The sequence below is a fragment of the Candoia aspera genome, chromosome 1 (assembly GCF_035149785.1).
Source record: "Candoia aspera isolate rCanAsp1 chromosome 1, rCanAsp1.hap2, whole genome shotgun sequence".
In the NCBI taxonomy this organism is placed as follows: domain Eukaryota; kingdom Metazoa; phylum Chordata; class Lepidosauria; order Squamata; family Boidae; genus Candoia; species Candoia aspera.
Window position 1 is genome coordinate 129,494,180 of NC_086153.1, and position 53,869 is coordinate 129,548,048.

General features: G+C 40.7%; 1 protein-coding gene across 1 annotated transcript; it reads right to left on the reverse strand.

Annotated features, from left to right (window-relative positions):
- Nucleotides 1-6,461: 6,461 nt before the first annotated feature.
- TINAG (tubulointerstitial nephritis antigen) lies at nucleotides 6,462-36,564 on the reverse strand. Its single transcript, XM_063313547.1, has 11 exons — nucleotides 36,063-36,564; nucleotides 30,937-31,000; nucleotides 30,379-30,468; nucleotides 28,511-28,625; nucleotides 26,788-26,911; nucleotides 25,927-26,077; nucleotides 16,871-17,048; nucleotides 16,474-16,519; nucleotides 13,541-13,655; nucleotides 9,429-9,474; nucleotides 6,462-6,716 (listed from the first exon to the last, which is right to left on the reverse strand). The coding sequence occupies exons 1-11, from the start codon at nucleotides 36,412-36,414 to the stop codon at nucleotides 6,600-6,602; spliced, it is 1,398 nt and encodes a 465-aa protein (XP_063169617.1). The 5' UTR covers nucleotides 36,415-36,564; the 3' UTR covers nucleotides 6,462-6,599.
- Between the last annotated feature and the right edge of the window lie 17,305 nt (nucleotides 36,565-53,869).

Below are 53,869 nucleotides of genomic sequence, written 5' to 3' on the forward strand. Positions count from 1 at the left end.
TGGTTCTCTCTCTGGGAATGCGGTGAATGCGTGAAGCCAGCTAACGTGTGTAGAAACCTCTAATGGCAGGAGAACCAAGAGAAGGGAGCCTGACATCCCAACACCTTTGAGCCTCTTCATGCACATTCTTTTAAGATTTTACTCGAAGGTACGCAAGCCTGCATCTTAGTCCCTTATCATTTTTTCAAAAAAAGAATAATTGAAAAACCACATGCACTTTTGCTCTTTTTTCATCCCTCTCAAAGAACACCCCTTTGAACTCTTTGGACGGCTATTGGAAGAGAGAGTCTGGGTCCATAAATTTGACTGAGGGGCTGCATTCACAAATGACACTTGACCCAGGGCCGCAAATGGGGGGGGGGGCAAGTGGGGCATGCACCCTGGGCGCCGAGCTGGGGAGGCACCAAAATTAACTATGGGGGGACACCAAAATGAGCACTGGGGGTGTGTGTGCCAAAATGGACACAGAATCCATGTTTGCCCCAGGTGACACAGACCCCAGTTGTGGGCCTGACTTGACCAACCTGCTAGGTTTACCTGGTTTTAACCTTAGTTAAATATTTGTGGGCATTTGATTACTTTATTGTGCAAACTCAGAATATGGGTTAATTCATTAACTATGTTCAAGATCCTAATACTCTTGCCTCCTATCAGGCCACTATGGCTTGTTCAAAAAACCACAATATAACAAAGCATAGCTTAGTAACACAATGTGAATCCAACAGCTGTCATCACAGGCAAGACTTTACTGCCACTTGAGAACTGAGAAGGGGAGGACTGCAAAGTGTAATGATATACTAGTAGTTTTTGATACTATGAATATTTCTAGAATAAAACCCTGTTTCCCAAATATATATACATATAGGAAATGAAGGGAACATGTATCCATAAATTATCGGTTCTACATGAATGCATAAAGAATAGATTTAACTGAGAAAACTTTTAAACAATCCCCCAGCCTTGTTCTTGCAGGGTTACCCAGCTTGTTTTCCCCCAGATCTTGGAATTTTAGAGCAGTGTTTCTTAACCTCAGCAATTTTAAGATGTGTGGACTTCAACACCCAGAATTCATCAGCAGGTATGCTGTCTGGGGAATTCTGGGAGTTGAAGTCCACACATCTTAAAGTTGCTGAGGTTGAGAAACACTGGTTTAGGGGACTGACACTTCGGAAACCCTCTAGGTTATGTCTGTTCTGGCATATAAAATGGTCAGTTAGGATATGGGCATACTTTCATTTGGGCTAAGAGAACTTTTTTAATTAATTAGAGAATGTCAGCACATCCATAGATGATAAGGCCTCTTAAAAAAAACACCCTAAGCAGTTCTAGGTAGTTTAGCCGAATTGGAATGCTTCCTTTGAAGTCAGTAAAAGTCTTCACTGATGTCCAAAAACTTTCTAAGCTAATGTTTGTTCGGGTTTTTTTGCTTTCTGCCCACAGTGCAAAGTGACTGTAACAGAAAAATGGCTCATTCCCTTTTCAAATGATAGGGACTGAAAAGTTTCCTGGTTCTTCAGATTAAAGAACAAATGCAGAAGGTAATCAGTACAAAAATAGATAGAAAGGCTGAGCCAAATGTAATCTTGCCAGCTTTTAGTTAGATCTTATACAGTCCTTCTTTTCAATTCATTTTCACTCCATTTGTGTTCAACTTTTTAGGATTCATTTGACAAAATAACTGCTTTTAATACTGAAGATTCACAACTTGTAGATTGTTTGAGATACGGCACTGTATTTGGGAGGGATACAGTGATGCCAGATGTTGTATGCAAATTTCACAGGGCTGCTATTCATTGCATCTCTGTAATTACTCCTTCCAACAGTACCTATCTCCCTGCCACACATCACACACATACGAACACTAATTGCTATGCATATTTTGTATTTCATGTCTAATGACACACACTTCTCTTTGTGCAGCAATCAGAGGCACATCCAAAACTACAGCAGGAGGATATCAGCTTGTCTATTTTTTTTCTTTGGGCAAAGCTTTCCACTATTCAGCATTTGCCTGGGCGGGGGACATGCTTCATTGCCATGACTTGGCAGCCAGATTTTTTTTTTTTTAAAGGCACTTGGTCCATGAAGAAGAGATGTGTGAGTGATCCTTGAATAGTTCCAATCAACTCTGCTTCATAAAATGGTCACAGTTTTCAGCCTTGTTCTTAAGTTATTCTTAATGGAGCAATTGAGACTCAAGGTTCAGCTACTTATGGGAGGGCAGTCTTGTTCTGTTATTCATGAGCCCAGGTTGACAGCAACCAAGAGGAAAGGTAAGAGAAATGCTTCTTTGTCTGAAAGCAGGCTGGAGTATGCTCTGTCTACTGCTTTCCTCTCTCCTTACACCACTATTTTAAGCTGTTTTCTTCCCAGCTCTGTTCATACAATAGAAGCTACCTGGATTGGGAGAAAAACAAAACACGCTAACCCTGAACTGGATGCAGAGAACAATTGCAAGGGAAGGATCAGCTTCTCAAACTCTTGGGAAATTGACCTCCCTCCCTTCCATGTTATCTAGCCAATTCAGTCCAATTCCTGCAACTGGTTATTAATCTTTTTCCAACCAACTTGGTGGCACTAGATCAGAGCCGGCAGCCTGCCAAAGCTGTGTGAGCTACCTATACATTGCTGCATCCCAGGCCCACCTCCCTTGTTTCCTTCTCACCAAGCAGCCATGCAACTGAAACATCACCACTCGGGGTGTTTGGGGCATTCTGTGCTCCTAGCAATAGTGTTTAATTCTGAAACACAAAACAGGCACTCCTTGAGAAAGTCATGAAGCATCTGTCTCCTCCCCGCCCCTTAGTAAAACTACATCATAAAAGAAGCAATGATGTCAATAAACCAACATGTGCTAATAGCTGTTACTTGTAGGACCTAAGTATGAGTAGCACCCTCAAGAGTGTCGAGACTGGTCACTCGAGCTTTCATTCAATCACGACCCAAAAGCAGATGCTTATAAGTCTGTTTAATGGAGCGAAGCATCCAGTACAGAATGAAAGTTGCAAATGGCATTTCCAGCGCGTTCTCCAGTTTAAAATCACAGAAGCCTCTAATTCCCCCCCACTACCCCCATAGGTATGCACCCTTCCTCCTCATGCCAGCAGATGGCTTGAATGGTTTTCTGCCCGTTGACCTTGGGGCAAGGAGCCTCTAGCCCAAACAAAAATGATTCACATTCCAGTCCAACTCCCTCTCCCTGCTGGCAACTCGTAGTCTGACATGGGTTGCTTGAAGATGGATGCGAGTTCAATAAGATGTTCCGACAAACAGCATGCAGTCTGGGGAATTTTGGGACTTGAAGTCCACACATCTCAAAGTTGCCAGGTTTGAAAAACACTGCTTTAAGCAGTTCAAACCTCAGATACTTACCTAAGCATGTGCTCCTTGACCTCAGCTTTCCTTTCCATTATTGTCCTCAGAACAACTTTCTGGAAGTTTTGGGTGAGAGGCAGTGACTGGCCCAAGGTGCAGTCTCTTTGAATAATTATAAATGCTTCTTCTCAAGGTTTCTTGCCACTTGGGCTATATTGCCATTTACAAGCTAAGCTGTCAACTGACTTGCCTTCCATCCCTTGACTGTTTATGTCTCTTCTGCCTTCTATTCCTTCCCTAATCTTTCCACAAGATCCCACATTGGGTGAAGATTAGGAAAGGAATCTTGGGTGAAGGAACTGTAGTCAACAACAGTAAGTATGGGAATTATCTTTTGATCTATTTGTAAAAGTCCATGTTTGAGGCAAGATCACTGCATAACAAAAGCCTATAAAAAGTTAGTTAAAAAGCACATGCCTCCTTTGAAAAGGTAAATGATTGCTTTTTGGTCTTTTGTGACAACCAACCATACTGAGATGTCTTTGTGATTTAGGCATACGGTACTAGCTAGTTATAGCTGTGAGGCTTACTCAGGTAATAGTGATACTGTATAACATCTGAATTGTTTTGAGCATTTAATTGAAGGACTGAATAAAGGTTTACCTATGATTACACTTTTGATACAGCTGAAGTTCTCTTTACATCAATCTTTTTCAACTCCCTCCAGGCCTTTGCAATATATAACAACACTAATTTAGTGAGATTAACTCTCTCTACGCTTACAAATGGCTTTTCTTTATAGCGGTGATGACTGAGGAATTCTTCTATATGCTTTATTATGAGTAGATAAAAGTACAGTAGAATATTATCAGCTATAAGAAAGTCATAACATGAATAGACATGCCTATTAGACATGCACAAGAAAATATGTTTTCTTTCAAACCCAGAACAAGCTATCATATACTGGAAGTTTTGCCACATGGAACTTCCAGAAGACTTCTGCACATGTGTCTGGAAACTGACCAGTGGGGTGGGGTGAGGGATAGGGGAAGGGGGAAGGGAAGATAATACTGTAAAGAGAAAAGGGGAGGGAGGTGGCTCTGTGGGATCAGAGAATGGGCCAATAATTTGCTCCCATAATTCCCTTCCTGCAGCTTCTTGGGTGGCAGCACCTGATCTTGCTTTACTAGGCAAAATACCCCCCCAATCCCACTTCCCACAGGTGTGGGTGGATGGTGTTCATGCTGAAATGCCTGATCCACATGGAAATGGGGTGGGTTCTACCCAGTGAAGCAGGGAAGCATTGCTTGCTTTACCGGGCAATCATACATGCACAAGCCCAGGACCAGGTTTTAACAACTGATGTCTCACTTAAGGAGAACAGTTGGTAATGTTTTTTGCTGCCAGCACATGATGCCCATTGAATCCACCAGCTGCTTTTCTTACATTTTCCTGCAATCAATATGTCAGGATGGAACCAGGTTGCTCACTTCCAGAAAGAGCCCAGCAACATGGTCAGGGTGAAGTATGGCAGGATGAAATATGGACTAAAGAGAAGCACAGTAGTGTAGTCATGAGGAACAGCCCTGTAGCTTTATCTGGAATCAGCAGTGCAACACCGAAGGATGGCAGCATGCATTCAACCTCTCCTGATTTGCTTCAAAAGAAAGTGCTGCCTTTAATCCTCCCATCTCTATGTCACTTGTGGGGAGGTAGGAGGACCTGAGAGGGTCCAATGCCCATTCTTCCTAGCTATAGGACTTCAATGTCTGCCAGATGGAGTAACTTGGCTTACTTTCCCTGGGGACAGAAAAGCTTCACAGTTGCCCTTTAGCTTCTGGCAACAGACTGCTCCCTCCGAATCTTTGTGTTAACCAAAGTGTCCTGAATTAATTTAAGAGAAAAATTATTATATGGGTTGCTTGAAAATCAATTGATTGCAGTTGTTAATATTGTTGTAAAGGGAAATGGTTTTTTAGAGAAAAGGAATGCATGTTACTATTTTAATGGTATATATATTTCATTTTGTTTCTGTATACAATTTAATATTAATACTTCTGTTGTTTCTTTCAATTGAATCTACTTCATTTGTGAATGGACATGCTGACATGCCAGAGTAACTACCATCCTGGGGTGGCCATTTGGAGATGGTGTCCCTGCCACATCATTAGAATAGCAAATGTAGTCCTGAGTTAAAAACATCTTTGTGGACCCCCTCATGGTTGCTGCCGCAAGTAGGACCTGAAGTTATGTTGTTGGAGATACAATGAATTTAATGTTTCATTTAATGAAGTGCCCAACAATTGTTCCATTTGGGAAATAAGGGATAACATGCATTAACTCAATTTTGAGACTCAGTATTTTCAGATGTTCATATTCTTCTGAAGTTTATTCCTACCACATGGAAGTTGACATCTGGACAAAAAAAGTGGATTTTCAATACCCTTCTTACAGCATTGGAAATATAAACATATGGCCCCAACTATCCAATGGACTGCTGAATTGAAGTTATCAGCAATTTATGAACCACTAAGTTATCAACATAGACTAGATGTGGACGATTGTAATGAATTATTGTTTCTTTTTTTTTAGCTTTTTTTCTTTTATAATTTTTTGTATTTCTTTTTCTTTGTTTTTTTTAGTTAGTTAATAAAAAAGATTTATTGGGGGGAAAAAGGAGGAGGACATGAATGTCTTTCTGCGTGGCTATACTCCAGCAACTGGTGTTCAGAGGCAGGAATGATACAGCCAGCCATTGTTACTCAGCCGGTCTTAACTACTTTGAAAGACATAGTCATGCAAATAAATACTTTTAAGCAAAGACAAAGATACAAATACATCTGAATATAAATATAGATTTAAGTAATGATGTTCATCTGGACTTTTTGAAGAAACCATTGATGTTTTTTGATGCATTTCTGTCAGGGTCTCTGGTGGTTAAAAATACACAATCTCACAAGACTGAGGCTGATCACAGTTCAGAAGAAAAGAAAGGACCCTGCCCGATTGTTCTCATTCCATGATCACTGCCTTTGGACTGTTCCAATAATGAATACGACCATCTAAACACCAGTAGAGGTGAAGGAAAAATAGGTAACAGAGTTTTTCATCATGCTGGACTTACATTTAAATGTTCACTGACAGTATTATGACTTACACAGAAATGCAGCATATTTAGTGAAGAGAAAATAACAAATATAAATATGCACATTGATGTTAGAGATTATATATTCCATTTATACAAAAGATATGTAGAACAAAATAATTGTCATAATGAAAATCTCTTAAAGGTGACATTTGGCAGCTATAATAAGCTTTTCAATATTGCATTCATTTTGTCCCCGTAAAATCCTGAAATAACCGTTTTCTCCCCAGGAAATTCCCCAGGAGTTTGCAGCAATCTAAGGTGGAGAAGAAAGAATATTTTATTATGGTGAATGTTCAAATTATGATAAAGGAGAAGAAAGAGAAGAGCAAGAGGGTAGCTGTGGTGTTCACAGTCTTGTCCTCATCCAGTTAGATTGTCATTTCCAAATATTTCTTTTAAAGAGCTTCTAAAGAGCTACTTGAGGCGCTAATATCACTATATGTAATGCTAATAAATAACTAGCAATCAGATGAGTCTTTTTTTAAAATGCCAGGTAGGATGATCTTCATCTGCACTGCAGTGAACAGGGAGGGAAGAGACAGCTTAAACTTTCCCTGCCCAGCTGAGGTCCTAATAAAAATTGATCCCTTCTTGTGACACTCTCCAGACCTTATGAGACTAGACAAGATGTGATTAAAGCTACGCCCTTCTCCTTTTGTACGGTTTCTGTGTGCTGATCTGGGGTGGGCACTATGCATCCCATGTTACCCCATTTCTTTTGCAGCTAAGATGGTGCAAGAGGAAGTGCTGCAAAGATAGCTCCACAGCAGGTTTTTTCAAACTTGGCAACTTCTTGCTGGCTGGGGAATCCTGGGAGTTGAAGTCCAGGTATCTTAAAATTGCTAAGTTTGAAAAACACTGCTCTCTATTAATGTGGAAGTTGCAGCCTGAGTGGTTTCCTCTGACAGGAATGCTCGCTTCATCCCACTAACCAGCTCCTTCCTTTCTCTAGCTAGTCTTTTTAAAGATGGCAAAAGGGCAGCTTAGGAGTCTCCCTTTACGATAGCTGGCTTTAAAAAACTCTATGCAAATAAGTACAGCATAAAGTGTGGATGAGGATGGGGTGCTGACTGATGGCCAACTTTTGGGTGCCACTGTTGCTTGGCTAGAAGAAGCCCTGGTGGACACCTGAGCTTCACATTTTATTTGTGAGGTATAAGATAGTGGCTGTCCAGATATGGCAAGGTGATGGTCTCATGCCACACATTACTTACATTAGAGTGGCAGGAAGGAAAGAATAAAAAGATACAGATCTATGGCTGCTTGAAAACATATCATTTGTCCCATACTGAAGCTGATATATTAGTCATCTGTCCTCTACAGTTTTGATCACACACCACTTCATGAAGAGACATCAAAGTTTCAAGAACCTTGTAATTCTTTAAGTGGCAAAGTCCAATCAGAGACTACTAAAATTATATCCCTGAAGTGAACATGCAGATTAGCTGCTGTTTGACGTAACTGTGAGCAGTTCCTGACATCTTTTTTAAAGCTTAAGAGTCCCCCAGCTTTTGCTTTCGTGCTTCTGTTTTACCCCCACCCCCCGGTGTGTTAAAGCATAAAAATAACAAATTATTTTTAAAAAAATAATGTTTAAAAAGCTTATGAGCAGTCAAGCAAGGCAACAGCAGGAATTAGGGTTGACCCATGTGCTATTTTCAGGATATGTAGTCTGCTTTATGCTCCTTAGATTAAAGAGCTTGAGCAACAACAACAACTTTTGAAAAAGCCCTGTGGTTACTGGCCTTGATACTTATCTTTTCCCCTGGCAGTGCTATTAACAACAGGGGTTCAGTTGGGAAAATCAGTGCAAGGAGACATGCTATTGGGCTAATAAGGATTCCTCCCTTGGTAGTCGAGTTTGGAGCAAATCTTCCATCACAAGTGACTTTAGTTGTGAGGACTAAACTAAAGAGAGATGAACAAGATGATGGGAAGACATGTTGTAAGCATGTCAGTGATGTGCCCTTCTTGGTTGTTTGTTTGAAAGTTAAAATCAGTCAGGAAAGACTGTGAATCAGGGCAGAAAAAACTGAGCAATGAAAATTTACATAACTCTTTTTTCCTTTCAGGTTTTTCGAAAGTTCAAAATCACACTTCTAGCTGCTTTTTTAACAACCTTTCCTGCAGGGGTAAAAAAAAATGTGCAGGGAATATTTTGACTAAGAAAATGACTAGAGGGAAAGCTTAAACAGCTTCTCTCCATCCATCTTCTGTAGCTGAATTAGATGATTAAAAGTTTAGAGCTGTCATGAGTAAGGATGGCGAGCAGGGGGCTCCCATCCAGACTGTCAAGCGCATGCGTAGCACTGATGAATTGTTCAGCCATTCAAAGAGACACAGATCGGGACCGCCTTAACCCTTGGGGGTTATATGTCTGGGTTTTTCCCACGCTTCTTCAGTTTGTTAGGATTCCTGTTAAGTACTAGCAATCAATATTAGAGACCAGTTCATTGTCTCAGTGTGTTTCCTGGTTGTTAGGACAAGAGCTCTATGTGATCGGTACTTTGAATATAGACTAAAATGGATGTAGGATACATTCTGTAGATTTTTCACTTATTTAGATGAACTGCAGTCATTGAACAAGACAATCATGGTTAATCTCTAGTAAGGAAAAAAAACTAACATGGCATTTTGCACACACAAAAAATGGTATGCACTGCAAATTCAACACAATATTTCCTGTTTTGATAGTTATGGGAAATCATGGTAATAAACCTATGGGGCTCAAATTACAAATGTATTGCAAGGAAATACAATATAAACAGTCTATGGGGATGAAATAAAAAGTGGGATTATTTACATGAAAGAAGACTCTGTCCTCACTACAAGATAGCTATGTGCATATATGTTTTGCTGAAAATTGATGGTGTTTGTTAATTACAACTACCTTGTCTATTCATTTCAAAAGGAAACAAGCACAAATAACTTTATCTGGATTACAGCTTTGTTCTTGAGCACTTACCCAATATTTTTGCCATTGTCCTTCTGCATCTTCTAGCATACCCCACCTATTCAAAGAGAAGGTCTTAGTAATCCACATTCCTCCCCCCCGCCCCCGCCCCGGACACCTTGGAGGGATCTTTAAAAAACAAGGGAAGAACTTTTGTCTGTTTTGTTTAGAGAGAACAATGAGTATAAGAATAACAGAATCAGTTTATTATGGTCCCTGACCAGCATTAACAAAACATAGATGTGTATGTCTTTAAAATATTTTAATGCATTCTGTGCTATACCAAGTATAATTTTGCATGTGTCAGGCTAGGATGAAACTTACAGTATTAGAGCATAGCCTTCTTAAAACTTACTAATTTTACTTAATGGGAGTTGTCGGTGGGAGGGGTGGGTGGAAAACAGCAAAGAAGCTGATTCAGACAAAGTAGAGTGAAAATGAACAAATGTGAAGACCTTTCCCCGTTCTATCTGCCTGCTTAGCTTAATGTGCGCCCACCTTTCCATGGCTCTGAATGGGGCTACAGATAATCCCAGGTATAAAGCATCTTATGAGACTAAGATGCAGATGTAATAATCCATTCTACAGCTCTTCTTGTTAAAGGAACTCTTGCTGTGGCATCAGAGGAAAATGTAGTTGCTGTAATGACTTATGTTGTCACCAGTAGGTTATATAAAAGGTCAGTTTAAAAGATGCTGCCTTTTCAACTAAAGAAAAGGCACTTCCACATCAAGTCTTTGACCAGTTCAGAACCAGTTTCAAAGTGGTTTGAGCACACAATGTTGTCTGGGTTGGAAAGCTGAGTGAATTTATTGCTGAATACACACACACACACCCTTTTCACCCCTATGGGTGATATGTGTCTTCCCCAACCTTGGGTCCTCTACCAGAGGCCTGGGAGTTTGAGGGTTCTGCACAGTGTCTTTGCTGTTCCTAGCACTGCACTCTTCTCTGATCAACCGCTCTGATGTTGTTCCTGGGATTTGTTGGAGCCCCTCTCCCAGCTTGGGGGGTCACAGCCCTGAGTGCTCCTACCACCACAGGGACCACTTTGGCCTTCACTCTCCATATCCTCTCCAGTCCCTCCTTCAGGCCCTGGTACTTCTCCAGCTTCTCATACCCCTTATATATACTATATTTGTATAACTAAGATGTATCTGAAATTGCAGGAAAGCTAGTCTTTTTGCTTGAAGTAATGCTGCTCTGCAGAGTTTTGGGTAGATTATTCACCCAAAGGAGGGAATGTTTGCTTCATCTTACTTCCCAGGTCTTTTTGCCTCCTCATCCTACTTCCTAGCTCCCCTCCACAAATCTTTGGTACTGTAGTATTGTTCTTAGTGGGTTAGTGATCAGCAGAAGAGAAGATAAACTCCTATTGAGGATATGGGGAATAGAAATGCGCCAAATTTCTTGACTTGTTTGGAGTGGCTATTACAGCAAGCCTGTGCTAATCCCTTGCAGATGACCTGGTTCCACAAGGTTGTAACTGAGCAGTCACTTCTATGGGAGAGATGGAGTAGAAGAATTCTTATTTATAACAACCTGACTCTGGAATAAACATGAAACAATGAATATTAAATGGTCTGGAAGGTATGCAAGTAAGAAATTTATTAAAACATTATGGACTATTCTTACTTTGTAGTGAACATTATTCTTTCATGAAAACAGTCCGGAAATAATAACCCAAGGACTAACAACACACAAATTAACTATATAGATAATATGTAGCTATTCAGAAGATCTTGTAGACATGGCTGCAGGTTTGGATCAGCAGGTGCTGATTCATACTACTTGCTATTCGAATCTGTTTTTTATCATGTTTTAAAGAGTGAATGTGTTGCCATCATTCTGTGGGCACCCTGACCCCCTTTTCCCCATTACTTGCTTTATATTTTAGAATATAAGCATTACTGAATAGTGACTGCTTTAAAGCATTCATTTCCAAATGTTTGGTTTATGGGCAAATGACACTTTTTGCTGCACTGCTTCAGAAAATAGGTGACCTTGTGCTATAGTCAAGCACTATGCAGGCCGCTCAAGCAATTTCCTTTGAACTATTAGGCTAGAAGGATTTCTGTTCAGTGTGAGTGCAGCTGTGGTTTTCAATGGCTTGTCCCACATTGCTAGGTCTCTATAGGAATCAGATTTTATAATTGTGACCTTATTTGTATTCTCAGTCAACTCAGTACTGCATCTACCCAGCTAGAATTACCAACAATAAAGCACAACCAGAAAATAAATCACAGAGCTTGGTTTGTGCTGATACTAATCCACTAAAAAATCTAATAGCTAATAGTTTATCTTATTATTAAAGCAGAGGTACAGACCAAACTAAGGTCTGTATAACATAAGGATATGCTTCTTAACAGACAATCTTTATACCAAGGACTAGTTCTGGAGGCAGAACACAGCCCATGCAAACAGGAAGTCCTAGCATTTTGAGACAAAATTAGAAATTACCCTTGTCAGTATTGACAGTATTAAACTCAATAAACCAAGAATTTGATTGAATAAAAATATATTTCCATTTCTATAGTCTTGTCTCATGTAGGAAAATGGAAAAAATTAAGTGGAAAATTGAAATGGCAGATAGGAATAGAGAAGTATGATATCCAATAGAAAAAAGAAAACTTGATCCCCCTGTTTTAAGAGTGTCCTTCAAGCCCTGCTTTTGGCAGCTACTCCTTCTGCCTCACCGGGTCCATTCTCAACATCCACCCCTCCCATCTTCAGAAATGGATGGGACAGATGGGAAATCATGGCCTCCAATAGTCTTACTTCGTGGTGCACTAGAATGGCTCCATCTCCAAACTGCTTGAACAATTTTCCATGAGAGGAAAAAAAATTCTATTTCAAAAGAAGTTGTATTGCTGCTCTTGCACAACTAATAACTGCCTAGTTTATAAGGAAGAATGAGGTAATGGCTGTCTTAAGAAGCATCTTACCTCTTCTAGTAATCTATCTATTCTCTGGAACCATCTTCCCCCACCCTGCCCCAGATATATGAAAGGCCCCAACCCTGCTGGCTTTAGGAAAGAGGTTCAGACCTGGTATTTGAGTGGAGATCCCTTTTAGTTGCTTTAGTTGTCTTGTTTGGTTTGCTGTTTTCTATATTAAAAAATATACTGTATTTTTTAATGATGTATGATTTTTATTTTTATTTTTTTGATAATATTTATTTTTGTTGTGCACCACCCAGAGTCACATTGTTTGAGTTGGGTAGCCTTATAAATGCTTGAATTCAATCAATCAATCAATCAATCAATCACCTCTTATCAAAATCAATGTCACAATACTATAAATATTAATCTGAATAAAGATTCAGATTAAGGAATTTAGCTCTGCCTCTTGGGCTATAGGAAACAGTCCAGCATAAATAAAATAATTGCATTTCAAAGTGAAGCAACACTACTGTCCCCGAGAGGCAGAGCTGAATTACTTTTCTTATGCTGGGCTCCAAGAAACAATAGAGCCAGCGTGGTGTAGTAGTTAAGGCACCAGGCCAGAAACTGGGAGGCTAGGCGTTCTAGTCCAAGACCAACTATTACAAATACATATGCTTGTCGTATGGATCGAATAACATCAATGCCCGATTTGGTCCAAGGTTGAAATGGCAGTGGAAGAAGGCATAGAGGGCAGATCATCATCTAACAGTTAACACAGGAAGCACAGTTCTTGATAAAATGTTCCACATCTAAGTCCATATTTAGCTGGTAAAACTTAGCATGCAGAATCTATTTGCTTTGTGCTATGCCTTAATGCATCTCATGAGCTGATTTTCACAATCTGCACACTTTAGCTTCCCATATAAGAATCTATTCACCCTATAATGAAAGGTCATTGTGTAGATAAAGTTTGACAGCTGGGTTACAATGGAAAGGAAAGTGAGGGAAGACATGTTGCATTGTGTTGAAATCCAGTTGTATAGCATGTAGCCTACTATGTCACTGTCCTATACTTGTGGCCTGTTTATTCTGGCCTCTTACAAAAGCTCCTCTCCACTTGACAGAAATTCCTAAGCATCAAGAGAAGGAAATGCTCTATAATGTCTCTGTGCAAAGTCCATTGTCTGCCTGTTATATATTATGGAAAGGACAAGGTGAAGCAACCGTGTATTCACTTACCCAACTAATTTGACAGAATGGAATCTCTCCTGGTGCTCATGCTGTGGTTCTCCACTGGTATGCCTATAAACCCCGCTCTTATAAAGGAAGAAATCATCATATACTTTCATGATCGCTGAAGGGTAGTAGTGAATGAAAAAAAGCAAAAAAACAAACAAACTTATTTTTAATCCTAATTTTAACTAGTGCTCATTGCTGAGACATCATTTTATCATATGGAAAATTATTTAGCAACCCCTCTTAGACTAAAAACTTTAAAGATAAACAAATAATTCAGAGGAGACATTTCTGTTAGTAGAAAATCCACCGCCAAAGTCTCTAGTGTACTCCTGCCTCTTTCTGTTTTTCCCAACCTTAGTATTTTATTCAGGCACATGAATTCCCTTTGTCACTTGATTTCTTCCACATCTTATGTTACCTTGTTCAGAATTTTTTTGGCTTTACTTAAAACACAGAAACCAGTGAGAATTCCCTCCTATTCTGTCATCTACCCAGGAAGAGAAAAAAGTGTGTGTGATGGGCATCTGCAGTGGAAAGAGGGGGGATGATGATATATGCACCTGATGTCATGACACAAATTATGTGGTTTATGGACTTGCATCAGACATCCTGACACAAGGAGGGTAAGTTGCATCCTTTGAATGATAATGCCACAACACAGGTATAATAATCTTGGTTTCACTACAATGCTGCTGACTGGGGATCCTTGTTGTAAGCATCAGCCTGATGCATGGATATAAGGAAGGGAAAACTTGCTTTGCTTTCAGACAGCTAACAAAGCACATTCAACCAATTGTTTTGAGAAAATAGATGTTTCTGTTTTCTTTTTTTATGCCTATCCAGTCAAGATTGAGCGTTCCTCCTTTTACTCCACTTTATCTTTATACCTTGCCTCTTGCTACATCCTTTTCTGGAAACATCTGACCCTCTTTCATCCAATCCCTCTCACACTCACAAACTGTTCTTCCTTACTGTTCCCTCAAGTCTCTCATGCCAGAGTCTCTCTATTTCTTTCATTTTCAGATTCCTACTGAAAATCATTAGAATACAAGAGAAGATCTGCTGAGCAACCAATTGAATGCACTGGAAAAGCTCCATTGCCTGGACTGGATGGTTATTATCCCTGTCCCTTGTCACTTCCCACCAGTCTGTATTTAAGGCATGCTGCCTATCATTCAGGTAAACAATCATCGGTATTAGAAATCATAAATTGCCTTATCTTCTGAGAACTCTTCCAGACCCCTTTTACAATCATCCAACTTGGCTGCCATTGTCTGCATTCATTGATAGTAAAATCCACAGTTTGACAGTGGGCTATCTGAAAAAGCCTTTCTTTTTGTTGGTCCTGAATCTCCCTTCATGTGCACTCAGCTGAAGATCTTATGTGTTAACACTGTGAGAGGGGGAGAAAAATTATTTGCACAGGTCTCTGTGGGAGGATGGGGAGGGGGGAGATGACAACAGCTGCATAAGGATGTCAACAAGCAGATGCTGTATTTAGTAGATTTCTAAGGCTGCCCACTCATTAAGGAATCTGGTCATATAAGTAGGTATGCATCAGACATTGTGACGCAAGTACACACTTGTGGCATTTGCATGCTGGCACATGCACAGATGTCATCATTTTAGCACAATTGAGCTTTGTTATGGATATCCCTGACTATTCTTTCTCCACATTGCCTTTGCCATGAATGATGTTATATGCCTCTATCACATGACCTCTTACCTTCATCCAAGCTAAAGACCCTCAGCTGCTCTCACCTTTCTTGGTAGAGCAGCTGTTCCACCCCCAGTAGTTTTGGATGCTCTTTTTCTCCTTTTTCCAAGTCTATAATATCCACCTAAAGATTCAGCGGTCAGAAGTGTACACAATGCTTCAAATGAAGTCTCCTCATAGATTAGTAAAAAAGTGTTACTGTATTGGCAAGTCTCTTTTCAGCTCCCTTTCCAAGCATGAAATTACTTCCGCAGTTCTAATATTGGTCTCCCTCTCCCTTCAGCTTGTTCACCAAACTAAGGTGGCATCCTTCTCTGACTGTGTCTATCACTCAACTTCAGCATTCAAAATTCCTCTGAGAAAGCAGCAGTATTTTCCTGTGCCTTTGGGGCTGCCAAATTCAAAACCAAACAGGGCTTCTGAGCTGCTACTTGATGCAATAAGGCATCATTTCCATTCCACAATCCCTCCACAGCTATCTGAAGTCAACCTGCCTGGCGTCTTTGTAACTCCTGCTGGCCTTGGAATGCAAAGACAGGCAGAAAACCGCAAGAACTGATTTTTGCTGACCAATAGAAGATGCAAAAAATGACCATTCCCTCAGTGTTCTGGCCATTAAGCTATGATAGTGCATGGGGAACAAAATCCCCTTGTCCTGCTCCAAACCAAAAGGGGAAAAAATATAGCAGTGCTCCTTTGTTTCCAACCCAGATTGAGTTGGGGCTCCTGATTCTTCAGATATTGCCCACTCCTATCCAATATGGTGGTATTTGACTGGATGCCTTTCTTTCACATACAATACCCATAAATATAGACCTAGACATAATTAGCCCATGCTCATTGTTTAGGGGTGATATAGCTGTGAATGGTCAGTCTCACTGAAACTATGGCACTAGCTTCTGAAGGGACATATGGATGAATACATTATAAATCAAGCTTTGCTGTTGTATTGTATGAAATCTTGGTCTAGGACTCTAAATAAATCATCTAAACTACATATCAGGCAAATCAAAACTGAGTCAGTTAGCAGAATATGCTGAATCCTAGGAAGAATGAGTGTTGCCTTTGTTATTCTAAAGAAAACAGAGACAACCAACATTCTCAAGGATTTTCTGTGGTAAGTCATATACAGAGTTTGCTTTTACACATGCCATGCTCAGTATTTTACAATTTATTCATTTTTCATCAAACTCAAAGCCCCACTCCTTTTGTTTACCTTGCACCGGACCGTTTTCTTTTATTTCTCTCATTATATCAGCCTCCTAGTATTGGGGGACAAAAAACATGGTATACTTACTTTTTACATACTTTTTCTCATATTTATGTTTCTGAATGGGACAGATTATTTATAGAGAAAGACAAGGGGGGTTGCATTTATTAATTATAGCAAATGGCCTGATCTGGCTGTATAAGCACCCTGTTTCACTACATTCCCTTTAGAGGAAGAATCCCAATTTGATATCCTCCCCCAGTGATGAATCCATTTTTAGAACAAAACTTCTGCATTGCAAATATATATCAGTGGGTTTTTTGGAAGAACCAAGAAATTGCCAGGGTCTGAAGTAGTAAAGGTCAACTGCAGGAGTTGAAAAGTACTCACACTCAGCACTTACCTTTGAAGAGATTCTGTAGGGAGAGCCACATTGATAAATCTGGTTCGACGTTTCAAACTGATTTGGACATGGCTTTGTGGCTCGCCTTTTCCCCTCAGCATCAAATACACTTGACATGGCACAAGTCACTGGGTGAAGCTGACTCAAGAATAAAGGGTAGCAGGCATGGGATACCAGCCTATTTAGATTAAAACATAAATCAATTATTTTAAAAAACGTATTTCAAATATCCAGGATTCCTGATTTTACCCAAGGAACTGTTTTTAAGGAATGGCCTTTTAGATTGGTGGTAGGCAATATTTTTGTAGGTGGGGACACACATCTATTATTATCATTATCATTACCATAGGGGTGGGGGTGGGGTGGAGAGTGGCTGTAACTCAAAGCCACCTCCAGCAGGTCCAAGGCAGAAATTTTGATTCTTCTTGTTTGTGAATATTTTGAATGGGGATTAGTAAAGTAGATATAATACACTTATTGGATGCTTAACAAACGTATTTTTTAAAAAAGTAAAATATCTTGGGACCTATGTTAAAATTTAACTAGCTTGCCATTGAAGTTTGATGGTGCAATCCTGAGGGGCTCTGGCAACAGTAAGAGAGAGGCTGGAGATTTGCATTCACCCTCCTTGACACTGGTGGCATATATACCTGCATTAGAATATAATTTAGATCCCTGTTTAAGAGAGACATTTCAAATTAATTTATAAGTAACCTGGAGATAGCCTATTCTCTAACTTATTAAATATGAGTCTGTCTTGATCAGCGCTGAGGCAAGGAGAGGAGGTTAAGATCCTTCTTCCTTCCTGCCAGAATCCAAATCCAAATCCTGTTTGAAACCAGCTGCTAGACCAGATTTGCATGTTTGAAAAAGTGTATCCAGGTGATTGATGCCACATTGTGTTTGTCCCAGATTCTGCAGCCACTCTACTGATATCCATATGAAATATTCCATGCTAGGTGAGATATGTCAAAACAAATAATCTGATCTAAGCAACAAGTTAGTAAGAGGATGTGATCAAGACTGAATCTATTAAAAAAAGAAGAAACTCTATACCTTGTTACATTTTCCCCCTACTTTTAACTTGAAAGCATTTACCACAGATTCTCCAATCCAGGTCCTTTGAGATGTTTTGGCCTACAGTTCCCATCACCCCTGACCATTAGTCATGCTGCTTGCAATTGATGGTAGTTGGCTGAAACTCCTAGAAAGTGTTTGCTGGGGAATTCTGGGAGTTGAAGTCCACACATCTTAAAGTCACTGAGGTTGAGAAACACTGATTTAGAGAATTCTTTAAGGGAAATAAGTGTCAGAATTGATTCAAGGCAATGTGCTGCTTGAGACAAACGACAAGATAGTATCCCATACTATTCTACAGCAGAAGCTGGTCTGGACTGACACTTGATTTTTATTTTAGCACTAGTGATGGGGAAGCATCCGGCACCTCACCTTTAGAGCATCTAGTGATTTCAGGGACATGGGTTCAACTATCAGGAACAGAGAGCTTGACCTCCAAATGGAGACTGATGATCATGATGCTGTTGATATTACCCCTTCTATACTACCGCATCTTCAAAGTCACCATCTCACTCTGGCTAATGATAGAACCAGCCCTTTCAAGATTGCAATGACGTGTAGCTCCATGGAGATGCATACATATTTTATGACACTTGCCCTGCACATGGTAAAGCTCCACCATTTGGCCTTACAGTTACCTTGATTTGCAGGCTCAGAATGGCATATTCTGCCATACTGTCAAGTTGCGAGCCAATATATGACAGGGTAGATTCTCTGAAGGAAAAAATAAGTAATTTCCTCCCTCTTCATAAGATTGTCTTCCCTCCACAAACGGATATCAAAAATATTTAGATCTCAAGATACAAAAGGATTGATGCTTCCTATTGTTATGCAGGTATTATTCTGAAAAGATTCTTTCAAAAGACTGACTGAAAACCACAGATGGGAAAGTTCTGATTCATATCTTCTTATTTTCAGAATTAACGATCAGCAATTATCTCTGCACAGTGTTGAGCGGGAAGTTGGGGAAAGAGAAAATCAATCCTTTCAGAAAATCTTTATGAAAATATCTCTGTTCCACTTTAGAAATAATGCAGTGGCTTCTGAAATCTCTAAACTTCAAATACCCTTTCTAGCCAACTAACAATTAAGAAAGGCATTCAGAAGTATCTTCTTTGACATTTATTTATTTTGCTCTGCTTAAAATGGCACAGTGTCATGGAAACACCAATAATTTTTAATAACAGGATGTAGCTGGAAACTGATCATTTTGAATCATGTTAAAGGTCTGTTCCACACATTTATGTTATTTATGTTATTTATTTTCTATCCCGCCTTTATTATTTTATAAATAATATGAATTACAAATCTATAAAGTCTATATTTATAAATATTTGATAAATTATCAAATGTTACGTTATTATAAAACTGTAATTTATAAATTATATAATCATAGCAGTTAAACCTTGTCATAAAACTGAGACAAAAAAATTTCCACAAAAAAAAGCCAGTGACTCAAGAGGTTGAGGTTATGTGTCAAAAAAGTCAAGATGGCAGTCATGATCGAAGCCTCATTCCTTTTGTATGTGTGGTAATCACATGCATGTGTAAAGAGATGGAACTTCTATCATGTGGTCATAACCACCACCTTGACATTTTTGACCTGGTCCTGCAGGCCTTGTCAAACTTTGCATTACTATTGGCCCCTTGAAATGATAAATGAATTTGTGCAAAGCCTTCCCCTCCCCCTCTGAATAAAACTAGTGATTTATTTTGTTGAGGTTAAGATTGGGTTGGAAATAAACATTACTTTCTTTAATAAGTCTATATTTCAGGGGTTCTCAAGCACTGTGGATGGGCTAGTGCAGGGTTAGCAGGGACCAATGCTTAGAGTAAATTTCGACAGTGCTGAACCTTTGTCTGTACAAGCCTAATTAGTTTAAGCTGATCATGAGCCCTGAATTCTCACAACCCACAGTGACTCTGAATGAAGCATGAAAAGGAATGACAGAACATTCAGATAGCTCTGAAATCACTGCAGTACCAGGTTGCCTTTCCTTCTGATCTGTAACAGAACAAAGGAGAAACTAATCTCTTTTCCTTTGGAAGGAAGTTGCAGAAGGGTGCTGCTGCTAGAAAAGTCCTGCTTTGAGTATCCAGCAACTGACCTTCCTAGGCAGTAGAAGAACTAAGGGAATTGATTCCAAGGCTGCCATGATGAGGTGATGAGGTGCCATTTTGAAAAAAATCAAATTGCTCCATTTTGTATAACCTGTGATTCCCAGTTTTCAGGGGTAGTGTTCTTAGGAGCCATATAAAGAAGAAGTGATTAGGGCATGAATCACTGTGGCCAATTCTTACTTCCTCATGAAGGGTGCAGCTGGCACCCCAGACGATACTGAGCTGAGCAGACACTTTCTCAGCTGCTGTCAGCTAGGAACAGCACTGGATCCACAAGCTCCACTTCAGATCCCTCAAAGGGAGTACTATTTTAGAACAGGTTGTACCCCAGTTCAAATTCTGGGAATATATTGATTCAAATGACCTCCATCTTGTCCACTCACTTGCCTGTATATGGGAGCATTAACTGGATCTGGAAGGGCTACTTTCCAGGGCTCCAGTCTTCACAAACCAGCCACCTGCAAAATGTTGATTCTTATAACACACTGGATCAATAGATATGACTAGGAACTGCAGGGGGGCCACACCGAACTCCCTTTGTGGTGGGGAATGGTAGGCGTGCTGCTACACATATACTGAGTGTTAAGCCGGAGGAAGGGTCACTTGGCTCCAGTGGATCTACCCATTTGCTGCTTTGAACACTGTGCATGGAGACAATATTGTCATGCGCTATCCTCGTAGTCCTTTCTATTTTTGTGCTCTGCATAACTCAGCTCAGGGAGGTTTATTTGATAATTACTCTTCTGCATCTCCCCTTTGGGGAAGGAAGCACTTTGGAGCAGATCTGAGCAGTTCATGGGCACCTGCAAGGGAGAGTGAGAAGCTATTCCTGCATCTGCTCTACAGGATATATTAGGATGGAACTCAGTGTTACGCATCTGCATGTGTTAAGACATGTAACATGTACAAAGTTTACATGCCGTTTTACATAAGCTTGATGCCGACCTCATGCAACAGCCAATGGGTGAAAGACCAAAAGGAGGAACAGAAGTTGAAAGTGGAGAGGCAATTCAGAAGCTCCCACTTATGCCCATCTATATTTTACCCGTTCTGAAGAATTCGTACATAATACTTTTTTTCTGATGAAGGAAATATGCTATTTTAGATCATCAGAGGATAGAAGAGTACTGCCAGAAAACACACCAAACCATTTCTGGCATGTCAGCTTCAATCTAAATTTGATTTAGTGAGGGAGAAGAGATCATAAGGCAATGTACAGAAAGAAAAGGCCATCGGGGCTTTTGCTAAGCTGAGCTTTCTTCTTTGCCTAAATACTGACCACAGTGACCAATTAGCAGACAGAGAGCTATAATGAGCTAGCAGCATCTCATGGAACTGTTGGATGTGTTTTCAGCCAAGGCACAGCTTAAATGTGCAAAGCCCTCAGGACTTTCTAATGGACTGCAGTTTGCCCAGCAGTAACTAACATCAAAAGCATGAGAAGTGAAAACAAACTGCTTAGTTCAAAGTTTAATTTCCTTATGTCTCTGGGACAAAAGTACATTTGCCAATTGAACCATATGCCCAGCAGTGGAAAGAGGGAGAGGGAGTGAATAGAGTGATAAAAGAGAGGAAAGGGTGCTACCAGGGACTTTTACCTTGGCACTGCCTGTACCAGCCTGTGGTTTTGGACAAAGGACTCCCAATAGAACATACACCTTAACCCAAAAATGTCTCTGGCCCCTGTTCTGCTGTGCATGTACACTGAATTTTTGTGTTTTCCTAAACAGCACATCAATAGCCAGCTCATGTCTCTGCTCCTGCAACTAGACAGCCATGAGACCCAGCACCTACTTAGACAGCCTGCTGAGAGGTAAGTCCCACTAACTTTGACGCAACTTGTTCTCAGATGAGTGAGTACTGATTTCTGACCTTAGCCATCTAAATATTGATACAGGTGGGGACTTCCAGGGAAGAAATGGCAAACTGAAGATGGCTCCACTAAAAGCAGAGCCGATTCCCATGGTGGAATGAAGAGACAGCAAGTAGACCAGCTCTTTGTAATTCCTCTCCAGACAAGGAAAGGACTTGAGATCACCCACAAGTGCTCCAGACAGTTGCTCCTCATGAGGAGATCGTAAGACAGCAGTCTCTGGTGGGTTTAGAGCACTGGGAGATGAAGGAGAATCATCTTCACTCAAGCCATGGTCAGCGCCTTTATGTACACTGGGTTCACATACTTCCTTTTCTAATCACTTTCAGAAATTGCTTGTTAACTGCTTTTCAGCTATTAGGAACCTTTGGATCAACAAGTTTTATAGCACTGGGTGAGTTTCCTTCAATCCTTAGTGAAAGAAGTTTTAAATACAAGTTTAAGTACTTTTAAAAAATATTTTATTTTGGAATAAACAGGAAAAGGGTGATTAGAATGCTGATTCTGGAAAGTTACAAACAGATTAAGAGTTCAGATGGATTTGAAATAAGATTTTGAAATTAATTATAAGAATCCTTCCCATGGGAAAATACTGTTGTTCTGAATTCTTTAAAAAAGTGCTAGGATGGGACTTGGAGGTTGGACACTAGAGGGAACTAGAAGGAACTAAAGATTACAGTTAAAGGAGAAGAACACTTAAATTTGACCAATATAGAATGGAGCAAAATACTTTAACATTGGACATATTGAAGGATATTTGCGAACAATGGATCCAGAAGTTAATTTTAAGTATGTCTGCCATTATAGATGGACTATGTTTAAAAGATGCTATAGAAGAGGAACACGTTTTACTGGGCAAAACTGAGACCAATTTGAAAGTGGATTTAAAAATGACAGGCTACAAGAATGATATGGAAAAAGATGCTACCTCGGATATACAAATGAAACCAGCTGATGTCTTATTAAAAGGGATATACAAATAACAAAAAGGCAAAACTGAAATACTTTGGCCACATAATGAGAAGACAGGACACCCTGGAGAAGTTGATGATGCTAGGGAAAGTCGAAGGCAAAAGGAAGAGAGGCCGACCAAGGGCAAGATGGATAGATGATATTCTAGAGGTGACAGACTCATCCCTGGGGGAACTGGGGGTGTTGATGACCGACAGGAAGCTCTGGTGTGGGCTGGTCCATGAAGTCATGAAGAGTCAGAAGCGACTGAACAAATAAACAACAAACAAAAACAAATAACAAACCAAAAGAGTGACCTGGATAACTTTCCTATAGTGGATTTACAAGAGACTGGTTAAAGTTTTGAAGGACTTTGTGAGAAGGGACAAAGAAAAAATGAAAAGAAATTAAGTTCAATGACATTATTTGAAGATCAAGATTGTTAAAAGTAAAAGGAGGGAATATAAAGTTGGTTTATTTGATCAAAGTTAAAATAGGTATGTTGTTATCTCTGGTAACCCTTAATGGACTTTTTCTGACCAGGACTGAACTACAAGGCTTTAAGGATTTGTTTATAGGTAAGAGATGAGATATGGGAAGAAGAGCTCATTTGTTGTATTTTAAGAAAAGATGATAAGTTACTAAAATTGTTTAAACTTGTGATGAAGGGGGAAGTCATTTCTTTATATATTTCTTTTCTTTTTCTTTACTATATTCTAGTTTTTTCTTTCTTTTCTATTTTTTTCTAATTTTTCTTCTTTTCTGCACTTCCTACTTTTTCTTTTTATTCTTTTATTTTTTTCAGTTTGTACTAGTTTATATCTTTTTAATTGTAGTATTTAATAAAATTACTATTAAAAATAAATATTGATACAGGTGGTTGCTTTAGCTGTACTTTTTTGTGCCATAGAAAGAAACAGTTATATTTTCTTTAGAACCTTGTCAAATCAATTTAGAAAATCAGTATCTCATTGGCAAAAACTCTATTTTTATGTCCATCACTGTGAATAGTTGCATAATCACTTATTATTCCGTTTTATTCACAGCTGCAATAGAGTACTTAGCCTACAAGGAACAAACAGGCAGAATTCAGATTCTTCTCTGAATAGCAGCTATAATTTTCTTCACCTATAATCTGTCACATCATCCCATCATAGCTAATTATGAGCATTGATGAGGATTTGTCACTGTTGCAGGACTACTTTCTACTTAGATCAAGTAAAAATATGTGCTACAAGAAATCTTTTTTCCATATTTTTGTGCTACTGTTTTGGTTTTCCTTCCTCATACTTTGTATGCATTTTCACCAATTTTTTATAGTAGACATTACAAAGGGGTTAGCATATCTAACATTTATGAAAGGAAGTTGTTAAATGAATTAGAGTTGTGAGGAAAATCTAGTATGTAGTTCTTTTACAGGATGAATTTAAGCTTACAGGCTTATATATAAGTTTTTGTAGGTTTATCTATGCATTCCAAATACTTAAATTAACTATAGTTAATTCCATAGCCATTTTTGGTTGACTACACACAACATGCAAAACCAGAAAGTGTGGTTTACAGATCACAGAGGCTCACTGTGATTTGCAAACAAACACTATATTGGAGCAGTTGTGACTCTGTACCAGTCTGAAAAGAGCTCCACATCTCCCTCCCTCTCTCCCTCCCTTATTTATTTATTTCATCTACCTACCTACCTACTTACCTACCTACCTACCTACCTACCTATCTATCATCTATCTATCATCTATCATAATCTATATAGCTGCCCCTCTACCAGAGGAACTTTAGGCAATGAACAGAAAAAAAGACAAAAACCAAAATTTACAAAGCCATTAAAGAAACTAGGCCAAGGCCTCTAAAAACTATGTCAACACAGCCATACCTACCCCAGAGTTCCATTAATATCCTGGAAGGCTACCAAGGTCAGGGCTGTCCATATCTCAGGGGGAAGGCTTTTCTACAAGACAGACGCCATGACAGAGAAGGCACATTTCTCAAGCCCCACCAAGTGACATTGCTTCACTAATGGCACCTGCAACATACCCACCCAGCTCAATCTGGTGGGACAGGCAGAAGCCACTGGGGAGAGGCGGCCCCAGAAGGAACCTGGCCCCATGCCATGTGATTGTATAACACTGGCGGGGTTCAGGAGTATTTCTGGCCCAGGTCTGATTAATTTGAATCTGCAGTAGAGCTGAGGCTCTGGAGCTTGTGGGCAGTGCATTTCTCTATTGGCAGGAAGTCCTTCCTCTGCCCAGCTCCAGCTCTTGATCCTATCAGGTCTTCCAAGGGAAAAGGTGGTCTGATGCAAATTCTGTTTCTCCATGTAGGAACTGCTGGGGTATTTCTGCATACAACTAGACAAATTCACACCATGTGAAGTAAGAATATGGACCAAGGAAAAGCAATTTATTTTACTTACCTTTTTCAGAGAGCTGGGGTAAGGAGATTTTGGTTATTACAAGACCTGCAGAGCTGGGTGGAGGGGGTGAACAGAGATTGTGTCTGCTTGCTCTCAATAATCTTGAAGATAATTGTGGTCTTCAAACTGCTTTTGAGAAGCTGGGGAGTACAAGCCCTGTTGTTCCTGAAATGCCCCATTTTTCAGTGGCCCACCTCCTGATAAGATCTGGGATGGCCAGTCATGGGTGGAAATCATCTTTCTGCCCTCTATAGGAAGGGACAGGGAAGTCAGTTTGGGCTAGACCTAAAGAAAACATTCTTGAAGGAAAATCCCTGCCACTGGGGTTCTCCTAGGCATCTGATGGTAAACAGGAATCATTTGCAGTCTTAAAGCTTTTAGTAGCTTATCTTACACTCAGCATGTCAATATAGGTTAATAAACTTTATATCACAGAAACAACATCAGCCCCAGTGGCCTCTTTCCAAGGAAAATGAACCCTGAAAGACAGCTGGCACCCATCTTGAAACTTCTCATTGCTCTAAAATGGGTGGTATGTATATCATAATACTGTATTCTTTTTTTTAGTTCTTTTTTAATTCTAGAAGTAATAGCAAAAGTCATACTTACCCATATTTTTTAATATAAAACCAAGCGTAGCCTATGCTTCCTCCTTTGCATCCATGCTGATTCTTGATGGCACAAGACATCAAATTCTGAGGTGAAAGGTTGCCTGTGAAACAGCCATGGGAATGAATTGCTATTCTATCTGCAGCAACACCTATTGGTTGGAAAAGAATCAGATGTCAGTTATAAAGCCCTCTGCATGAGATGTAGTAAATCATTGGAATGGAATATGTAGAATCAGGTAGTATTTCTTAATTTTCGTACATTACTGTGAAGATACAAGAGCTTTTTAAAGGATTCCCATAAAACTGGGGATACCTTTAATCATATTTTAGGATTGCATGCCCAAATAAAATGAGCTGGTTTGGCCAATGGATGGACAACAATGAAACCTATGTTGTCCCAATATGGTTGCCTACATGAGATGCCATATACACTTTGTAGTATATCTAACAAAGTCTTCTATTGTTAAAACTGGGTTACATCAATAGAGATGAGTTAGGAAGTTAGTTCAGTTCAATTTTTATAAGATCTTGCCCTTAATAGCAACATTCTTTGTAAACAACATCTATTTCTTGCATCTGATTACATACTTCTATTGCATATTTTTCTTGCACGTGAAGAATCTACTGAGTTCCAGCTTAGTATTTTACTTTTGTTCTCTCTGAGGGATTATAGGGGGGAAGTAATCTTGCAGTTCTTTTTCAAAAGAAGCAGTCTAATGAGGAAGAAAAGATGGAAAATAAACTGGAAGGCCACGCTGTCTTTTGAAATTCACCTAACAAGACGTCAAGAGCAAGGTTAAGGCAGGAATAGACAATCACAGTTCTAGGCACAAGTAACACAGCCAAAAGAGCACATTACTTGCAGCTGAAAAAGCCCAGGATGCTCCACAGTTTCTTTGGTCCAATGGATCATGAATCCAGCCTGGCCATTCATAGGAAGCCACAAAGAATTCAGGGAAGTCTGCAGCATCTCCTGTGTTTTCCTAAAAGAAATCAAACATTTGGGTGCAGAAAGATAAAGGGCACAAGCCTGCGCCACTGAAGTACCCACAGACAGAACCATCTCCAGAAACCTTGTTCATCCTCTTCCCCTTCAAGCTGCATACATAGGCTGTCATTACAGACTGCTGTGAACATCTCCCATACATTCAACCAATGTTTGTTCCTTAAATGAGCTAGTTGCGTGTGGCAGAGGGAGGCATGGAGGCATGCACAGACTTCTATTCATCCTAAGAGAGTAGCAGTCACCAAACTAGTGGGCGAAGGGAGAGAACAGAGTTCTCTTATGTGCTGTAGAGATCTCTCATTGTGCTGTGACATGCAAGGATTTTACCCAAATGAAAATACATGCCAATACAAGGCAAAAATCACGTTTAAGATGTTTGGAACACTCAGTGTGTTTGGAGCCACCTGGAAATGCTGTAGCAAAAATGCTCTGCAGACTGTGTATTAGTTTTGTAAACTTTACAAAGAGGTGGGAAATGTGTGATGTTCTATGTTGAACTAAACTTCCAATGCTGAGGGATGGGAGCTGTACTTCAGCAACATCAAGAGGACAACAAATTCTCTATCCTGGGCCTACAGTGAGGTGCAATTATAGCGGAACTATAAAATTAGGAAATAGAGGAAACTCTAAATTTCATTAAAATATTTTTCTAAGTACAGTAAATTGTGAAAAAATCATTTTCATAGGGAAGATTTGTGGTCTTGATTGATCAACTGCCTATAAAGGATACATTCTATGGGTGTTGTACACATGGTGTGATGGAATGTTTCCCTGAAGGGGGGGGGGTTGATGTGGTGGATTTCAGTTCTCAGGAAGGAGGGAGCACATGCCGAGGAAATAAGAGGACTCACAGACTGGAAAGCCTTGGCAGGGAGACAGTTAGAGTAGCCCCGCCCTAGAGTTTCCTAGGTTATTTTCCCTTAGGTTAGTTAGGATAGCTTTAGTCTTGTTGGAATTATCAGGGATCAACTCAGCATTGTCTCATAAGCATAAGGGGGTCGCTCTAGCAAATCGCATCTCGATTGTGGGATTGTGGGATGTCACATGGGTCACCTGATTCCCACTTCCTCCTCCTCCTTGGGGTTGGGGATTAACAAACTCCATTACCTCGTGGGCAGACATGCAAGCAGGAAGAGCTGCAGAATGGAGCTCTCCCCTTTTCATCAACCAGTGATGAATAAGTGCTTTCTACTGTGAATCTACTTGTATCCAGATCTACTGAATAAAAGTAAGCTATCTCTATTTTCTTCATCTAACTACAGTGTGAAGACTGAATTTATTTCTGAACATAATTAAGCTTAATGTGCAAGTTACTTTTTTGGTTCAGGCTTCTACTCTGAAAGATTGCTGTTTGCTGCTTTGGAGTTCTTTTATTAACCTTTAAAAACTCCATCAAGTCTGGCAAGCTTCTGTCTGCATGGTGAGAGCAAATAAAGAACTGGAGTTTGGAATACACTGACCCGTTGTTGTTCTTGGGCTGGCCCTGATACATGAAGACAGAACAACCTATTGTCTACAAAGAATAGCCTAAGTGATGTTTGTACTTTGAATGAAAACAGAGAAAGTAGAGACCTACTATGACTGGTCTCATGTCCAGCAGGGCAGCAGATGGATGAAATGTGCCAAGACGATAATTGAAACCTTCTTTCAAGCTCATTCCCCAAAACTGACTGTAGTTATCAGCTTTCCATCTGCCTCACAAATATAAAGATATAATGCATCAGGTATGTATGCACTTGGCTGATTTAAACTCAGCATACTTCAGAGTGCTACCATTTATAAATCATTTTCAAAATTCACTTCATGCAACCAATTAAAACTAACATCAGTAAAGATGATTATTTTTCCCTCAATCAGCTTGTTTGAGATCAACACAATTATTTCTGGAACTTTGGAGCATGATGATTCATAATATGAATCTGTCCCATGACTTTACATTTTATTTTTCATTGATAGTTTTTGGATTTGACATGTACCTGAACAAAAAAAGTTAATAGCAGCCAGGGGAGGGATGGGATTATCAAGGAAATCTTAGAAGGCCAGTTTCAGAATCCTGAAATAATTCTATTGATTCTAAGAATTCTAACGGTTCTTTGATGATCCCATCCCGCCCCTGGCCTTTGCATGCTTATCAATTTGCAAATGTTCTTCAAATATTAAGGGGGAAAATGGGACAGCTGGGATGAAATACAGGATCTCATCCTCCACCCCCATCATAGCCCATGGTTGTGCTAAGATGATATGCTTAGCCAGGTGAATTAAGGATCAAGAAATAGCATTCACTCACACCATATGCTGAGCTCAGTTGATTTGAAACTTTATTAGGGCTGCTTTGGATATACGCATGGCTTAGTATGCTCTGGAAACACAGATGTTTGCTTAGATTATGATTCAGTATACTGTGTGTAGTCAAAAAATGAAATAATTCAGTAACCAAGTTTGACATATTGTATGAGCCCGGCTGATATGAGGTTCCTTTGCCTTTTTAAAAGAGCTGTAAAGTGATTTACTCAAAATTGCATATTTCGGACACCATCTCCCAATGGGTCTCTCTCATGTAGTCTTTTGGAATGAAACTGTTCAAGATAGCAGCCACAATTAGCTATAAAAGTCCCACCTTTTTTTTACACATGTTGCACATGCAATGCATGTAAAAAAGGAACAAGATTTGATCACCAGTTGTGGCTGTCACCTTGACTTCTTCTACCCCCCTATAAATGCCTCTGGTCCTATGGCACCTTACATAAAAAGTCAATGGTGGTAGAATCTTTCATATAAACAAATAATAGGTCAAAATTCATTTCATCAGATGTATAGATGATTATTCTCAGTTAGTCATTATAAGTTCACAAGTACAGAGTACTATTAGAAAGTGAAGCCAATGGAACTATTAATTTCTAATAGAATATTTTTTTAGGATGGCGTTGCATAAACCTATCAGAGGATGCTCTGTTATCTCAGCAGGAAACTGAAATTACAATTGATGGCAATGTTTTTTCCTGTCCTGTGAGAGCAGTTAAATCAGAAGGGAAAAAAAGGCAAATCTTGGTACAGTAATATCCCTGTAGCACATTACTCTATTACATTAGGAGTGTCATACAGATTCCTATCTCATGGAATGAGTGCCTTGAGTTGTAGAAACACTCAGAAAACTATTCACTTTGAAGTCATAAATGGCAAAATCCTAACATTTGCAAACCTAGAACCAGGAATCCAAAAACATTGTCAGCTTTGTTGTTGTTGTTGTTTGGTGATTAACTGATTTTGTAGATTTATTTCTAGCATGAAAATATATTAGAAAATGTATATGTAGGCACATGTACTTGTGTGTAGCCATAGGCATTCACAAGAGTTAGTGTATCACAACGACAACTGAGTTGATACTTTCTCTATAATCAAAGTAGGAGCTATTTGCATTACAGCAACACAGATCAAGATGCTTACCCATTGGTCCCACCGTTGATTTGCTCAATTAAATTGGGCTGAATGAGACATATTTCATCTGTGCACCTCCAATGATTGTTTACGCACTTGCTGAAATGAATGTAACAGAGAATAGTTTTATGTAAGAAAACAGACTTATGAAGAAACAAACACTGCATACAGTAAGTAGGAGATTCTGAAGTGATCTGCTTGGGACGTGTTTATGCTCCGATGCCACAAACAGTAGGCCTAGCCAGGAAATCTAGCATACCCTTCCATTCTATGTCTCCACAGCTCTTGTTCCAGTATAAATATTTAGTAGGGCAGGCAGCCTCACTTTCAGACTGCATAAATATACTCTTACAGTACCAGTTTGTCCAGAATGTAGCGCCAGCAGCACAGCAACAGATTTGCAAGTAATTCGTGGGCTGCTTTGATGCAGTCTGGCATCTTTACAAGAGTGTTTGTATACATAAGGGGAGCTCCCATTCAAATCATTGTGAGTTTAGGATGATAGCCAGGGGATCAAATCAGTCATATCGATGAAGATACTCTGCTCCTTTCTCTTGGGGACATTACCAAGGATTGCAGTTATCTTTAAAATTTGCTCCTTCTTCATAGTGCTGACCATCTTTGAAGCAACCTGCCAACACAATACATAGAAAAAGGAGGCAAGAATTAGCAAATTACTAGTGAGGTTGTTGTGTGCAATCTGCCAAAGGACAAAGGATGATGCCCCCACCCTTGGTCATGTCAACTAGGAGACTAAATTTTCTGCATCAGTGAACTGAGTTATTAAATCACACTTGCAGAGATCTGAAAAAGGTGTTCAGAAGCATGCCTGGTGCAATCCTTATAATGGAATTTAAGAGTCATTCTACTTCCATTAACATTGTTTCTATTTCATTCCTTTGCCACAAATTTTTAATAATGGCTTCTACTTTTCCTTCTCTTCCAATTATAAGCTCTGTACTTCCTTTAAATAAAACACTGTAGAGATTTACAAGAGTGGCCTAAAATATATTTTTCCTTATTTAATGGTAGATGCAACATAGTTGGCAATGTAATCTGTTTGCAGTGGCACACAAAATGTAATTATTAGCACAAGCTGAACTCCAGCATTTGGCAGCTAGACATAAACTTGGCAATTGCTTGCCAAGTTGTTTTTTATTCTTTTCAGCTTCCAGACTCCAAAGATAAGGAGGAGATGTCTGGAGAGGTGAAGATTATCTCCCGTCCCTCCAGCCCAAGTGTTTCCTATTTGATTAAAACTGTCCAAGGTGAGATTCAACTATGGATGAAGGAAGTAGATAATGAACCTTGGCTCTCCCCCCTCCCCCCTCCCCTTGCTTAACAAGAATATTCTATAGTTCTCCACATTTAGCAGGGAGCCAAGTCATGCAACTTCTGGGTTTACCACTTTGCAAACAGACAGCCCTTTTTCTCCAAACACCAAGAAAAAATTCTGGTCCACATCCTGATCATCTTTCATCTTAACTACAGCAATCTCCCTCTGGCTTTCATGATTTGATCTTAGTCCCTTAATCTCTGCCCAATATTCTGCTGCCAAATGTCAGGCTCTGCCTGCAACCCAGTAAAAACACAGACGCTAGTGTAGCCTTTAGGTTCTGGTTTTATTTGAGTATAGGATGCATGCCCTTAGAAAAGCTGAGAGTGAGTGGAGCGCACCGGAACGGGATTTAAATAGCCCGCGCTGGTCAGCGCTCCACCCCTCCTTACTCCGAGTGCGCCCCGAGCCCCGTTGGTTCCGTTGCCGGTAGGTGAGGGGTCGTGGAGCCCCTCCTGTGCTCCGGGCATTTCCTTGACTGTTTTCCCGGCCAGTGATGGGTCATTGCCGGGCGATCAGGTTCGTAATCTTTTGACAGCTCGGGCGCGCCTTGTGGTCTGGTCTTGTCAATTACCTTCTTTGCAACATTGTATCTCTCTCTTCCGCGCCTCCGGCTAGAGTTGACACTTTGTTGCCAGCACCTGTTGCTCTCTTTTGTTAGCTAGTTGCCTTTTCCCTTAATCCACCTGGTACCCATTTCCCTGCATTGTCATGCGAGCCGTTGCGATGTCACAAGCATCGCAACGGTGATCATGACACCAAATAAGCCCATCTCTCCAGCAGCATCCACAGCACAAAACAGCAATACCAAAATGATGATACACAAGCATATAACTGTGGCATATCTGTAATTATGTCATAAGTACATAATTCCCCTGTGGTCTCCCATGTGTCACTCTGATCATGACTTCTTCAAACCTTGATGGTAGTTTTTGGTTTCTTTCTATATTTAACTTAATTGCTTCAGATTTTCAATCCTCCAGCCCCATCACTGCTCTGTAGCTGAAAGTCTCATGTTATCTCTCAGCATCCTCTTCCCTTGCATACTGCTATGGTCATTTCTGTTGGCAGATTGCTGGGAAAGCCTTTAGCCCAGGAGAGATCAGAAAAGTCACACACACCAGGCATATCTATAAAAATAATTTATTTACAGAAAGCAAAACAAAAGCAAAACATATTTAAAGGACTTAGCTCTCATTGAGAGCTACCTGGCTTGCTACATGCCGGCACAGAAGAGAAAGAGGAACTGAAACAAGTCCGGGCAGGTTCCTCCCCCAGGTGCAATAGTTAACATTCGAAAAGGGGGCAGTTGAATTCAACCTCTGCACCCGGCCAAAATGATTAGAGACAATAGCACCTTAATCTGTTAGTAGGAAAACCATTAACAATTTCCCCACTAGCAGCTTACAACATTTTCTAGAGTTATCCAACTATTGTTGTGCAAAATATTGAGGACAGATTTTATATCACTTCACTGATGCCTGGGTGATACTTACGAAGTTGCTGTAAGTCACTAGTGGGGAAATGACCTGTTTCTCTTATTTCTGTCAGATTGTACCTCAAATCTTATTCTTCTACAAAGCCATTGGCTGAATTTCCTAGTTTAGGGAAGGCAACTTGTTTCCCTTCAAATGCTTTGAATTACAATTTGGATAATCTGTTCCCATTGGCATTGCTTGGCGGTGCTAATGGTAATGAAAGTCCAAAACATGGAGGACAACTCATTATTTATGCCTGTTCTAGATTTAAGGCATAGTGTGCTATAAGTTTATCAGAAACTAAGCTTAAATTCATGTATCTCATATATCGCTTCCTGATCCTAGCTGGAGCAGGATCTTTAGTATTAATAAATTGCCCATCATTTGCTGGCCACTGTAGAAACATTTGCAGATATTGTAAAATCAAAGCAATAGTAAATTCCTGCTGTCTGGCAGAGAAGTTCTCTCTTGTTTCATGGTTAAATAATTTTTGATGTCATTCCTTTCTTTTCAAAGTAGCAGACTGTATTTTTGAAAAAAAACATTTTTTTTAAAAAAAAAATATGGGCTTGGGCCCATGCAATTCATTGCTACAGTTCTTCAGGAATTGCTACATTTTTTAGGAAAACAAATCCCACTGAACTCTGTAGCTGGTAATCTGGACAGGAATGTCCAGAAATATGCAGGAGGTCACATTAGGGAGCTTCTGCCACTATTAACAGCAATTAAATGTTCTCCAACATGGGCTTCCCTTGGCAAGGAGAGCTACAGAGCAGATTGCCAGCTTGAAGAAAATGCAGTGATGAGGTTTGGCTATCATGCTGCAGGAAACTGCCAAATGCAATTTGCACTCAATAGGGATTGCAGAGCTTGATGTATGATGGGACAAAGTACATTTTTCTGTTGCTTTTAATGAGGTACTGGTTTTAGCCAAATCAAAACTTTTTTTTTTCATTCATAATGAACAATATCCGAGACTTATATTTAGAACTTTTAAAATACTAACAAAAGTGTAGGAACAAAACACTGTAGGAAGAAGGCCACCCATGCAATTCTCGAAGTAATTTTCCCAACCGGATGTACTCCAAATGGGATTATGGGAGTTGTATGGGTGGGTATGCATTTGGAGAAGCCTGCAGTAAGAATGGAAATGCAAATACTATTTATGAGTTCCTTTCAACACATGGAAGAGCCTTTCCCCCATCCCTTTAAATATCATGTATCAAATAGGTAACAAGTATTACTCACAACACAGCTGACTTTAAAGCCAGCTATGAGTGAGGAAATTGTAGCTGTATCTCATGACTACAGCTTGAAAACTAATAAACCTTGCTTAAAACACTAATTAGTGTAGTTCTGGTTACTCCAACATTTCTTATAGTAATGTTTATTCAGAAGCGAATCCTGCTATGTTCCATCCATTTCACTGGGTATCAGATTGCAGGTATACAGAGGAACCTGTATCCACTCACTTGGTACAAAGCCACAATGGGTCTTCTTCCAGTAAGTGGTTCTAGGTTTGCAACTTATTGGTATAGGACCCCATGGAAACCACATGCAATATTTGAATGAGGAGCTGTAGCTCCATGACAAGAGCCAGTTTGGTGTAGTGGTTCAAGCATCAGGCGAGAAACTGGGAGACTGTGAGTTCTAGTCCCATCAGAGGCAGGAAGCCAACTGGGTGATCTTGCCAATCACTCTTTCTCAGCCCCAGGAAGGAAGCAATGGCAAGCCATCTCCAAAATCTTGCCAAGAAACTGCAGGGCAGTTGTCCAGGCAGTCGTCAGAAGTCAACACTAACTCAAAGGCGCCAAAAAGAAAACGGGGGGAAAAAAAAGCTCCATGACAGGGCATATTTCCATGCAAAAGATTTCAGATTCAACTAGTAACTCCAGATAAGGAGGACAAAAAAAAAAAGACTTCACTAAAACTTTTCTAAAATAAAATAAAAACAATTCTAAAAACCCTGGAAAGCAGTGCTGGGCTAAGTAGCCAATGGCCTGACTCAGTTGAAGTATGTTAAACTTGACAAACTCTGCAGCCTTTTAATCTTCAAATACAAAAAGTAATATGTGATAAGATGATATCCCTGCTACTAATCCTTGATTATCTTGGTATCTATTTGGATCTTACATCAGTTGGCATAATTTCAAAAGAATTCTCTTGAAAGCAACAGAAAGATATCCAGCAATATTTAGTTTATAAACTAAAAACAAAACAGAGAGGGAAAAGGCCAGTTTAACAAGGAAGGTCAAATTAGACAGAAACAGGAGCAAAGTCCTTCCATCTGTTGCCAAAGTCCTCTGGCTTTTAGCCTTAAGTAACTTGTGGAGCTGAGAAGATGGAGCCACTATCTCAGAGGGACAACTCTTTTTTTAGGTCTAGCTGGGCACATTTTAATTTCTTTATGAAAGAGAGAAAGAGCCAGCTTCCCCAGTGAACTGAACTTATTAAAAGAACTGAAATGAAAGCTTCAACATTAAGTTTATGGTAATGGGAGATTAAATAGTAATGCATAGTCATACCATATTTTAAACACTTTATTAATAATGCAGTTTGTTATCTTTCATTTATCCCAATACTGTTTTTATATGAAATGAGGGATGATTGATGTATTTCCTAACAAATTTCACTAGCATTTTTTATTTTTTTTTAAAAAAAGACAAATGCAGGAAACTACAGTACAACCACCCTTCCTCTCTCCTTTCCTCCCTGCTGCACATTCACAGACTATACTTTCTGCAGGATCTAAGAGTACTCATCTCCAAGGCTCCTACCATTTTTAGTTTCTTAAAAAAATCAGCATTCAGTCAGTCACCTTCCGGAAGGGCATCAACTTCCCTGTGTGGCAGAAGTGGAGGTGGGAACATAACACTTACCCCATTGCTGTAACTGAGGTCTCATATGCTCTGGAAGAGGCTTGTGGCAGGCAATCCAGAAATCAGGGCAGCAGTCAACAGAACCAAGAGGATCCGAAGCACAGAACTCATCACAGTAACATGTGGCATTCCTAGTATAGTATTGAAAGATGCAGCTATCATCTCTGCCTGGGCAGCAACCTCTCAGCCTGCAGTAGCTTCTTCTGGAAATAATTCTTCTGATTCTCTTTCTTCCAGAACAATTCAGAGAACAGTCCTTGTGCGGGGAATTATTTCTGGAGGTAAATAGTCCTTCCATGCAAATCATGACTGCAAAGCAACAAAAAGCTAAAATCTGGATCCTGGCCCACATTCCTGAGTATAGCAGCAGATTGCCGTCAGGATAGCTGCATCGGATTTTATGAACTCAGAGCAGGACTGTCTGAAGGGTTTATCTATGTGTACGTTGATGTCAAAACTCCTCACAGAGAAGCCACACAGATTCAGCCAGCTGTCTGAACCATTCTCGGTGGTGAGGAAAACATTTGCACTTTAACCATTAGTCAGAGATGCTATAAAATGTCTTGTTTACACATGGTAAAAAAAAAAAAAACAACTTGGGCATCATGTGGATGACAAATACAAGCTGTCTCTGCAAATGACTGGAAATCTTTCTAAGATCACTTGGAACAAAATCACAGAGCAAAGGTATGCACCTTAGTATAAAGCCATTATATATGAGGTATTTTTTCATCAGTGTCATCAGTTGAGCTTCATCTCTACATATGACATCGTATCTTAAAATATAAGAAATTATGGAAATTATGTCAAGGCCTAGGGGTACAGTACTTCACTTACAAAGTCAGTTTGAAAGCTTTTGTTCATGCAGACGAGGAGAAGATTCATCAAATACTACACATTAGCCCCATGCTGTTGTCCACCGTTGGGAGGTTCATTGCAACGCTTTGGTTCTTACCTTTGAAGCTCCAGATCTGGGTCCTTAGTATTTGTGGGCATTAGTCAGACTATGACTTGGCACCCCTTCCCTGCTCTGCTTGACTTAAAAAAACTTTATACTTGACTTTTTAATTATAGGTATTCATCAATGGGCAGTTGCCAAAGTGCAAAGCAAAGCAGCATCTCCTTTGTTTACAAGAATATCTCTGGGCCTCCCATGCACTTCAGCCTAGTGTGGCTTTTGAAAATGTGCCTGCCCTCTCAGAAAAAAGAGAGGGGAGGGGAGGGGAGGCTAGGATGCTACGGACTTCCCTGTCAAAAATAGGTGAAAAATATTCTGTTTAAATTCCGGTAAGTAGCTGTTGTGACTTGTGACAACATGGCAGCTATTTTGTGGGCACACCTACAACATATACTCAAAATTCTTAGTATGTCCACTGGAAACCTCCTATATTTCTTTTCTGTTTTCTTCTATTGTTTTCTTTGTTATTTTTTTGCTCTGTTCAATTAATAAATAAAGGTGAAAAAACCACACAGTGTTATTTAGATGGTTATCTGAAGGACCACTCGCTCTTGTATGAACCTACCTGGGTCGTGTGATCAGTCATGGAAGTCCAATTATGTTCCCACCAGTGAGAGCCATCTGGTTGGCAGTAATGAAAGCAGAGCCCCAACCTTTAAAAACAAATGAACAAACAAAAAACCTCCCTTGGAAAATGTATACAGTATTGTATCTTCATTGATTTTCTTTGAATATGGTTCATAATCTGGCTTAATCTGCTTCTAAATGAATCTGCTTTTAATAATAACAATACTTTATTGATTAACCATGAGGCTGCATCAAAAAATCTGTTTTTAAGTTATCAGTTGCTGCTGATTTGTAGTTGAACATTTTTTAAACTGTTGCCAGTTGCTGATATTTAATGTTTTGTTCTTTCTGACACTGATATTTTATTATTTATTTTTAAATTTTGTTTTTTTCTGATATTGGTATTGCTTACTTTAAAATTTTGTAAACTGCTCTGATGAATTTTCCATTTGGAATGGTAAGATATAGAAATATAATTTAAAAAAAAGTTTGGCAAAATAATCTATTTTTGAGGATATCTCATTACTGGTACAGCTTTTTGGCCACCATATAATCTGAAATGTGTATACTCAAAAGCAAGTCCTTTTTTTTCTTCCAATTTTATTGATTTTTATAGCAAGAGACAAAAAATAAACAGAGTACAAAAATATAAACAATGAAGGAAACAACAAAACACTAAAGGCAATTAAGAAACAAGAACAAAAACTAAACAGAACCAAGAAATATAACAGCAAAGAAAAAGAAAACCCTCCATAATAAAAAAAAACCCAGAAAAATATAAAAATACAATTTTTTAAAAAAATCTGTTCAATTGTGTCCAATTCTCAGAGACTGCCTGGACAAGTCCCTGCAGTCTTCTTGGCAAGGTTTTTCTGAAGTGGTTTGCCACTGCCTCCTTCCTAGGGCTGAGAGAGAGTGAAGGGCCCCAGGTCACCCAGCTGGCTTCATGCCTAAGAAAGGACTAGAACTCTCGGTCTCCCGGTTTGTAGCCTGGTGCCTTCACTACTACCCAAAACTGGCTCTCCAATACCAATACAAAAGATTTATTAAGCATATAGAAATCACTGGTTTACCTAAAAATACTTCCTGTTTTGTTTTGGGGGTTTTTGTTGTTGTTGTAGTTATTATAAATATTTATATACTTCCTGGCATCAGAATCAATTGTGATCAATTCACAAATAAAAAGTCTAGCCAGAAGACGTAAGAACAATACACAATATCTAGCACTAAAGAAATGTACTGAATTGCCCCCCCCCTCTTTTTAATTTTTTTTTTTACTGGGCCCTGTAAGAAAACATGGATGGTGCCAAGTGAGCTTCCAGGAGAGAGGGCTACTTACAACACACTTTTAAAAGTTGAGAAATATGGTTTGAATGGGTGGTCCTGCCTCTGCATGGTGTCCTGCCTCGCCCTGCTGCTGTTCAGATGTGCTATGAGTACAAGCTGCAAAAGCAAAATTGATCCAGGCCAAGGTTCAGCTTCTTTCAGATGCAAGCATCCATTCAGAGATATTGAAACTTGTGCAGTGAAATCCATTTCTACAGTTTGATGAAGTGTAGATAGGGGTTTCCATGTAATTTTGTTAAGCAGATTTTGTTTTCAAAGGAATCAAGAATGTTGGAAAGCACTTTCTTTTTTTTCCTAGAAATATTGGAATTGCTGATATATTCACTGTGTTTGTTTCTAATCATAACCCCATCAAAAGAATTATGCTTGATCAGATGAAATTTGTCAGCCTTTCATTCTGACAGTGGCCAAACATGCTGAGGACAACCCCAGAATCAGGTCATAAATACTGGCACCTCCCACTTCTGATAGTGTGCCTTTGCCCACGGCTGAGTGAAAGAGAAAGCAGCCCTCGAGCTGAAATGCCAGTGTGAAATTTGCTGCCCCCCTTTGTTGAGTCCTATCCTGCTCCACACTGATGACAGCAAATGGTGCTTCCATATTTGTATGCAGGATCAGGAAAGAGATTCCCCAAGCCTTCTTTCCCTCCCCTCCCCTCCCACCAACCATCACCAGCCAGCAGGATAACATTTCCTTAATATGAGATGGGGCTGGAGCTGGGGCTGGGGCTGGGGCTGGGGCTGGGGCTGGGGCTGGGGCTGGGGCTGGGGCAAAGGAGAAGGAGAAGGTGAAGGTGAAGGTGAAGGTGAAGGTGAAAGTAGTCAGTTCTGACAGAGGACTAGACTGGACAATTTATTCCTCTGTTAAAAATCACTGACTTTCTGCAAGTGTTTTGCATGAGCACATTAAAAGGGAGGAAGGAGCCTGAATAGGGATTTTGCATTCCTGCAGAAGAGTGCTAAATCTGTATGCAAAAGCAGACCTAACCACAGAGGACAGGGACATCAGGTGGGAAATTGTGCCATAAAAATGCAGGAACAGAGAGACATCTGCTTCACTATGCGGTTCTCTCAGCACCATCAGCTGTTATTTGTGTTGACCCAGGTCTTCCTCCGAGCCAGCAAGTGGCTGAAACACCTGGCAGATAACTAGAGGAAAGCCCAGTTTGGAAGAATATGGTTTTCCCACAGCCCAAAACAGAATGGCCCTAGGGACCTTAGTGGAACAAGTATTCTCATGGCAGCCTAAAGTGACCAATAGGTGAGGCTTAGGTTTTAAATCATGGAACACACACACACATTTTTGTTGGACTTGACTGCTGTGTTCCATACCTGGCAGATCTTTTATGTGCACAAGGCTTCATCTCCTCTGCAATAAAGCAATTAATACAAATGTGTTGTGCCGGTGAGCTTCTGCTGTAGGATAAATCTATCTATCTATCTATCTATCTATCTATCTATCTATCTATCTATCTATCTATCTATCTATCACCTATTTATCAACTATCTATATCTCTATCTATCTATCATCAATTAATCTATTTATCATCTATCTATCTATCTATCTATCTATCTATCTATCTATCTATCATCTATTAATCTATTTATCATCTATCTATCTATCTATCTATCTATCTATCTATCTATCTATCTATCTATCATCTATTAATCTATTTATCATCTATCTATCTATCTATCTATCTATCTATCTATCATCTATCTAATCTCCCTAGGAATTACAAGACTGCACCACTGACAGAATGTGTATCAGACTGTATCCAAAGCAGAACCCAAGCCACAATAATTTAACACTGGTTTTGTCAAATTCTATGCCAGGTATGGCATTAAATCTTGACTTGCCAAACACTTAACACCACAATCAGGAATTTGCAGAAGCTCACCGGCACAACACATTTGTATTAATTGCTTTATTGCAGAGGAGATGAAGCCTTGTGCACATAAAAGATCTGCCAGGTATGGAACACAGCAATCAAGTCCAACAAAAATGTGTGTGTGTGTTCCATGATTTAAATCCTAAGCTTTTTCCTTGTCTCTTTCCAAGTTAATGGATATTTTGCCTTTCTCTTCAAAGTCATGGGAGGCAGATTTTGTTGACATAGCAGTTCTCAGTAATCTGGGAACCCCTGGTCCCTACTTCACCAGCTGCACTCCTGACAGCTATAGCTAAGGATGACTGAAGGCTGCCTGAGGCATGGGCTGGGGATCAGTTGAAATCTACATCATGGGCACACAGGAAAAAAGGATTGCTGAACATGTTGGAACTACACTTATGTTGGAGGTCCTGGCAAATCCAGCATGCCTCATTAGCATGTGCATTAGCATGTAAATTGAGTTTGTCCCATGATGTTTGCTAAAGGAAGCTGTTGCCACTCCCACTTCCTCTCTCCCTCCTCTTCCATCTTCAACTGACTGAACAGGCAACATGGATGCTGCTCTCTTCATCAGGGCCATGTGCTCAGGCCTTGATGAAGAATTCTACCCCTTTTCTCCATGCAGTCCTTAGCAGCTGTAGGGCTAAGGGTGAATTATGTTTAGGGACAAAAAGAAGAACAAAGATTTCATTTTTTCCATCGAGCATGGATGTAACCGAACCAAGAATAAAGTCAGTAAGATATTCTTTTTACTTCTTAACCTACTCTGTCTAAGCATGTGATTCTTTATGCTTGGGAGGGCTGAGTGTGTAAGATCAATAACCTGTGTTTCTCTTACATGCTCGTTGAAGCTATCTAAGATAATATTCTTTTTCTGAGTACAGCTTCTCAGCTGTGTTAAGCTCTGCTCCATCTCAGTGGTTCTAGCAGGCCACTAAATGGCTTCAACTTAAAGTGGAGAAGGACCCCATGAGTGTATTGTTTCTGGTGAAAATCAACTTCTTTTAGACTGTGTTTCATGTCCCTCTGCTTCCCCCTCATACACACACTTGCCTTTTTGCTTTAAATTAAAACAACAACAAACAAATCTCCACATTTGCTTACATTTCTTCAGAGGGGAATTGCTCCATCCTCTTTGATTGTTTGGATTCTCCTTTTCTTCCCCATTTGCAGGCTTACATACTATAAAACCTGTATTCTACACCTTCATCAGAAGATTACAGATGAGGAGACATGGGAGAAAGAGAACCTGCTTGTTGTAGACTAGACTTCATTTTTTATTGATTGGCATTGCCAAAACTTTTTGTTTGCAAAATTTTTAAAGAAAAGTACAGACCACATTGTTCAAATATAGCAAGAGAAACAAATTCAGCTAGGCACTTAGGGATTCCAGGAGAGAGGAGCTCTTCACACTGATGCATGAATAAATACTTTCCTGAATTTAAACAAAATAAAATCCCAAGATCACATTTTAAAAACCAATGGTCTGTGTCTCCAAGAATTACTATGTTTAACCACAAAGCAAAACAGTGCATCATCTTCCAGTTATGCCACTTCTCCTAGCTATTAAAAAGCAATCCATTCCAAAGACAAACTATACAAATGGAAAACTGAAAAGAGCAGCCAAAAATACATGCTGGTTCTTGAAGTCTACTGCCGTTTTAATGTTTATCCTAATTGTATTTTGGATTGCCTCTCCGTATGGTGGGATCATCCTTGATTCTATTTCTTCTGATGGAGTTTACTCAGTCTTCTTGGCCATTTACTATATCCTCCCAAGGCAGAGAATTAAAATCCATCTTTAAATCACAGTCAACAACAGAAACACAATTCCTTCACCATTATATTCCTTAGATGTAATATTCCTTCCCTTCTATGTTATTTGCACACCTGTTATGGGCAAAACACAAACAGGAGACCATGTGGGCTGGTCTGTGGCTATTTATTAAAGAGAAAGCAGCTCCCCAGGGTGAGGAAAGAAGGGATCCTGAATCGGTATGCAATCAATTGTGAATTTCCATGTCAGGGATTCAGTGTTCTCCCAGCCATTTTTTAGAGATGGGATAAAATCCAATTCAAAACCATCTTTTTGTCACATTGCAGCAAAACACCCTGGCATTGCTAACTCATAGTGTAGGCCAGGAATTTTCACATTTTTAGGCCATGGAATTTGTTAGTTAAAAAGAAAATTTCCTGGAGCCCTTCTGCCTCTCAGACAGAGAGCGACAAGTTGACATGAGCACAAATGCCCCCAGGGGTTTGGGCTTCTGTATGTCAACTGACAGATCCTTTCTGTTGCATCTTTGAAAAATTGCAATGGATGCCCGTAGCTGCATTTGAGTGAACTTTTTTTTTTCCCTCTGAGTCTCTCATGGGACCACATCAAGCTTTTGTGGGACCTTAGAATTCCAGAGAACAAAGTTTGAAAAAGCCTGGCCCAGACCTTTCTTTCATTACAAATGTCAAGGGTGCCCAGAGGAAACCTTTGCTTTCTCCCCTGACCTCAGAAGTGAGCCTCGTTATGCCTTCAAGCTGTGATTGACACAGTTTAACCCAATTATTCCAATACTGAAAAATACCTGCCAGAGAAAAGAACACAGAAGACAGTCATTATGCCATCAGCTTTTTCTGTTGTCACATCAATGGCTGGATTCCACCAAGGATCACTAGTTTTACATATACATATACATATACATATACATATACATATACATATACATATACATATACATATACATATACATATACATATACATATACATATACATATACATATACATATACATATTTATAGACAACAGTAAAAACTAATACAAACTAATACAGAATGAGGAAGAAAAAAGAAAAAGAAAGAAATCAATGAGAAAGCTAAAAGTGCAAGAAAGAAAGAAAAGGTAAGAAAAATAGAAAAGAAAGAAAAAGATCAAGTTTTGCAACAGCATTTTAAAAGAAGGCTGAAGATTGATAATACAAATGTAATTGTGCTTAAATAAATTCCAATTAGAATATTGTGTAAGAGAAAAGAGTACTTCTTTTTGACTGATAGACTTAAAAAGACTTAAAAAGAAAAAGATTCTATTTCAATTGGATAAATTGGAAGGTATGATTTTTACTTTTAAACAGCAGAGGTTCTGACTGAATTCTGTCCAGAAGGTGAGAGAATTTCTAGAAAAAAATCAAAGATTTGGAGGAGATTCAAATGGAGGTGTCAGATGAGTTATAAACCCCCAACTAAAACCAGAACTTGTACTGACTGATGAGCATGGTAGATTTGTTGGGGTGCAAGTTAATTTGCATGGGGCTAAGACTCTGACAAAGCCTCGTGTGGCTCAGAGTGGTAGGCGGCTGTATTGCAACTTAAACTCTCCCCACGACCCGAGTTTGATCCCAGCAGAAGCTGGATTCTCGGGTAGCCGGCTCAGGTCGACTCAGCCTTCCATCCTTCCGAGATCGGTAAAATGAGTTCCCAGCTTGCTGGGGAAGGTGACAACTGGGGAAGGCAATGGCAAACCACCCTGCTACAGTCTGCCAAGAAAATGTCACGAAAGCGGCATCCCCCCAAAGGGTCAGACATGACTTGATGCTTTCACAGGGGACCTTTCTCCTTCAAGACTCTGATATTGGGAATTTATGCCCCAAATGAGGACAAAGTATTGTTCTATAAGGGACTTATGGACAGACTAATGGGCTTTTCTTATGAAAATTGGTGTTCAATGGGATTGGAATGGAGTGATCTCTCCCCAGCTAGAAAGAACTTCTGAGAAAAATATAAAAATTACACCAAGCAAATTAACAAAAGTTTTTTTTAATTATTTGATGGATAATTTAGGGCTTGTTGATATATGGAAACAAAAAAATGGCAATTCAAGAGAGTAGACGTATTTTTCTGAAAGACACAGATCCTTTTCAAGAATAGATATGATTTGGATTTTGAAGAATTTGGCTACCAAGGTTCATAAAGTAGAAATATTACCACAGACTTTTTCACTTTTGGTCTCCCTCCCTGCCCCATATGCTGCCTTGAAGAGGCCTTCACCAAAGTCTGTCTATGCTCCCATCCTCTCAGAAGCCCTGCCCAAGTAGGAAAGACATCTTGAAAAGAAGGGAAGGAGGAAGGGAGGAAGGGAGGGTCTTCCATTAGCATCTATTTTGCTAAATCCTGGAAAAAGGTAACTTGATAGGTGTCATGTTCACTGTTTCAATGTATAGTATACATCGTAACGTTTCACATGCCATGGCACTGACACGCATTTCTGTTTGGGAGGGAGCTGCTGTGAAACCTTGTACCAAGCTCTGTATCTGTGTTCATGACAATGGAATGTGTTTGGGTTATGTTCTCTGTTCAAGGACTTTTCCCGCAGACCATCAGAAACCATTAGGAGCACCTGGGATTGTGAACTTGGGAAGATTCTATGGGGGGAGGGATTTCATTTGCACTGAGGGTTTTTAGTTTGCATTTGGCGTGCTTTTATCATTCTCAGCTTTCTCTGTGATCCTGCATACTATTCTTTAATAAATCAGATATCTTTGAATTCCTGCTCATGAGTCTGATAGTGTTTTAGAATAGGCAACCATTACCTAAAGCTGAGAATCACCAAAGTTGTACCATTAGCTCCTACCAAGATTAGTTTCTTGTGAGGGAAAATAGTTAACGATGGCCGAGTCCAAGCTCACGACTGGGGGAATTGAGGAGACGGCTAGCTTGATGCCTGAGTCAACGGTCAAGAGTGGAGAACTGAGCCTCACCCCAGAACCTTCAGATTTCCGGGAGGAATCGAGTTCCAGTCCTGAGGGGAGGAATCTGATGATGGGGGAGAACCAGAGCAACCGGCACCCAGCGAATCACCCGCAGAGTTAATCACCTGGGATGAAGTGGGACAACCCCAGCCAGGGACGTCCCAGGCGTCCTGGAAGTATCGGTTCCCGCTGACCACAGACATAGAATCTACCACAGTATCAACCGAGAGACAGCCTAACACGTGAGGGAAGGAGGAATCTCAAACCCCTGAAAGGCTAAGAGTGATGGAGGCCAAAATAGAATTGATGGAGTACATGCTAAGAAACCTGTCTCTGTCATTGGGGGGGGGGGGGCAGGGGAGGCGCGGAGAAGATCCCAGTTTCACACAACCATCCCCCATCCTCCCATCCAGACTGCTGGTGGAGCGGGGCTGGAAACAGCTCCGGGATGAATCTCCACCCCGCAGGGCTTGATCACCAGTGTCCCCACCACGAAGAGGGAGAGCTACTGTAACCTGGGGCCCAACCACTCAAGCAGCCACCAATTCTGCTCCAACCAGAGTGGGGATGAGAGACTTTTCTGTCAAGTTTGATGGGGATCCAACCAAGTTATCTTTCTTTCTAACTAATGCTAAAAGTTACATGAGGTAGTTTGGAGCATACTTCCCTTCTGAAGAGGCTAAGATAACTGCCATTGCCACCAAGTTGAAGGGTCGAGTGGCTGACTGGTATGTTCAATTAAGTGAGGCTGACTCCCCTGCACTTGATTATTTCAAGGACTTCATGTGGGCATTAAAGCTGCATTCTGAGGATCCTCTGGCCAAGGCAAGATCTAAGAAGGCGCTGAAGGATCTTACCCAGGGCCAACTGTCTGTAGCTGATTACACCCTAGAGTTTAAGGCTCTAGCTGGGAAAATCCCCAACTGGTCTCAGTCAACCTTAATAGAACGATTTAAAGAGGGACTCAACTGGGACATCCTACGGTGGGCGTTGTGTAGGTCTGACCCAGAGTCATTGTATGAATCGATCTGTCTGGCAGGCAAGGCTGAGCATGCTCAGCATACCTTCATGCAAACCAGAAGACCTGAAAAACCACCAGCCACCATGAGGGGACCCCGAAGTGCTGCGACTGCTGCCCGGCCAGGCTATAGAGCCTAGGATGAGGAGAGAGATCGGCGCTACGCAAGGGGTCAGTGTCTCCGATGCGGAAAGGAAGGGCATCGAGCAGCTGATTGCCCAAAAGCCAAGGCTGGAGATTGAGCGGGGAAGCCGCCGGCCAAATCACGCCCCCCCTCGTGGCGAATGACAGCAGCCAAGGGAGCAGCCGATGCTGAGGAAGTATTCTACTTCTCGGGAGAGGCTGAAGACGACTCTAAGGAGCCAGCAGGAAACACCAGCCACCTGCCATGAAGAACGCCTGAGGGCAGGTGGAGGAGGATGGGCGCGAGGATGCTATGGTGAGTGCTGACTGTCCCACTTTAGTAGTAAAAGTGAAATTGGGCTCCCATACAAAAACTACAGAGGTCTGGGCTTTGGTTGATTCTGGGTGTTCCAGGTGTTTAATTCACCCTGATCTGGTTGCTGCTTTGGACCTGCCTAGCTTCCCTCTCCAGCAGCCTTTGATCTTCACACAGTTGGATGGTTCAACGGCAGGGGGGGGGGGGGTCCGGCAACCCATTTCACTGGAACTGTCACAATGCAAATGGGCAGCCACCGTGAGACTTTAAAATTTGTTGTAGCACCTGTTGGCAACCCCTTGGTAATCCTGGGGATCCCCTGGTTGACCTATCGAAGCCCATATATAAACTGGGAACACAGAACTGTGACTTTACCAAGCTCCTACAGTGGAGAGAGCTGCACGTGCGGGGTTTGGAAGGGCTGCGACTGCCACGCCGTGCCCTAACTTGGCACATTTAGAAGGCTTGCCTGATCAATACCAAGACTTTGCAGACGTATTTGGGGAAATGGAAGCAGATCAGCTACCCCCCCCCCCCCATTGGAAAACTGACTGTGCGATAGAGTTGGTTCCCAATGCTCAATTGCCCAAGCCAAAAATTTATCCAATGACTCAGAAGGAGCTGGAGGCATTACGGGACTTTATTGACAAAAATCTGTCAAGGGGTTTATTGAACCTGCAAATTCCCCAGTTGGGGCCCCTGTGCTATTCTGGGAAAAGAAAGATGGCACGCTTTGACTCTGTACGGACTATCGAGGGTTAAATTCTGTCTCAATTCTCAACAAGTACCCTCTTCCGCTCATGAAGGACATGTTAGCTCATTTGTCTAAGGGCAAGATTTTCTCCAAGCTCGATCTTCACGAAGCCTATTTCCGCATCCGCATACGAGCTGGGGATGAGTGGAAAACTGCTTTTAATTGCCCACTGGGTTCATTTCAGTACAAAATCCTCCCTTTTGGGTTGGCAGGGGCACCCGGAGTCTTCATGCAATTGATTAATGAAGTATTACATGATCATTTGTTTAAAGGGGTCCTGGTTTATTTAGATGATGTTCTCATTTACACTGAAACCAAGGAGGAACACGAATGCCTCCTCAAACAGGTGTTGTGCAAGCTTAGAGATGCCAAGCTCTATGCCAAACTTTCCAAATGTGAATTCCACAAGACCCAACTTGACTATCTGGGCCATAGGATGTCTGACAAGGGCATTGAAATGGACCCTGCAAAAATTCAGGTGATTCTAAGTTGGGAACGTCCCCGCACCCAGAGGCAATTGCAAAGTTCCCTCGGGTTCAGTAATTACTATCGCCAATTTATCCAGGGGTTCGCTGAGGTTGCCTTGCCCCTCACTGATTTACTCCATACCAAGGGCTTGGGGGAGACACGCAAAGTAAAAAAACCCTGAGGCAGTGCTGAATTGGACACCTGAATGCCAGGGAGCATTTGAGAAATTAAAAACCCTTTTCACTGCTGAGCCTATTCTACAGCACCCTGATCCTGAACGCCCCTTTGTGGTCCAAGTTGATGCTTCTGACTCCTCAGTTGGGGCTACATTGTTACAGAGAGATTCTGAAAATCACTTAAAACCCTGAGCTTATCTGTCCAGAAAATTTTCTGAAACCAAACGCCAGTGGCATGTTTGGGAAAAGGAGGCGTTTGCTGTAAAAGCCGCTTTGGAAGCCTGGCGTCACCTCCTTGAAGGCACTAAATGCCCTTTTGAGGTTTGGGCCAATCACAGGAATTTGGAAGCCCTCCGCACCCCCCGGCATCTCAGTCCTAAACAAATTTGCTGGGCTCAGTTTTTCAGTCGCTTTAACTTCCAGTTAAAATTTATCCCGGGAAAGAAAAACTTTCTGGCCGATGCTTTGTCACGTTTACCTCAGGATTTTGACCAGGGGGCAGATGTGGTTGGGACTGTTCTCACTGAACCATAACTGGGTTTGGTTGCTGTCACTCGGAGCCAGACCCATGCGCAAGCAACCCCGCCCCCAGCCCAGTCTGGGAAGCGGAAAGTGCAAGTTCCTTGTCAGTTACAGAAGGACTTTCTCCAGGCGCTGAAATCTGACACTTGGTCGCTAGCTAATAAAGACACTGTTTCTTTTGAAAAGGTCTGGCATGGGTGGAACACCACCTTTATTTACCCGAAACTTTAAGAGCTGAGATTTTATAGCGTTCCCATGATGATAAACTTGCTGGGCACTTTGGTTTTGTCAAAACATTACATTTGGTTCATCATCAATTCTGGTGGCCTACCTTGAGACTATGTGGCTTCCTGTCCTGTTTGTGCAATGTCAAAACATAAGTGGGGGGAACCACAGGGGCTTCTACAGCCCGTGGCCAGCCCATCCCGTCCCTGGGACGAGATTTCTATGGATTTTATTGTGGATCTTCCTCCCAGCCAGAAGAAAACTGTCATTTGTGTTGTAAAATATTTTTTTTCCAAACAAGCACATTTCATTCCATGTGCATCCATCCCATCAGCCCCGCAATTGGCGCACCTATTTCTCATCCACATCTACCACCTCCATGGTAGCCCCTCTCATTTGGTCAGCGACCGCGGGACACAGTTTACTTCCCAGTTTTGGAAATCATTTTTAAAATTGATTGGCACCAAACAAGCGTTATCCACGTCTTCCCATCCTGAGACTGATGGTTCTACTGAGATTTTGAACTCCACTCTTGAACAATTTCTTAGAGCATACATTAACTACCATCAGGACGATTGGGTGGAGTTACTACCTTTTGCTGAAGTGGCTTACAACAATGCTGTCTATCAAAGTACTGGGCAAACCCCTTTTCGTGTGGTTTCTGGTCATGACTTTGTTCCCATCCCTGAACTGCCACAACTCCCTTCCCAAACATGTTCTGCATCTGACTGGGCTGTTAAGTTGGCTGATTCCTGGCCGGTGATTCAACAAGCTTTGGCTGATGCCCAGGCTGCTTACAAGTTTCAAGCCGATGAGCATCATTCCTTGCAACACGACTTCAAGATTGGGGATCAGGTGTATCTATCTACCAAATTTATCAAGTCACCACAACCCTCTAAAAAACTTGCTCCCAAGTTCATTGGTCCTTTCCCTATTGTTGGTCTTATCAATCCAGTTACTGTTAAATTGGACCTGCCTCACAATTTGAAACGCTTGCACCCTGTTTTCCATTGCAGCTTGCTCAAGCCTAGCTACCACTCCTCCCGCTGGCATCCCCAACCTCCTCCTCCTGCTCTGATCATGATTGACAGCCAACAGCACTTTGAGGTCAAGGAGGTTGTTGATTCTCGCAAGCTTCGAGGCACCCTCCAGTATCTGGTCCGATGGAAACACTTTCCTCATCCTGAATGGGTGTCTGCCCACCATGTTAACACTCCTGATTTAGTTCGCCATTTCCACCTTGTTTACCCTTTGCTTACCCACCCTGCCCTTGCTGCTTAGTGTTTTCTTTCTTTTGGGGGGGCAGTATGTCATGTTCACTGTTTCAATGTAGTTTATACATCATAACGTTTCACATGCCATGGCGCTGATGCGCGTTTCTGTTTGGGAGGGAGCTGCTGTGAAACCTTGTGCCAAGCTCTGTATCTGTGTTCATTACAATGGAATGTGTTTGGGTTATGTTATCTGTTCAAGGCCTTTTCCCGCAGACCATCAGAAACCGTTAGGAGCACCTGGGATTGTGAACTTGGGAAGATTCTACGGGGGGAGGGATTTCATTTGCACCGAGGGTTTTTAGTTTGCATTTGGTGCACTTTTATCATTCTCAGCTTTCTCTGTGATCCTGCATACTATTCTTTAATAAATCAGATATCTTTGAATTCCTGCTCATGAGGTGTTTTAGAATAGGCAACTGTTACAATAGGTACACTACTTTACAGAGAGGGAAGAAGAAAACAGAATCTTTCTTTAATCAACCCACATTTTCCTACTTATGTTTTATTACAAGGGCAAGAAATTTGTGACTCTGCCAATATTATTAGAGTACAACACCCATCATCCTTGACTACTGATTTTAAGTAGCATCTGGAAGACCAGTGGTTCCTCACTCCTGCGTTATCACATTATAGCTCTATCAAATCAGCATCCTATTAAACTAAAATAGAGCCAAACACTGTGATCTTCCTTTGCAAGGAAATTGCTTCATTGTTCTGAGGAACATTGTTCCTTTTCAATGTTCTTTTCCAGTTCTACAAAAGTCTTCTTAAGTTGCAGTGAGCAGAATATTCTAAATATAGTTGCATGACAGAGTTGTTCTCTTTCTGTTAGAAGGTGTCTTTTTAAACAGTAGCTGCACAGAACAGTTGACATTTCCATGCTTTTTTTAAAAAAAGAAAAACTTCTGTCAGGTTTCATACTATTTTGAAACTTCATATCACCACATCGTCAGAACTTTCTCTCCTAAATAAGCTATTCCCAATATATTAGCAGAAAATATAAGTCATTACAAAACAAGGACTAGGAGAATATAAGCATGCTAAAGGCAGGTCAAATGGACATCACGTTATTTTGCATGGAAGCTTTATTGTTTTAAAAAAGTACCATAAGATCACCTGTTCTTACTGTGTTCTCCAATGGTAAAGAATAAACATTTGCAACTTGGTAGTACAGAAATGTACAATAATCTCCAATATACACATACTTCCAGCATCTTCACTTTTTGTATGTTGCATGAAACAATATCCCTAAACTAAGTTAATCCAGCTTTCCCCAATGTGACACACTCCAGATCTTGGGCTGATGATCATGTCTAATCTAGCATGTTGGGCAGCGAAGCCTCAAGCAAGGTCCTTGCTCCCGCCCCTTCAAACCCCCTTTTTTTTCTAGGAGTTTACTTAAGCTGTCCCCCAATTTTTTCTTTGTTCAAAGGGACAAGAGTGTGATATCTGCACTTGCAGGAACTATAGATGGAGCACATGCTGTTGCACCAAAAGGATCTTCATATTTCCATGCTGGAAGAGATGAGGAACCATTGTTGATTATGTAAAGGATGAGTTTCCCTCCTTAAGCCCCATTCTCAAACCCCATCCCAGTACATGATCTGGCCAGTCTGGGCAAGCAGAGCACTGGATTTAGTTGCCAGATCAGATCCAACTCCACATTCATGGACTTGTGACTCATGATTTGTCAGTAATGGAATTCCATCAAGAGATCACATATAATTCATTGCCACTGATTTTCACATCCTCCATTAGACAAATACAGGATTATGCCTCATTATAGGATGGTTTATTTCTAGTAGCCCACTTTCTTACTTGATTTAGCCTATGAAATGAAGTGATACAGGCTTCCTAGATGGTATTATGTCAAGCAATAGTAGAAGAACTTGACACCTGACTGCTATATAGAACTGGCTTGATAATGAAAGAAATGCAGCTAGGCTCTCCTCCCTGTGTTAGATTTGGACAAAAGGGCACATTTCTCCCACTCCCCCCATTCTGGAGATTCATTCTGTAGCCTGAAGACTAGGAAAAGCTTCATCTTTAGTTCTAATGCAGTCCTTTTCCAAATATTCTGTTTATGGTAAACCTTCGTGTTAAATATCCATTGTTGAAATAGTAATACTGAAGTAATTATTCAAGTAATATTCTTATTCATGTGTACCCATTACACAAATATGAGTGGTGTAAGAATAGGGTTGTGACATATCCCTGTCTGTCCCTGTCCCACACCTTGCTGTCTACCCACTGGAATGTGGCACATCTGGTTCCCTATGTTCTCTGGTTGTGGGGCTCCATATCTGAAGGAGAGCCTATGTGCTCTTTTTGCATGTTTCTCCCGAAGTATGGATTGGAAGGAGGGGCAATGGGTGTCCTACTAGGGAAGGGATTATTCAGCACTTGAGTCTTCCTCATGTGTTCATTGAAGGAGAATGCCTGAATGAGGCTTTGGAAGAGGTCCTAAATTGTTATGCCCATGATACAGAGGAATGAGTTTTTGGATACTGTCAGGAAAAATGATCCTTGCAAGAAAGAAGAAAATTTATTTATTTTATTTTATTTATTTTTCAATTACCGCCCCTCTCTCCCAAAAGGGGGACTCTGGGCAGTTTACAATAAAATCAAAATTAAAAGCATATAAATTACAATATAACAACCAGTAAATAAACATAAAATAGATATAAAATCCAAGAGGCAAAATCCAAGATCTATGATACTAGCCACCCCCAAGAAGAACTGGTGCCCCTCCCACCCCAGGTGAGGCGGCAGAACCAGGTTTTCAAGTTCTTCCAGAAGGCCAGGAGTGAAGGGGCCTGTCTCACCTCCGGGGGCAGAATGTTCCAGAGGGCAGGTGCCACTGCAGAGAAGGCCCACCTCCTGGACCCCGCCAGATGGAATTCCCTTACCGGCGGGGTTCACAGCATGCCCTCTCTGCATGACTGGGAGGGACTGGTCGATGTGATGGGGATGAGGCAGTCCCTCAGGTAACCTGGCCCCATGCCATGTAGGGCTTTAAAGGTCATAACCAACACCTTGAATTGGACCCGGAAGCAAACTGGAACGCAGTGCAGCTCGCGCAGCAGTGGTGTCACATGTGCCAATCTTGAGGCACCAATAACTGCTCACGTGGCTGCATTCTGGACCAGCTGAAGCTTTCGGATACTCTTCAAGGGTAGCCCCATGTAGAGCACATTGCAATAGTCTATGTGGGAGATGACCAGGGCATGAGTGACTGTTCGGAGGGCCTCTCGATCCAGGAAAGGGTGTAACTGGCGCACAACATGGAGTTGCGCAAAGGCCCTTCTGGCCACAACTGCCACCTATTCTTTGAGCAGGAGTTCTGAGTCCAGGAGGACCCCCAAGTTACGCACTGGTTCTGAATGGGGCAGTGCAACCCTGTCCAGAACTAAAGATGATAACTTCCCAGA

What these genes read in the sequence shown, in the direction of transcription:
- TINAG (XM_063313547.1), bottom strand. Translation starts at nt 36,414, where the DNA reads ATGTGGGCCAGGATCCAGATTTTAGCTTTTTGTTGCTTTGCAGTCATG. An exon ending in AAAGATAACTGCAATCCTTG is followed by an intron (nt 30,469 to 30,936) that starts GTAATGTCCCCA and finishes CATTCATTTCAG; the next exon opens with CAAGTGCGTAAACAATCATT. An exon ending in GACAATGGCAAAAATATTGG is followed by an intron (nt 6,717 to 9,428) that starts GTAAGTGCTCAA and finishes TCTCCACCTTAG; the next exon opens with ATTGCTGCAAACTCCTGGGG.